At 47.1% G+C, this 71,008-nt stretch overlaps 2 protein-coding genes across 5 annotated transcripts; one reads left to right on the top strand and one right to left on the bottom strand.

The window, feature by feature from the left end:
* Positions 1 to 23,065: 23,065 nt before the first annotated feature.
* Positions 23,066 to 26,387, bottom strand: Evx1 (even-skipped homeobox 1). Its single transcript, XM_074055731.1, has 3 exons — positions 25,961 to 26,387; positions 24,190 to 24,446; positions 23,066 to 23,608 (listed from the first exon to the last, which is right to left on the bottom strand). Exons 1-3 carry the CDS (start codon positions 26,385 to 26,387, stop codon positions 23,066 to 23,068), a joined length of 1,227 nt encoding a protein of 408 aa, XP_073911832.1.
* A 6,663-nt stretch (positions 26,388 to 33,050) lies between these two features.
* LOC141420715 (uncharacterized) lies at positions 33,051 to 45,754 on the top strand. Of its 4 annotated transcripts, none has more exons than XM_074065186.1 (3): positions 33,051 to 33,521; positions 42,420 to 42,533; positions 44,926 to 45,754. In XM_074065186.1, exons 1-3 carry the CDS (start codon positions 33,379 to 33,381, stop codon positions 45,353 to 45,355), a joined length of 687 nt encoding a protein of 228 aa, XP_073921287.1. In that variant the 5' UTR covers positions 33,051 to 33,378; the 3' UTR covers positions 45,356 to 45,754. The 4 variants fall into 4 exon arrangements, 3 of the variants coding, with proteins under 3 accessions (XP_073921287.1, XP_073921289.1, XP_073921288.1); XM_074065188.1 differs by lacking the exon at positions 33,051 to 33,521 and adding an exon at positions 40,209 to 41,470; XM_074065187.1 differs by lacking the exon at positions 33,051 to 33,521 and adding an exon at positions 40,209 to 41,512.
* The last annotated feature ends 25,254 nt before the right edge of the window (positions 45,755 to 71,008 follow it).

Here is a 71,008-nt window from a genome sequence, read left to right as displayed (position 1 = left end):
GGGGGAAGAGCAGGATTCAAAGCAGCACTGAACTGGTGATAAGCTTCCACTTCTCCTCTGGTGTCACCCAGCCTGGGTGCAAAGCAGCTGAAGGTCAGAGGGAGTACATGGGCTCTGACAGAGAAGCACCCCAATTATGCTGAAGGAGCATGAAAAGACTTCTCAGAGAAAAAGAGAGAACAACTTCTTCTTCCTCTTCTTCCTTCCTCCTCCTTCTTCCTCTTGACGTCTTCCCTTTCCTTTTCTCCTCCTCCTTCTTCTTCTTCACTTTTTTCTTTTATTTTTTGCTTTTTTGACACAGGGTGTCACTATATCCCCCAGACTGACCTAGAACTTGCTATGGCCTTCAGGCTGGCCTCTAACTTGTGATCCTCCTCCTTAGCCTCCATTCTCAGCCCTTTTTTCTTTTTTTCTTTCCTCCATTCTCTCATGCCTCAGACACCCCAAGTAAATCTATAATACTGGTGGTTGTTACCTCCCAGGCAGCAGCAAAAGCCTATGGTCATCCACCACTCTAAGGGAGGATGTGTCCTGTGAAGAGAACTGTGGTCTAAAAAGAGTAACATGGACCCTTGATGAGTGATTTCCCTCTCTATGCATATCATTTGGTTCCAGATGATGTCATGGTCATAACAAGTAACAGAACAGGGTAAATAATGCCCTAGTTTTCTCATTAGAGGACTAAAAAGGTAGCTCCAGGGAATAAAGAATGTTTCAGGGAAATTAGAAAGAAAGGAACTAGAGAAAGCCATCTCATAGAGCTGTTTGTAGCCCTGGGCTGTCCTCTGACCTGTGTGTATGTGGATCTGATTCTAAACAGCACATGGATTTGAGAACTGAACTAAGTGGATAAACCACTGCCCGGGTCCCAGGCTGCCCACTGAGTGGCACACATGCAAGGCAGATTCAAGTGGCAGTATAATTTTTGAAAATGGAACTGACATTAAAGCTACAACCCACACAAAGATAGACACAATTTGGAACCCAAATACAAGTGGCTGGGCTGACTGCTAATACAAAAGTCCTCTAGAGATTTAAGTGAGATCCCAAATCTCATAATATAATATTCAAAATATCCAGGATACAATCCAGAATTCCTTAGCATGTGAAGAACCAGAAAAAGCTCGACTCAAAACACCAATCTTAAAATTAAACCGATGTAGAAACTACCTGAAAAAGACTTTGAGTAGCTCTGATACAAATAGCCAAAAGAAAGAAGAGCAAGTACTTTGAACCAAATGGAAACAGAGAAAATCTCAGCAAGGACATAGAAGTTATAAAAATGAACCAAATGGAAATTTTAGCATTTGAAAGCACAATAATCAAAACATAAAACTCACTAGGAGGGCTCAATAATGAATGGAGATAGCAGAAGAAAATCGGCGACCTTGGAGGTAGATTTTTCTTTAATGATCCAAGCTGAACAACAGAAAGAGAAAAGATTGAGAAAATAATGAACAGACCTTTAGAGACTTATGGGATAATGCCGAAAGATCTAACATTTATGTTGTCAGAGTTCCAAAAGAAGAGAGAAAAACAGAGTGAGGGAAAATATTTGAAGTAATCATAGCTGAAAATGTCAACATATGTGGTGAAAGACATAAACCTACAGAGCCAAGAAGCACAACTACTCCTAAATAAGATAAAAACCAAGGAAATCTGAACCCAGACCTGTTGTAATCAATACAAAGAAAACTGAAGAAAAGAAAACATCTTGACAAAGAAAAAGATGAGGAGACATAAAGACCAAAATCAAGAATGAAAGAGAAGGGCTGGCGGTGTGGCTCAAGTGGTAGAGTGCCTGCCTAGAAGCCTAGCAAGCGTAAGGCCCTCAGTTCAAGCCCCAGTGCTGCCAAAATAAATAAATAAATAAAATCATTGAAAGACTGAAATAGAGTTTACCGCTACAAGGGGTGCAGACATTAAAAGGCTAGTAAGGGAATGTTATAAATAACTCAGTGTACATAACATCACAGCTTATATGGTGTTGTCAAATTCCTCAAACCAACAATAAGAAAACTCATCCAGGAAAACCAGATAACCTAAATATTCCCATAATTATTAAATAAACATAATTTTTAGTTTAAAAAATTAGAAAAAGAACTGTTCAGGTCTGTATGTAGTCGCTGGTAAATTCTATCAAATATTAAAGAAAGCAATTCAAATTCTATGCAATCCCTTTCCAGAAAATTGAAGAAGAGGAACACTTCTCAACATACTTCTATGATTTTGCTAATAAAACCATATAAAGACAGTACGAGAAAATTATAGGCCAGTGTTTCTCACTAACATAGGTGCAAAACTGCTCAACAAAACATCTGCATGCCAGGCTAGGGTAGTTCACATCTATAATCTCAGCTACCTGGGAGGCTGAGATTGAGAGGATCCGAGGATGGAGGCCAGCCTGGGGCAAGTAGTTCACAAGACCCCATCTCTAAAATAACCAGCAAAAAATGTGTTGGAGGTGTGGCTCAGGTGATAGAGCACCTGCTTTACAAGCACAAAGCTCACATTAAAGTCTCAACCAGAGCAATACAGTGGGGAAAAGAAGAAAAGTCATACAAATTGGGGGGAAAGTTATAAAGTGGTCCCTATTCTCAGCTGATGTGCTTTTCTGAGTAGAAAATCCCAGTGAAGCCAAGCATGGTGACTGAAGCCTATAATCTTAGCTACTCAAGAAGGAGAGATTGGGAGGATCACGGTTTGAGACCAGACAGGGCAAAAAAGTTTGTGAGATGCCACCTCAACCAATAACATTTGAGCGTGCAGCACACATGTCATTCCAGCTTCACGGGAAATGAAGCATAAATAGGAGGATCGTGATCCAGACAAGACCCTATTCAAAAAATAACTAAAGCAAGCTGGGCGCTGGTCACTCATGCCTATAAGTCTAGCTACTCAGGATGATCACAATTCAAGGCCAACAGGCAAATAGTTCTCAAGATCCTATCTCAAAAATACCCAACACTAAAAAGGGCTGGTGGAGTGACTCAAGTGGTAGAGTGAGCCCTGAGTTCAAACCCTAGTACTGCCAAAGAAAGAAAGGGAAGGAAGGGAGGGAAGAATGAAGAGGGAGAGAAGAGGGAGGGAGGGAGGGAAGGAGGAATAAAGGAGGGAGAGAGGGGTAAGGGAGGAAGGGAGGGAGGGAAAGAAAACCAAGTAGTGGCTTTGAGGTGCTGTAAAGATGGAGGATTGGGGAGTTATATTATGAGTGCAGTTTCAGCTTTGTATTTGACTTCACACACACACACACACACACACACACACACACACACACACACACACAGAGCAGATTTCTAGGCCCTACCCCTGATCTGACCAAGAGACTTGAAGACACGCTGGAACCTGTATTTTAACAAGCTCCCCAAGTGGTTTTGAAATACATTCAAATTTGAGAAGGTCTAGTGTGGGATATATTTCCAAGTACCACAGCAAACAGCTCTGCCTTCTCCTCCCCTCCACCATGGTGAGGGGACAAGGGACACCCCATGAATTTCCATACACAACATCCAGCTGATATTCACAGAGAACTTTCCCCAAATGGAAAGTACACTCCCCTCAGACCTAGGCTTCTCCAGACTGTGGGAACTGAAACAGCCCAGCCAGGCAAATTTCAAGACTTGCTATAAAGAATTAAGACAAGGCCAGATGCCTGTGGCTTCATGCCTGTAATCCTAGCTACTCAGGAGGCACAAATCAGGAAGATAGTGGTTCAAAGCCAGCCTAGGCAAATAGTTTGTGAGACCCTATCTCAAAAAACCCCTTCACAAAAAAGGGCAGTGGAGTAGCTCAAGGTGTAGGCCTCGAGTTCAAACCAACCCTCTCTTGGCCTCAGCTTCCTATTCTGTAAAGATGCAGGCCTCAATCCCTTCCAGCCATTATGTCCACAGATTTATGCCCCAAATCAGCTGTGCCCTGGGAAAGAGCTGGGAAATCCCATCTGGAATCTTCTGGAACTTCCAAGACTATATATAAAAAGGATAGACATGGCCCTCAAGTGCATGTTCAAGTTCAGGCTGGTCTTTCTGGTCCAGTTATAGCCTGGGCAAAATATAGAATAAATAGGGGTAGGGTGGGAAGGGAAGGTGAATCTGGGGCTGCAATTCAGTGTTCAGCATTTCTCCAAAATTCTGTGTCACTGACAAATCATCTAAGGTTAGTGCTTTTCAAATGGTTAGTCAACACCTTCTAACAGTAAGAAATTTAGTGGACCACAACCAACATGAAACAGCATGGAAAAGAGACCGTCGGAGCGCACCAGGGAGTGTAAATACTGTTTTGGCCAACTTCCATTTCAGGGGTATGTGCATATGTAATGTGAAACATCCTTCTCCTTTCAAGAAGAGTGGTTATTGTAAGAAACACTGAAGAGTTTGAAAAAATGTCAATGAGAAATATATGAAGAGAGGGGGCAAGGAAAGATGTCTTTGAAGGCCAGAACCAGCCCTGAGAGAGGATAAGGAACAGATCCAGATTGGAACAGTTCCCAGGCCTCAAATCCCCAGCTTGACCCTCTGCACATCATCTCAGCATCCTTGAGAAAAGAGAAGAGGTCTCTCAAATCCAGAAGATGGCCCCTGCTTCTTTACTGAACTCCGGGACACTGGCTTAGGCCAATGCTTGGTTTTTCTGTGTTTTTCACCAAATGATTCACCATGCAGAATAAAGCAGGGGCTTCTAAAAGTCTTGGCACCAGCCACTGGGTCTCACCCAGCCTTGATATTTGCAAGATTCAAAATGCTCCAAACAGGATTTTAGTGACACAATTTGCAATTCTCTTTCCAGGCAGGTCTACAGCCCAGCGGGGTGGGGGGGAGGGGGGAGGGGGCGGTAATCCCTGTTGATAGCCTGCACTTCAAAGCTTCCCCCTTATCTTCAGGTAGAGGAGTTGTGAGGAGGATGTACTAATCACTCTGGCTTTGGGAGAAGACAGGAAGTCGCGGGCATTGCTATCAGTTTACATTCATTACTCCTCAGCAGCTAGGTAGGCGTTCTTCCTCAAAGAAGGCCCTGTGTGTAGGAGGTTAATTTTCACACACAGCTAATAAATAGTAAAAAGGTTTGCCTGGTTTCAAAGTCTACTCCTTGTCTACTACATCAGGGTGCCTTTTTTATTACTGAGAAAAAACCCTCCTTCGTATGAATCTGGAACTACTTCACTTTGAGCTGTGTTAACATGTTCAAGCTGCTGTGCCCACAGAAATCTTCAAATTACCTTCTGGAAACCAGCATTTCCGAATCCACAAATTTATAATAAACTGGGATCAGTGGAGAGTGTTTTCTTAAATAGGAATTGAAAATCGTATGTGATGATTTTTCATTCTTTGAAGAGATAGTAGGAAAATTACAAGTACAGAGACCCATTATAGAAAATATTGCTTGAATTGGAACTCTAAAGCTAGATTTACAATACGTGTTATATTAACATAGTTTAGGGGGTGTGGTTCAAGTGATAGAGGGCCTCCTCTAGCTAATGAGAGGCCCTGAGTTCAAACTCCAGTACCAACAAAATAGTTTACATAAGAACACATTACTACTTTCTAGCATGTGCAAAAAAAAAAAAAAATCCAAATTATAACAGAAATTATTAGCAGAGTATGATTTGAAATACATGATCCTTTCAATAAAGTTTTTTCATGGGCCCACCAAATGCAGAAATTAAGTCAACTTACATCAACTTTCATATATTTACAATTAGTGCATATAAAATACTGGAAATGATCTAACTCTTTGAGAGCTGCTTATTGCTCTTACATGAATATTCATTTTAATTTGGTTCCTTTTTAGCTTCTGAAATCAGACATTTTCATCTAAGATAAAGCAGGCTAAAAAAGCTTGTTTCTTCATGTTTCACAAAATCCACACATACACTGATCTACTTTATACTAAATAACTGATAAGTAAAGTTCTGAGACTCAGTGCTTCTTACCTGGCCCAGACAGCACTGCCAGGTCTCTATGCCATTCACTGTGTATTTCACAACTCAGTGTGATGGGAAATAAGACAGGACCTGAAGAATGGGATTAAAGGCAGAGGGCCTATAGCAAGCAAAAATGAGGCTATTTCAGAGGCCCCTTCTCCCAAGAACGTATTGCTTTGTCCTGAAATTGGAATAATTGACTTTGAAGGATAGAAAGAATAAGGCACAGAACTTGTTTTAAGCCATGTGCATTAGCCAATAACCAAGGCAACTTCCTTTAAGCAACAAGACTGTCCATCAAAGGACAGCACTCCACTAAGCAGTCAAACCCTGTCTACGTCAAGGCAATTTAGCTAAAAATTATGTTGTGGGACAAAAGAGCCAAACTGACTCCTATGTCATTGGGACTGAACCCTACAAGTAAGAAGAAAAATTAAGAGGTCTACAGTTTATCACTGAAGATAGGAATCTATCTCAGAATTATCATTACTGTAAAGTACCATTCCATCATGAGGTAAGCCTCTACCACACATCCAAAACTATACTATGGGTTCAGGGGGAGGGGTGACACAAACAATGTACACACATAAGTAAGTGTAAAAATGATAAAATAAAACGAAAAAAAAACTGTACTATGGAGGTTGGAGGTTGGGGGTGTAGCTCAGTGGTAGAGTACATACATGCATGAGGTTCTGGGTTCAATTTCTACTACCAAAACTCTGTGTGTGTGTGTGTTGTGTTGTGTTAAAATAACATGTAGTTAAATTCACAAGTACTTCAAAAAAAAAAAAAAAGTCTCAGTTGATGGGCATAGGGGCACATCCCTGTAAGTCTAGCTCTTGGGAGGCTGAGGCAGGAAGACCTTCAGTTCAAAGTCAACCTGGACTACACAGAAGTCCCTACTTAAAAAATAAATAAATAAAATAAAGGAAGGTACCTGCTTTGCAAGCACCTGAATTCAAACTCCAGTCCCACCAAATTAAAAAAAAAGTCTCAACTGTCCATCAGTTGAAACTGCCTCTTCAAACCCTCTCAAGACACTTCAAGTTTTGTGAAACTCATGCTAATATGGAAGAGACTGATTTAAGAGTGTTCCTGGGCAGTATTGGAAGAGGGGGTAGTAGAAAGAGGACTGGAAGCTCAATTCACTGCAGGACATTATAAGGAAGGCAGTTTTAGCAATTAAAAGTCTGGAGTGGATATGGAAACACAAGAGGCCACGAATAGCCAAGGCAATACTAGGTCAAAAGAACAATGCAGGAGGTATCACAATACCTGACTTCAAACTATATTACAAAGCAATAACGATAAAAACAGCATGGTACTGGCACAAAAACAGACATGAAGACCAGTGGAACAGAATAGAGGACCCAGATATGAAGCCACACAACTATAACCAACTTGTCTTTGACAAAGGAGCTAAAAATATACGATGGAGAAATAGCAGCCTCTTCAACAAAAACTGCTGGGAAAACTGGTTAGCAGTCTGCAAAAAACTGAAACTAGATTCATGTATATCACCCTATACCAAGATTAACTCAAAATGGATCAAGGATCTTAATATCAGACCCCAAACTCTTAAGTTGATACAGGAAAGAGTAGGAAATACTCTGGAGTTAGTAGGTATAGATAAGAACTTTCTCAATGAAACCCCAGCAGCACAGCAACTAAGAGATAGCATAGATAAATGGGACCTCATAAAACTAAAAAGCTTCTGTTCATCAAAAGAAATGGTCTCTAAACTGAAGAGAACACCCACAGAGTGGGAGAAAATATTTGCCAACTATACATCAGACAAAGGACTGATAACCAGAATATATAGGGAACTTAAAAAACTAAATTCTCCCAAAACTAATGAACCAATAAAGAAACGGGCAAGTGAACTAAACAGAACTTTCTCAAAAGAAGAAATTCAAATGGCCAAAAAACACATGAAAAAATGCTCACCATCTCTAGCAATAAAGGAAATGCAAATTAAAACCACACTAAGATTCCACCTCACCCCTGTTAGAATAGCCATCATCAGCAACACCACCAACAACAGGTGTTGGCGAGGATGCAGGGAAAAAGGAACCCTCTTACACTGTTGGTGGGATTGTAAACTAGTACAACCGCTCTGGAAAAAAATTTGGAGGCTACTTAAAAAGCTAGACATCAATCTACCATATGATCCAGCAATACCGCTCTTGGGGATATACCCAAAAGACTGTGACACAGGTTACTCCAGAGGCACCTGCACACCCATGTTTATTGCGGCACTATTCACAATAGCCAAGTTATGGAAACAGCCAAGATGCCCCACCACTGACGAATGGATTAAGAAAATGTGGTATCTATACACAATGGAATTTTATGCAGCCATGAAGAAGAACGAAATGTTATCATTCGCTGGTAAATGGATGGATTTGGAGAACATCATTCTGAGTGAGGTTAGCCTGGCCCAAAAGACCAAAAATCGTATGTTCTCCCTCATATGTGGACATTAGATCAAGGGAAAACACAACAATGGGATTGGACTATGAGCACATGATAAAAGCGGGAGCACACAAGGGAGGGGTGAGGATAGGTAAGACACCTAAAAAACTAGCTAGCATTTGTTGCCCTTAATGCAGAGAAACTAAAGCAGATACCTTAAAGCAACTGAGGCCAATAGGAAAAGGGGAACAGGTACTAGAGAAAAGGTTAGATCAAAAAGAATTAACCTAGAAGGTAACACCCACGCACAGGAAATCAATGTGAGTCAATGCCCTGTATAGCTATCCTTATCTCAACCAGCAAAAACCCTTGTCCCTTCCTGTTATTGCTTATACTCTCTCTACAACAAAATTAGAAATAAGGGCAAAATAGTTTCTGCTGGGTATTGAGGGGGTGGGGGGGAGAGGAAGGGGGCGGAGTGGGTAGTAAGGGAGGGGGTGGGGGCAGGGGGGAGAAATGACCCAAGCCTTGTATGCACATATGAATAAAAGAAAAAGGAAAATAAATAAATAAATAATAAATAAATAAAAAATAAACAAAAGTCTGGAGTGGGATGATACATTATCACACAAATAGTGTGAAAAAAATCTGCAACTCCCCTTTGTGTCTTCTCAGAGCCTGTGCAAACTTCTTACTTCATCCTCTCAAACCAGAGAAAGGCATCTTATAATATACAAACATCAAATGTTCCATTAAACATCTACTCTCTTGGAAAACTAAATTTCCATGTGAAAATTATAAAATGGATCCAGATCTTGCATCATACATCATACACTAAAATCAGCTCAAAATCAATAAGACCTAAATAGGAGACCTGAAATCATAGGAGTCTCCTGGAAGAGAAGATATTGGGGAAAGCTCCTTGACATTGATTTTGACAATGGGTTTTGGACATCACACAAAAAGCTCAGGCTATGAAAGGATAATGTAAATAAATGGGATTATTTTAAACTAAATAGTGTCTTCTGGGTAAAGGTAACAACCAAGAAAATTAAAAGTCAATCTATGGACAGGGAAAAAACTTGCAAACTACATATCAGATAAAGAGTTTACATCCAAAATTATAAAGAAGTCTTCCAACTCAAGACCAGAAAAACAAATAACCTGATTTTAAAATGGGCAAAAGATAGACATTTTTTCAAAGAAAACATGAAAATTGCCAACGAGTATGTGAAAAGGTGTTCGACATCACCAATCATAAAGGAAATGTGAATTAAAAGCACTAGGAGATTTCACCTTACATCTTTAAGGGTAGCTATTATCAAAAAGACAAGAGATAACAAAGGCTGGTGAGGGTGTGGAGAAAAGGGAGCCTTAGTGCACTGTGGGAATGTAGGTTGGCACAGCCATATGGAAAAACAGTATGGAGATTACCAAAGAAATAAAAAATACAACTACTGTACAACCTAGCAATCTCTCCTTTGAGTAAACTCAAAGGAGATGAGATTGCCACCTCATAAAGCTCTCTGCACTTCCTTGCATTGCAGCAATATTCATAATAGCCATGATCTAGAAAACAACATAAGCATCCTTCAATGGACAAATGGATAATCTGATTGGGAAATATATTAAAGACAGTTGAAGACCTTTTGTCACATCTTACTGAAACCCTCTTGTGGATAAACTAAGAGCAAGATCTCACCAGGCCAACACAGTAATTCTAATTTGTGGAGAGTACAGAACTTCAGTTTAGCCTAGGGGGTGATCAGTGACTTTCCCTATATCTCTAGGGGAACTTGGACACTTTACACCATGAGCTCAAATCCAAGTGTGATCTCTATGAACCAAGTAGTTTTCTTGTTTCCACCAGCAAGCTTGATGACTTGAGTGGTTGGTTGACTGAGATTTTCAGTTTTTCTTAATGCTCTTTATTTTTCTCCATCTGATATAGTTGTCCCACTAAGTTCAAGTTTCCAGCTATGGCATAAAGGAGAAGACATCCCTACTAAGATGTCTCTGGTACTTAAATAATTACTCTATATAGGTTGAAATAAGTCTGTTTTTTTAAAGAAAACAAAGTAACCGTTTTCTCTGCAGAAAAAAAATTTATTGCAGAAATATTGGGATAGTTCAGAAACTGACCTATTCAGGCAGTGCTGACTAACAGCATTTTCCTGAGATTCTAGAAATTCTCTTTGGAGGTACAAGATAGTTTTACACATATTTCTTCCACCACCACCACCCTCAAAGCCTATCTCTGATCTTAAACAATCCTAATTACCAAAGGCACCTGACCAGTTCTGGTCATCTAGATAAAAGAAACTGGTGGGGCTCTCCAAATGCTTTCCCCCAAGGCACACTTAAGTCAACAGGCAAACTTATCTTCTGGAGTCTGTCACTCCTCCTCTGTACTTCCTTCCTGGTAGTTTAGTGGGGTAACATGTCGGTGAAAGTGTGCCTGATTGCCCTGTTTTTTTTAAGCACTTGCCTTTCACTAACTTCAATTGTTGATCCCAGAGATGTTCAACTGGAATGTCCACTTCCAGTGAAGTTCCTAGAGCAGCCATTAAGAAATGTAGCTGTGGCCTTTGGATTTGGATATGTTAGCACCGCCCAAGTGAAACATGAAAGGCATGTAAGGTCACCCAACCTTGCCCACAAAAGAAAATGAGACCAGAAATGGCATATTTCCTGTGTAACATCCTGTGTCTTTTTTAAATTTACAGCAGCCATGGATGGTCCATTGCAAAAAAAGCTTGAAAAACCCATAAAGTGAAGCAGTGTGATTAACTGATCTTAAAAGTCCTTCCTGTCTCTGAAACGTTAAGGTGCCTCCAGTTATGCAGCATTTCCAAGCTACTAAAATTGGGTTAGTCAGTGGATAATCTGAGCAAACCACGAATTCCTGAAGATAACGAGGAGTACCAGATCCTCTTCCTGTTAATCCCAATCTCAATTCCATTACAATTGACAGCATTTACTGAGTGCCCACTCAGTACTTGTTTCTCCTTTCCGTTCTCAGTTTTTACTGTGCAGCAGAGTCTCCCTGGGGACCCTGGAAAACTACAGACGTCCAACCACTGATTCTGAGTCTCAAATTCAACTGATTTAGGGCAGGGTCTGTTGTAAACTCTCCCCAGGTGTTTCTAATGTACCACATCACTGAACATTGCTGGCTAACTCCATCATCACCGCCATCACCACCAGACTGTCCCAGTTCTGCGACAAATCCAGCAGGTAGAATTTACATAACTGGCCTCTACTTCCCTTTATTCCCAAGAAGGTGGGGCTTGAAATTAAATCACATACTCTCTGTCCAAGGGACGATAAGACTGGAGTAAAGGGTTAGAAAATGAATGAAGAAGAGAGAAAGGAATGGAGAGTGCTTTGTTTCTTATCTCATTTAATCCAAACCGCCACCCCAGGAGAAGGCAACCTAAGCTCAAAGAGATTGAACAATTTGCCAGATCACTCAGCCAATAAGAACAAAGGAAAAATTGAAATCAGCCTCTTAACTCAATGCCTGGTTCTGTCCATGCTACCTCCCCATCCTGCAAGTCTAACTTAAAAATCTCCCACTCCATATGCATCACCTCCTGTCTTCATGGTCAACCAGATGTGAATCTGGAGCCAGAGGTCACCTCACCTCAAGTCTTGCCTTTGTGCAATCAATGTGCAAAAGTGGCTTGTGCCCCAATTGCCTGCTTCATCATAAATATGTCTTAATTAGGATTAGGTTCTACTTGATAGAACTGAAAATCTGAAAGAAGACTGACTGGGTTTAGAGAGAAGTTTCTTTCTTTCTCCTGTAAAAGTGGTCCAGGGAGATTCCAGTGTTATACATCCAGACTCCTAATTTCTTCTGCTTTTCACAATGCATGGCTTCCTTCTTCTCATGCTCCAAACAGCTTCTTGAATTCCATCCATTCTGTGACATTTCAACCATTAGAAAGAAAGAAAAGAAGGGCAGGCTCCCCACTTTTTAAGGTTACTTCCTTTGAGCTGTGCTCACCAGTTCTGTCTGCTCACATTCCATTGGCCAGAACTTAGTCACATGGATGGGGCGGAGGGGGGGGGGGTCAGGTCATAGAGTGCTTGCCTAGTGTGTGCTATGCCCTGCCTTCAATCTCCAGGACCAAAATGAAAATAAAAAATAAATAAAAGAACTTATTCACATGGCCACATCTGGTGGACTGGGAAATGGAGCTGGACAGCCATTTGCCAGCTAAAAAGAGTGGCTCTTTTACTAAAGAAAGGTAGGACAGGCCAGGGACAATTTAGCCTGTTTTCCTGCCTGCTACTCCAGTCTTCCCTCGAGGCCTACATTCCTAACCTGCACATCACCAACCTGACAAGTGTGGGATCTTCATCCATCCTGCCTTCCTTGCTTCAGCTTCTCTTGCCAGTGCCACAGCTTTCACTTTTTATTATTCCTGGGTAATAATCTACCTTCAACATCTGTGCCATCTGCTACTGGACTCCACTTTCCTGACTAAGTAACTCAGTACCAAAAGCTTTAGAGTCAAAACTGAGTCCCTTAGATGTCATTCAGAACTTTCCAGGTGCCCTTTCTGGGCCAGCTTTGGGCCTACTCAATTTCACTTGCTAGGCCAGATGGAGTTGGGAACCCTAACCTATGTCTGACATAATGGCCTGCCTGGTACTGTATCATATCACACAGCTCTTCCATGCTCTGGCTGAAGCCATCACTTCATGGTCAGGAAAAGTTAGCAGCCAAGGCAAAGTATAGCAGAAAGCCAATGGTAAGGAGTGAGACATCCTGGACTTGACTCCTAGCTTGTCCCCTATTTACTGGTTGTGTGACCTTTCTGGGCTTTTTTTCTTCCTCTCTAAAATGGAGACAATGATTTTTGTTTCACATGGCTGTGGTGAAAATAGTGAGACAATGAATATGGAAATACTTAATTTAAAAAAAGGATAGGTGTACTAGAGGAGACAAGAATCCCCTCCTTTACCTATTGTCTGTTGGCACCCTCCCTCCGAGCTTTCTGTAATCTTCCATTCTATTCTCTTTCTCTTCTCCTTTCCTTGTAGAAGGTACTTTATCCTCCCTTCCTGTGCTCTTTTATAGAATTTTACAAGAAACAAAAAAAGAGCAGCTGAAGTAGGAGGGTTTAGGTAAAGAAATGGGTGTGTCATCGAATGAGAGGAATGGTTATGACCATCAGAGCCAACTGGGGTTATCCTAAACTCTTCATAAATATAAAACTATATAATCCTTGCAGCAACGCTGTAAGATGGGGTCTGCAGAAAGTAGCCCTAGTGATTCCTGGGTCCTAGATTTAATGTCTTGTGCAATTTCTTTGTTGAGTGTGGGCTGGATCTAGCACTCACTTCAAATGAATGTATTATGACAAAGGTGATAGGATGTCACTTCCAAGAGTAGGTAACAAAAAGACTGTGGCTTCTTTCTTAGGCTCTTTCCTACCGCATACCCCTTGCATAACTTTCTCTGAAGGAAGACAGCTGCCCTGTTGTGAGTTACTCTATGGAGAGGCTCATGTGGCAATGAACTGAGAGAGGCCTCCAGCCAATAGCCACAAGGAGTCACCAGTAAGGAGCTACCAACAACAACATGAATAACCCTGGAGCCATATCTTCCCCAGCTGACCTTTTTGATAGACCACAGTCCCAGGAGACCGACCTCGGCCAGACACCCCATCTTAAGATTCCTAAGTCACAGAAACTAAGATAATGTTTCTTGATTTAAGTGTCTTAAGTTCTGGAGTAACAGCATTAGATAACAACCACAGGCCTATTGTTATTATCTTCATTGACCAGATGAAGAAACCGAGAGGTTTAGAAAACTTACATAACCTGTAAGAGTCAGAGTGGGAATTCAAGCCCAGGAACTCTGGTTCCAGAATCCATGCTTTCAGTGTTGCTCAAATGCTTTATGTTTTAATAAATAGATTTTAATACACTTATATTTTATATTGTAAAACATAAAGCCTCTGATGCTAAAGATTTAGAGGCTCTAAATCAGATAACAGATGACTTGAGTTGCATTTCAAGCTCCACTTTACCAGGTTCCCTGCCAAAGCAAGTCTATTTCCTACTATAGGGTCACCCTGACCACAGCTGTCACCACTAATGAGTTCTTTTCAATCAAAGCATGAATTAGTAGTAAGAGGATCCAAACATAAAGCCACATCAACCCCAAATTGGAGGAGAAAGAAGACATTGTGTAAACTTTAGTCTGGTATTTGCTGTGTAAAGGGTGCTCAAAAGATATTTATTGATTCATTCATTGGGCTAAACTCCTCAAGGAACATACATTAAAGAAATGTTGGCTGTATTTTTGAAAAGCAGAATGGAGTTATGTTCTTTTAAAACAAACATACAGGACTGGAGAGCAGCCAATGGCAAGCAAGAGGCCCTGGGTTTGATCCACAGCACTGAAAAGAAAAACAGATAGACACATGATCAGTTAGTCCATCCTGCCTCCTACACTAGCTGCTTTTCTCTGGAACCCACTTTTGATATTAGCAACTCATGGAGAAACATACTCTCCATTTGCCCTCAGTGCACCACAAAGTCAGCTTTAATGGAGTGATTGTAAGTATGAACCCTGGAGTCAGGCTGATCTGCTAACTGTGTGACACAGGTCAAGTTACAAACTCGCTCATCTATAAAATGAGAATAATACTAGCAGCCTCCTTGAAGGGCTGTTGTGAGAATGAAATGCAGCAATGCAAATGGATTACAGAAGTGCACAGTGAATATTCAATAAACGTCAACTATCCAAACTTACTACCCAACACCACAGCTCTGGCCTCTGCATTTTCCACATGAAGGCAGAGAAATACAGGAGCCACAGTCACTGCTGCCCTGGAAGAGAGCGCCATGAGATTCCTGTCTACTGCCCTCCTTGAGGCCAGATGCCCATCCTCCCGAAGCTAGCAGAGTCCCAGCCTCACAGTTGGGTTCCCTATTTGATGGGAAAACTGAAAGTGATAGGTTTTGAAATTAGCCAATGAGTGACATTCCAACTTCTGAAAAACGTAAATAGAAAACTGGCAATGCTAGATGTATACAAGATGGTCCTTCTAGTCAAAGTCTGGAACCCTGGCCCTTTTGTTCACTGTCACATCACCAGGACCCCGGGAGGGGTCTTCTCTCTGCTCTTTTGCATGACCTCTAGTCAAGGAAGTACTTCAGCACTATTTATATTCTATGCTCCATGAGGAGTTCCTTGCAGATTACCAACTTCTTTTTTTGTTTTTTGTTTTTTTTTTTTGGAGACAGGGTCTCTCTATGTAGCCCACGCTAGCCTTGAACTCGAGGCATGCACCATCCTGGTTCAAAATTCCTTTTTCTTTTTCTTTTTGTTTTTGGTGATGCTGGGATGGAACCCAGGGCCATGCACAAACTAGCAATTGCTCTACAACCAAGCTATACCCCAACCCTCTTTACTTCTTTTTATCAGTTCCTTTGTTCTTGCTCTACCCTACACACACATACCTATTCTATTTTCTTTCCCTCTAGTTTTTCTTGGTTGTCTCTCTTTATGGCAGGAAAATATAAATTGATAGTCTACTCTCCCAGCTAAAAAACCACACACTATGCTGCAACTGGCACACAGTAGGACCTCAAATATTTGCAGAATAAAATCCTCTTTGGCTGAACCTTCTCAGACTAAATGGGGACAAAGCATGGGAGGAGGTGGGAAGATGGAGGAAAGAAAATAAGAAACATTGTACATCATCTCCAGGAAGCCTCATCTTCTGTCTACCCAGTAGAAAAATGGAGCAGAGAGAATAATGGAAGCAGATTGCACAGCTATTGAAGAGGAGGGCAGGCCAAGATCCAGCTAGAAGCCACATCTTCTGTCTTCCTATGCAGTACTAGCGGCTTGGGTGTACAAATACCCCCCTGACTATAAAGACTGGGTAACAGCGATGGCCACCATCCTCCAAAGGGAGCTTTGGACTGAGGACCAGGCAGCGCTTTCTGATCTCCAGCAGACTCCTCCAAAGACTGGACATTCATTCATGTCTCCTCTTTGGATTTTCTGTTCAGCACGTCTAGAAGCCTCTCTTGGATTCAGAGCAGAACACCCTGAACAGGGACTTCAGACCCTCCCTCCTTCTCTGTCTCAGTGTCCCGGGGCAGGCCCTTTCCCCCTCCCTCCAGGCCCCAACAGGCCAGGCGGCTCTGGATGCAGGTCTCTGCTTTGTGGCCCAGCTCCCAGCGCCTTGATGAGGCGTGTTTAATCTTCCACCCGGATTATTTAACCTCCGTATCCTTGTTAACAAACAACCATTATTAACGAGATGGGAGACCACATGGGGTGGGCTTCTACAGACAATGCAGCTCCCTTGGCTTTTCCGCGAGCAAATTCATAATCCTCAGCGACTCAGCTGCCCCAGGCCTCCTGCACAGAAAACTGAGCGGAACCTGAGTGGTCTGGACCCTTCCCGGGACCCCACGAGGTTGGACGATGCGGCCTATGCACGACAGAGCTACCTCTCTCCCGTCCTTCCCTGCCTCCTTCCTCGTTCGCCCTCCCAAGGGATTACTACAGTGCGTTATAAATTTTACCTTTCCAGTGTGCAGGAGAGGCGAGAGGAGGCTGCGTCCTAGCTCCGGGCCTGGCCGTCCCGGAGGACACCAATTAAAGGCACTAATTGGACAGCAATACATCAAAGTCGCTCCCGGGAGTGGGTCCTCCAAGCGCCAGGAATCCGTTAGTTGGGCTTTTGTTTCAAATACAGAAATACAGGGGGGGGGGGGTGGTAATGAAAGAAAGAAAGAAAAAAAAAAACCCACTTCTACGAGGGTAGGACCGGAGTGTCGTGCGTGCGGTACTGCGTGAATGCATCTACCTCTGTTCACTGGGAGCCACTTTACTCTCCTTTCTTCTTGGCTCCGCGCATCTAATGATATTTTCCTGCCACTCTGTTCTGAGGCCAGCTCACTTCCTTCCTCCATATGGCGCCGCCTAGAAGGCTCTCTATTCGTGGGACCCACGCGCAGAGCCCGTGTAGATGCGGCACACGGTTAGCCAAAGCGCTCCAGGGCCATTCGGAAGAAACAAACCCATCTCGCTGCGCGCACCGTTCTGATTTTACCTAAACACACTGAGGGAGAAATAGACACTTCAGAGAGACACCTGTCGTCTCCAAGATGTGATGGTCATCTCGACTGCAGGGTCCTTGGCGGGCTCTTGCCTGAGAATGGCGACGAAGGTGGATTGTCCTCACCCGGGAGAGATTATTTCAAGATTCAGATCCGGGGAGGAACACTGCAGGGGGGAAGGAGAGGGAGAACTGGACATTGCTCCTAGACCCGAAGGCACAAAGGAGCTGTCTGGGGAAGGGGCCCGGAACCCAGAAGAACGGGAAGCAACTCCAGGTGCATTCCCATCCCCTTACAGCCAAGGCCGCGGCGGGGTGGGGGGTGGGGGAAGCGGCATGGAAGTGGGGACCCTTCCTCACCCTAGTTTAGAAGAGGGCCAAATTTAACAGGAGATTGAGCCTCCAGATTCCAGAAGCCACTGGCAACCCCCGTCCTATTACGCGCACTAGGCTTCCACACTTCCACGACCAGGGCCCGAGCGTCCTGCCGCCACCTGACAGTGATGATCGGAGGCAGGCTGGAGTCCCAGCCCTGTTCAGGAAGGAACTGAGACCCGGATACAAACTGGGTTGCCTCGGAGTTGACGTCTGCGGGGTACACTTCACAACACATTCAGCTGCTGCCCGACTAAAGCTGTCGGGGGCGAGACTGTCCCCGGGTCGCCACGGCAGCCATGGCGCACGCGCCAAGGAGACCCGTCTCACCTGGGCCCGGGAGAGGTCAGGCACCCACTCCAAGAGCCTTTTATCCTGCAAAGCGGCGCTCGCTCCTTCCCTCGAGTAACCAGATCGGAATGGCTGCTTTTGATCCCACTTGCTACCAACCCTGGCATTTGTTTTCCATTTTATAAACGCTTCTCTTTAAGTAATTGTCCCTGTTAACAGCGTATACCTTTCAGCAGCCCTCACTGCGCTATAAATAATCTCGATGAAGATGCAAGGATATGACTTTCACAAGATTGGACAATTGATTCAATCTGTGACCCGCGATCGCGAATAATATTGGAAGGCTATTTAAACAGATGAAGGCCTAAATTGTCTTGCTTGTATCTGAATTAATTTCTCATTCATCATCATTATGAAGTGATTGGTCTATTCAAACTCTTCAGCCTGCTGGAACGGAGCGGGATTTAAATGAGATTGTAACACAATTTAAATGCTTGCCGACTTTAACGAGGCCAATTGAGCAGCTGCAATAAATACAAATATTTTTCTAAACAGCCTTGTTTTAAATAATTACTTAATGCTTTCATGTTATTTTTAAGTGGCAATCTTTCTCTCTCCTGCTCCTGCTCAGAATATCACATACTTATTTGCTGAGAAGGCGATTTTGGAAACGGCTTTGCATTTCTATTTGCTTTGTAGATGATGTGATGCTTTTCATGGTTGGGTTTTGTTTTGTTTCTTAGGGTCAACATTTCTGGGGGTCCCAAAAGGTGACACAAATGCTGAACTGGACCTTGGTTTCACCTGATTGGCACTCTGATGTGCCTGTCCCTGCAGAACTTGGGAGGAGCTAAGGGATGGAAGACATTTGCTGATCCAGACTTGTTTCAGCGGGGTCCTGCAAACGAATCTATGCAATTGCACCTACAAATGAGACCCTGAAGAGTGGCATCGTTTCTGATTTGTTCTGATGACGTCATCGTCTTGAACAAATCAGAATACCAGTGCATCCCAAAGGTGTCCCTTAGGAAGTCTAATCCGAGCAGTTTGGCTTCAGTCAGTGCCAGTTCATAGGAGCGGGTGGAGGCAGGCTGAGCAATTCTTTGTTAGGGAACACAGAAAGAGAACCTCGCTGCAAGTAATGGTTTGGGGAGGGGAATGGGAAAATAATTAGAAAAAAATTCCAATTTTTTGCCCTGATCTTCTCCCCTCCTCCCGCTACCACTCTCCAGTTTGGGTGCATGGAGAGGATACTAAGTAGGCACACCTCTTCCCACTTGTCATCCGTCTGGATATCTTCAGCAAATGTCCACTGTGACACCCACGCTCTCCAGCAGACATATGGCGGCGGGTGTTTCCTCGTTTGGAGAATAATGGAAGCAACCAAGCAGGAGAAGCCTGGGGAACAAAAGAACCTTTTAAACTTTTGTGAAATGGATGGTGGTGAGGGGACACAAGACTTGTTGTGGGTCCCCGAGCTCCTATTTGGGGTGACTGTCTAGAGCTATATCCCTCTGGGAGGTCTGGGGTGATAGGATGCATCCTGAATCTCTTTTCCCTCTGCCTGGAGTCAGGAGGAGGATTCCATGCCAGGGGTGTTCTGGTCCAGGCTTAGAGCCTCAGAAGGCGGAGCTAGTGTAGTCACTAGAGAAACCTTTTGTGGGGCGTACCAAGCCATCAGATTGCCTGCCATGGAGGGGGTGGATGGGTAATGGGGATAAGATTGGAGGAGCCAAGTGATTTGCTATGTAACTGGGCAATTTAATGCCAGAGTTAGGGAGCTGCTGGTCAGAATCATTTCGTCTTCGGGGCTCTGCCGAGCTCATCCTCTTTATCCTGTTGTTTAAAATGAGCATTATCCCAAACATATGCAATGCAATCAGTTTGGTCACACTTACAAGAACACGCTTTAATAAGGCAATCAATCACACGCTAACAAGCCGGGGCGGCTGGGCCCTTCGCTCACTCTGGCTGCAGGGTGGCTAGTCTTGCCGGGATAGGCAAACCGGGGTTAGTCACTGGACCTCATTCCCAGTCCCCGCCAGTCTAGCCAGGATTGAGGAGCTGTAGCTGTCAGGAGTTAAGTGTTACACTTCGCTGGGTGTGACCTCAGACTCAGAACCCCAAGGTGGGATGAAGGAGGAGGGAGCTGGAGCCTGAAGCTTATAGCTGCATGGGCCAGTATTGACTGCAGAACCATAGCCTCTGTTTTCCCACCTGCAAGATGGGACCATGACCTGGCAGAGTTGACAAAGCTGAAATCAACGAAAACAGTACCTGATCCAGCTTCCTCCTCCTCCAGATAGACATTGCGACTAAGAATGGGCAGGGCCTTCTTCATGGTCATCCCACTTTCCCACCAAAGTGGAGCATGTCAGGCTAGCCTGGGTAGCTCGATGAGGACCTGACGAAGGTGGGGTGGGGGAGGCATAGTGTGAGAAGTGGTGCCTAGCGCCAAACCGCAAACCTTGGCAAAAGGGAAATTTCATTATGAAGTAATGAGTAATTCCTTCTGGCAAGATGTATTGTTATATCTTCCACTTCAATTTGGAGGAAGAGAGGCTCAATTACCCAGAAAATACAGTCAATTAAAGGCTGCTGATTGGACACGAGGCCGGATCATCGATCTTGTACTTTCCAATAGCGCTGCAGACACCTCATTTTCCCTCCCTATTAACTGAAAATACGCCTGGCATTAAGGCAACCCGCAGCCCATTTACCTGTCGCAAGCAATCTTGGCCCGATGCGGAGCAACCGCGAAATTTACTGGGATTTGGCACTGGGGAGCTTCCGGCTGCGTGGGGCTGGGGACGGGGCTGAGATGGGGAGTGCGGTTGCTGGAAACTGGCCAGGGCGGGGGCCACAGGGTGCAGCAGGGCTGCTCTGGAGCCCCAGGAGGGAGGAGAACGGTTAAGGAATCCCCACCTGCCTGCGGAGACACCAACAGAGAACCTTCGGTGGAGTCCAGGCAATCCAGAGCCTCCTGCCCTCCCGGAGGACCCCATCTCTCCCTTGCTTGGGTGGAACCTCAGACTCAGTCACCTTGGCTCTCCGTGGGGTAGTTGGGTCTGCTGAGCACCGTTTGCCCCCTTAACCCGACGTCCCAGAATTCTGATCTCCACACCCCTCCGATGCCTTCTAGTTTAAGGATGAGGCAAACTAAGACTACTCCAGTCCCCCTCTGGCCTCTCCCCCCGACCCTCGGGGGCAGGCCCAGTTCCACAAGCAAACCTAGCTGTCTGCAGCGCTCCAGCTCCACTGCCACGGCCCACTTGCCTCACCTAGGACTGGGGTGGGAGCACCTTTCAGGGAGACTGCATCCGGGATCCCTTTTCCTCAAAGAATTGGAGCGGCAGGAGAAGGACCCATCCACCAGAAGGGTGAGCCCCAGGTGGGATCAGCACTTTGAGGACCAATTTACCTATGGAGGGTCCCCCAGCATTCCCGAATTAAAGAAACATGCACCCCAGGTGCATGAATGAAGCCGGACTTCACCTCCTTGCAGCCTGTTTGTTTGCCCAATAAAGGCTTAGGAGACATGTTTGAATCTGTTCTTTGTATTCCTTCCCTACCCAAGCCATGGTGGCTAAACTAGCAATTCAAACAGTGTGCTGCTGCCTGCTGCAAAAAAAAATTAAAAATGAATATATTTAAAAGCTAAGGTGAGCATCATGTCCAGTTTTTATTGCAATATGGTTAACAAATCATAACAGCAAATTCTTTGGGCTTCAAAGGAAAACCCCAAATCAAACCAAATTCATTCCCTACAGGAAGATCCACTCCCTCCCAGTTAGGGTAAAGCTTGTATTGGGGTGCAGGGGGAGAAGTTCTCCTCTTCCTCAAAAACTGGCTGCAAGAATGAGTGTGGCAGTGAGGTGTCGTGAATGACTCCCAAACAAACCCAAGTGAAGGGTAGAGACAGGAGGGCAGAAGGTGCCCTGCTGGTTTCTGGAAGTCAAGCTCCTATGGCAATTTGGGAGGAAAATGAGAGAAGGATGTAAAAAGCCCCACTCCCTAAGCTCTTCCCTGGGCGCCTTGTTAACAGCCCAGCCCTGGCGTGGTGGCCAGCCGGATAGTGATCATTATTATACATACATTCAACATTCAAAAACCCCTTCGCACACATCGCTTGCTAATCAGGGTGTGTGCTGGGTCCAGGGAGAAGAGGCTTGGCCTCGTAGAAGCTGCCATGGGGCCCTGGGGCTTCTGCAGCTTCCCTGCCAACACCATACAAAAAGAGGGAGGGCTGGTTGCAAGTTGAGAGATGTCACAAAACCTGGAGTGAGGAAAGAGACCAACTAGATGTGGGTAGATGGCAGAACCAGATAATACCTAACTGAGGCTCTAAGAAGGTGAGAAAGCCCCAGGTTTCCTGGTCAAGGGGCAGGATTCTCCCTGGCAGTAAATTATGTCTCACTCTCTCTCCCCTAAATGGCTGGTGTGTTGCCATCAGCAAGCCCCCTGCCATGCTTTGGAAAAGCTGGTGAAGATTAATCTCTACCTGCTCTGCATACACAGCATTTTGTTGAGAGAAACAGCAATTTCCCTTTCCATCGCTTGGCCTTGGCAGGGGAGAGGGAGCCCAGGTGAGGAAGGAGTGTGAGGTGGGGGGGATGGGGCAGAAGGGCTGGATGGATATGGGTTGTGGTTGCTGCTGTGTTTTGTTTAGCTATGGAGCTGTGGCCTCAACCCCAGTTAGGGGTGGTGGGTCCAGTGAAGAATGGCAAAGAGAAGCCACCCCAGAGGAAGCTCTCTCGACCTCATCTTTTCCATCAACCCCTTTTGCTGCCCTAACGTGCCAGCCACTGCCGCTTGCTTCCTGGGCCTTCCGATCCTGGAGGATCCTGGAGGAGTCCCGTTGGTCCTTTGCGGCCCTCTCTTCTCCCCTTCGGTGTCTTGGGGGGCGGGAGATACAAGGCTGAGTCCCGAGCCGTCCTGGAGCTGGCAGCCCGCGGGCGGCCCCTTATCTGGTGAGAGGCACCTCCTCCCTCTGGTCCAATGCGACAGAGGAGGCCTTGCTGAGCACCGAGGGCGCGAAGGTGAGGAAGGAGTCCGAGCGGGAGGTGGAGGCACAAGTGAAGTCCGAGGCGGCGGCGGCGGCCCGGGGCGCCAACCCATTGGCCGGGCCGCTGTGGCAGGCAAGGCAGGAGCAGGGGCCGCCGGCCGAGGCGCCCAGTCCGTGAGCGGGGCCGGGGTACAGCGGCGGGTGACGGAAGGCGCACAGCAGTTCGGGCCGCGGGTAGGGCTGCGAGAGCACGCGGAACGTGTCGAGCGGACGCAGCGGGCCACTGAAGGGCGAGGCGGCGGCCGAGGCTGCGGACGCGGCGCCCAGGCCCACTGGCGAGTAGTAGGGCAGGGGCAGGTGCGATGGGAAGGGGTAGGGCAGGCCGCCCGCGGCTGCCGCGTGGCTCATCATGTACGTGTAGAAGGCAGGGTCCGCTGGATGCGGCCACGTCATGGCCAGCCGCTGCCGCTTGTCCTTCATGCGCCGGTTCTGGAACCACACCTGGGGAGAGGATCGAGCAGATCAGGCGACAGGACTAGGTGTCCGGAGTCGTGAAATCCTGCCCCACTCTGGGGGACAATCCCCACAGCGCAAGGAAGAGACAAAACAGACACCAGCGGGGCGATGGGAGACCCCCACTACCACCTGGAGATGGAATCCTCCGTAGATTCAGGGAGTCACTAGTCCCTGTCCCTTCTTTCCTCTACCCACGTGGCCAGCACCCCCAAGGCGCCAGAACCGAGAGTGAGTGTGCAAGTAGTCGAGGGCGGGGGGAGTAGGACTCCATTATCTGAGGCGGCATACTACATTTCCCCAGAAATGTGTCCCCTTCTATCCCTCCCTCTCCTTTGGGACACTTCCGTCACGTCCACAGGCACCCGATCCCTGTTGTTTATTTGCCTAGGTAAAGGACCTCCAGGCAGCAGTGCCCGCCTAGGGACTGTCAGAAGGGCAAATCTGCACGCACCAGGCTGGGGACCCCAAGCCCAGATTCGCCGCGCCACATCTGGGGCGTGGGCCGTGGGTATGTACTTCTTGCTACATGGGTGCGTACCCGCCTCGTGCGTGCTGACGGCGCATACCTTGATGGTGGTTTCGGGCAGGTTTAGGGCGGCCGCCAGCTCGCATCTCCGCGGCCTGGACACGTAGTTCTCCCTGTAGAATTCCTTCTCTAGCCGTGCAATCTGCTCCCTGGTGAAGGCGGTGCGGTATCGGCGCATCTGGTCACTGGCGCTGCAGGCCAGGGTGCCTTGCGAGCTGCTCCCGCCGCCACCACCGTTGCTCTTGGGAGCTTCGCTGCCGCTGTTCGGACTGCCGCCCAGTGCCTCCGAGGCTGACCCTGCGCAGAGAGTCCAGAGCACACATGTACACGCACACGGACACACAACAGACACAAATGCTGCAGACGTGGGGCTGTAGGTCTAAAGAGAGGGGTGGGCAGAAAAAGGACAACCCCTCAGCTGCCTCACTTAATGCCTCTGCTGGGACTTTGGGGACTCTAGGAGGGAAGACAGGGGCTTGCCACTGGGACAGGGACATAGAGGGGGAGGCCTGGTCTGGCTGCTGTTTGGAAGGCCTGCTGGTTACTGAGACTCCCAGCCACCCTCCTACCTGCACTGGGGTACAGGCAAGGTGCCTTCTTCCTGAACCATTGGCAAAGGTAGGCAGGGTGTGCCCTGACTGGCAAGTGAGTTGAGATGCACCTTGGAGATGGAAGGTTGTGAACTCTGGACCTAGTCTACTGTAGAATGCTGGACATGCAGGGAGTTTTCCCTCCCTTTTGTGTGTGCACAGGTGTGGGAACGCATACTAGGTTGCATTGTTGCAGAGGTAGTATATTTGAGTGGAGTATATGTTGTTCTATGGTAGGGAATCTGGATTGAGCAGATGATAAAACGGTATGGGGTGGGGGTGGGTACTGAACTAGGTATTGGCTGCCAAGGCCAAGAGGTGGCCTTTCTTCCCTCCCAGTTTCTTCCTATCCATTGCCACAGTTTTGTGGAGGAGTGTCTGCTGATGGGCTCTCCCTCCCAGTTTTCCACCTCTCTCAGGCAGGGTGATTGTTGGTACCGGGAGAGACTCCCTTCTGGGCCATCCAACCCCACTCCCATTAGCCCTTGGTGGGAAGGGGTTCTCCAGTTAAAGTACCTCCCACCCCCCTTTGGGCCTACCCCAGAGAAGGGTGGGGCTCCAGCCCCCTGCAGCTCCTTTTCCTTTGGGTGGAGAAGTGGGACTGGGAAGGAAAGGAGGAGGGGGGAGGACCCAATCCCAGCCTTTTCAAATGCAACCGGAGACCAAAGGCAATTAGACCATTGGGACCATTTCCGACCTGGCGCCGCCGAGCCCGGGAAGTGACAAGGTAATTTGGACCTCTGACCGACGTGCAAACTGGTCGGAGGGCTGCAGCACCCGGGCCGCCAGAGTCCGCCACGATTTTACGGTCCTTTATAGACTCCTGGCTTCCGCGCCTGATGGGCCTTGCACCCCGCCAGCCACAAACTGCCCGGACTCGCGTTTGATCTTGCTCTACCCCGGGGGAAGGTGTCTTCCCCGCTCAGTTGAAGCATTCCCACAAAACACTGGGGGGTTGGGGTGCTCTTTGAATCCCCCATTCCCATGACGCCCCCACCCCCACTCCCACGGCACAGCTGTCACCCTCAGACCCACCAATGCCTGAACACAGTAAGAGACCCCTGCCAGGGCACAGATAGGAAAAAAGAGTTGTTCAGGTGTGTTCCCCCACCCCCCAGCCATCCTGCCCTGGGGGGGAAGGAGTGACTGCCTCCTGGCCTGAGCTGAAGTGAAGGGTGGGCACAGCGGGAGGCCCGAAGAGCGGAGGGGAGCGGTGGCTACCTTTGCTGTGCTGGTACTCGGCGTTCCCAGTGGCGCAGTCCGGGGTGCAGCTCACCTCGATTTCTTCATAGAAATCCGACTCGGTGTCTGAGCTACTGGGTTGCCCCTGACCAGAGAGACTGTCGGTGGAGGAGACCGGGGGTCCCGGGCCAAGCATGGCCGCTCCGGCTGCCCGTGGCTCGGCGCCCAGCCCCGCAGCGCTGCCCGCTAGTCCATCGACCGGCTCCTCCTCCGAGCCTCCCCCGCCGCGCTCCCGGGCGGCCGGAGGGCCAGCTCGAGGGCTCAGACAACCATGGGGCACCATCTTCTCTGGCGGCTCGGACAGCGGGCTGCCCACGGCTTCGGACAAATTGGAGACCCTCTTGCCAACTAGAGTGCCAAGTTGACCCCCGTCCAGAAACATGACCACGTCCTTTCGGCTCTCCATCCCTGGGGTTCTCCGGAGGGGGTAGGGGGAGCCCCAAGTGAGCTCCTAACCCCAGGCTCCCTGGGACCCCAGCGTCCGGATAGTTCTTGGCTGCAAAAGGGAGCAAGAGAGGCCAGGCGACTGGGCGGGCGCGGAGCAGACGGAGCGCGATGTCGACGGCGACGGCGGAGGTGGCGGTGGCGGTGGGAAGCTAGGGTCACCTTGTGATGCGAGCGCTCCTCTGTGCCGCACCGCCTCTGGGAGGAAGCCCCATTGCCCTCTTCTTTCTAAGCTGTCATCCTCCTGCTGCAATCGTCATTACAGTACCGCTGGTGACGCCACTCGGCAAGCGCAAGTGGATAAATAGAAACGTCTGCCACAGCGAAGATGAAAGGAGACCCGCAGCTAATGGCTCGGCAGTGATGCGCCAGGTGTGGGCCTCGCTCGAATGGGGAGGAGAGTGTGAAAACAGACAGAGAGACACACACACTGAGAAAGGGAGACACCCAGGCAGAGGGGATGCAAATGGAATTCCGCAGAAAGAAAAGAGAGAGCTTAAGGCTCGCAGCCAGTTCCGCAGAGGCAGCGGGACTCGGTAATTGAATTCGCTTTTGATTTTTTCTTTTATCGTTGTTTTTATTTTGTTTTCTTGGTGCCTTGATTTAACACCGATGAAAGAATCCATAACTGCATTTTGGAATTGTGCAGGCCAGCTTACAAGCCTCGGTTCTCTCTGCATTATTACAACTGCCTGCCAGTCCCTGGTAGCTAATCTCTCTAAAGTCTTTTTTTTTTTTTTTTTTAACAAGCTACCGACAAAAAGTATCCCTCCCGCCCCCATGTTGTCTACAGAGCTTGAGCCTGGGGTGTCTTTCCTTCTCTCTTCTTCTCCCTACCCTATCTGTCTCTCTCCTCCCAGGAACCAAACTTCTCTACTTTTCTTCCCAAGAGAAAAAAGATCATTTTTTTCTTTAAAGACCCGCCTTGGCTACTGATTCAACTTATTCTATGATTTCTTTTTTTGTAAAATTTCCCTCTCCATTTAGATGGCCTTAAGCTTTCCACTGCCTGACTTGACTTCGAGGTGGCTATCAGAAGAAAACACTTTCCGTTTGATCGGGCCTGGTGAGCACTTCAGGTATGTCGGGAAGGAGAGAGATTCTGATAGTGGTCTTGCTTTCTTTTCTTGACCATATTTTAAAAGTATTCGTTTAGAGTCAACGAATTCTCCTACAACCAGGTTTTTCCAATGAAGAGGCACTGGCAAACGGGGCCCCTACTGTGGCAGCAGTGCTGGAGCGCCCCAGCTGGGTGCTAGCCTTCACGGGGGGGGGGGGGGGGATTTAGGGCAGGAGTTGACATTACCCAGTGCCTGGCACTGGGGTCAGCAGAGGATGGACTCACAGAGTCCCCTGCCAGGCCCTGCCCGGGGTCAGTTGTTTGTGGCTCCAAAAGCTGGGGGTAGAAGAGAAGCCGTTGAAAATGCCCCGAAAGAGCTAGTGACCATGGGCGCTGATAAATCTTTGGGAATGGAAGGCGAATTCCCTTCATAGGCTGGAGGAGATGGGGGTGAGGTTGTGGAATTGATATTTGGGGGAGGCTGCAAGCTTTTTAGAAAAGTGGAAAGAATTCCTGTGCGGGGCTGGCAGGTGGGCTGGGTCTCTGTTTGCTTTGCTGAGGGTTGGAGGTGGGCACCTTCTGGGCTCACATCCTCTTCCTCTGCCCCCTCCCCAAGAGCTTGTAACCCTAAACAGTCAGCCCACACTAGCCAGAAAGGAAGGAACCTTCCTCCTCCACCTCCCACGGCAAAGCCCCAACTTCTAAAGCAAACTGTCTCTGCCACTACCTTTTTGTCTCCTTCCTATCTCTTACGTTTCCATGCCACCCTTCCCCAATCTTCTCCTTGGGGTTATGGAAGTGCTGGAGGGAGGAAAGACAAAAGTTCTCTTCCACTTCTCTTCCAAAGATGTTCATTGACCTTGCCTGGAGGACAGGGGCAGATGCACCTGGATGGTAGTGGCCACATAGATATCTGTACTCCCTGGGAGTCCCAAGCCACCATCTGCTGAGCACTGCTCACACAGAAATCTGGGGAAATATTTCAGACGTCAGATACCAGCAACTGAGAGTGCTGGGGGGAACAAATGCCCTGACCTTTTGTTGCCATGTTAGTCACCCATGGATTCAGCCATGCCTTGTCCTTTCTCATTAGCAGCCAGAGCCTAACGGAACACCTTACTTGCTCTTTTTTCTATCAGTCAAGACCCCTGAGTACTTAGCAGTGTCTCTCTGTTGCCCACTCTCTGTTGGGCCCTTCAACCACCAGATTGGCATCCACTTTCCCTCCCCCATGAGGATGGCACCTTTCACAGCCACCTCACTGCCCCCACTCTTTAGGGTTGGTCCTTAAAGGAACTCCTGGCTCCCCTGCCCCACCCCCAGCTTTGCATTCAATGGGAATGTTCTGTGTTTGATCCTCTTCTCCTCTGAGTTTTCTCTGGAGATGAAAGCAGAGTAGGATTGTGAGATCAAGGGGTGCCACTTAGTCTCCTTCCTGGGTTGACCTGATGGAGCTGGGCTTCCCCTTGCATCCCCAGGAGGGGGCTAAGTGGGGACTCAGCCTCTCAGAAGGAGGCTGCCTGCTAAAAGCTCCAGATCTGATATCTCTTCTCTGTCTGACCCCCACTCTATGCCTCTCCAGACTTCTGCCCACCCTTTCAAAGCAGCCTGCCCTTTTTCACTTTTTAGGAGTCTATTAAACACCCCCCAAACACAGACACACACACTTAAAGAATAAAAATTGTCACTTATTCTAAAATCAGCCTTTCACCAACAGCAGATAAAAAGAGGTCGATTTTTAATGGAAAGAAGATGAAAAGAGGAGGGTACCGGATAAACACACTGTTGTAACTTTTGGTGTGTGTTTGTGTGGAGTATATTTAAATAGCGTTATCGTTGTATCATGAAGCTTATTCACTGCAAGGTGCAAGAAGGAAGGTAAATCGGGAGAATGGGTAAAGCCAAAGTAATCCTACAAAAGCCAAAGTGGTTGAGACAGCAGCCTGAAGTGGGATCTGGCTGCCCCTGGCGCATCTCACTTCCCCCTGTTCTGAGGACCTGCAGTTCCTTCCCCCGCTGGGGCGACCAGCTCCAATCCCGCCGGCTCCTCTCGGATTGAAATTCTCTGTCTGGATTTCAAAAACTCCGGGGGCTGCGCTTCCGGCGTGGCTAGGCTGGGCAGGACAGGGCAGGGCTGGGCAGGGGGTGGATGGGAATCCCCGGGAGGCGACGTGGAGATAAGATGCGCGGGTCGATCGGAAGCCCAGCCTGGGCCACCAGAAGTGCTGATCGGCTGAACCAGCTTGCTCCCCCAAAAAAACCCTCGCTCAGGAGAGCAGCGGCAGGGATTGGGTGCTGTGACCCTCTGGGGGCCATCGTCTGCTGCCTGGAGCACCTTCCCACTCTGGAACGGAGCCTCCCAGCGGCAAGCAAGCGCCCTCGCCAGAAGGAAGGGGTGCGAAGTCTGGAGCCAGGGACCAGGAACTGGATTGGCTGCTTCAGTGTCAGCAACAATTTGATCAGGGGGGGGAAATGGTTTTGCTTCTATCTTGGTAAAACGTAAAGACAAAGGGAGCTTCCTTTAAAACAATAAGGATCCCTCTGCTGTCCTGGAAATTGTTCTCTACAGGTGACCTACCAAGCTGTGGTGAAAGGTCGGTGCTAGCGTTTGACCCTCACTTATCCCCACTTCCTCCATGGCAGCTGCCCAGGTTCCTCTGGGAACTCAGTGCCACTGCAGGGTGCACCCCTTCGGGATATCTCTTAGGGACACCTGTGTGAGAACAAGACCTACTTGACCTCAGACTCCAGGAGGTCAGGCTTCCAAGGGCAAGGAGCTGGACTGCTCCTCCACCCTACAGTGAGCAGTGAGTCTGCTGAACTGGGGTGGTGGCAGTGCATAGCCACCTAGGGCACCACAGAACAGTTTCTCCTTCAGACAGGAGGAACCTACAGCTTCTGGAACTCTGGTTTGGACAAAATGCAACCCCTCTTCTCACCTCCTGAAGCAAAGGGTCAGTTGCCTAGAGTGGAAAGCTGGATTCTTTTGGGCCCCCAATACCTGCTGCTCCTCAGGTCCCCAGCCTACTGTCACTCCTAACTCTATACCTGTCTGCCTGGGCTTTTGAAGGCCAAAGACTGGCAGCTTCCTGGTCCTGTTCTGCTGAAGTCTGTCCTGTTGCCTATGTCCACCACTGGCCCAACCTGAAGTCAGAGGGCCCAAGACAGGACTTGTTTTCATTCAAGAGCAATTCTTCAACACCTTAACACAAAGGCTGGGACAGCTCCCTCTCCACCCAAGCAGAGTTTGGTTTCTTCCTTCACCATTACTGTTCTGAAATTTGCTCTCATTACAAAGTGCACTGACATCCAGCTCTTGTTTAATTTATGTAAATGTCCTTTAAAGGGATTCAATGGTCTGAAGTGTCTTTTCTCCCACAGTTGTGGTGTGACCAATGATCCTAATAAATGGCCAAGGCATGACTGAGTGTCAGCCCAGGCCCACTCCTCCTTCCAAGGCCCTGTTCCTCCCTGGCCTTGAGGTATGCCTCAACCCCCAATGATAGTCACAAACATCCCCCCACCACCATAAGGCAATCCTGCACAAAGCTTCAGCCCTTGCTGGGATCTAGTCTGGGCCAGGAGCCTCAGGGGGGTCCTCTAATGTATGGATAGAATGCTCAGGGCCAACAGCTCCCCAACACACACACTTTCCCAGAGTGTAAAGAGGATCCCATGTGATAAGAGCAATCAGTATTTTCAGCATTTCACACGCATTAGTTCTTTCCATCCTCGAGAGACCTAGGAAAGACACTGAGAAACCTGAAACAGAGAGGAAGCCCATCTATAAGTGACAGGATTCAAAGCTCCTCCCTCTGGCTTGAAGTCCACACTCACATCAACTTGAGGCTAGGGTACAGCTCAGTGGTAGAGCACTTGGCAAGCATGCATCAGGCCCTAGGTTCAATAAGGTGCAGGCATTGGGTTCTGAGACTTTTCCTTCTAAAAACTCAACTTACGGTTTCACCCAGGCCTTCCCTCTTCCACCTCACTCCCAGATGAACTCACAGAAGAAGAGAAGGGGCAACTAATCTCAGGCCACTCCCTTTGGGCATGAATTAGAGCAAAGAAAAAAATAGCTACAGACCATTTGGAAACTTGCTGTATATGATAAGAATTGGAGGCTGAGTAGAGTCACCTACAAGAAGGCTGGAGCCACCCTCAGGGATCTGGGGCGAGAGAAACTACTCTGCCCAAGCAGTTGGTCTTAAGGATCTGAAGGTGGGAACTCAGGATCTTCATGACTTAAGTTCAGAAATATCCGGAATATCTCTGCAGCCACTAATTTTGAACACCCAAAGAGACAATGCCCAGTCCCTCTGACTATTACAACCTATGGAGGCCCTGAGTGCCTTTCTGAAAAGGAGGATTTCCCAGGGTCACCTGACCAGCTTTAATCTATTAGAGGTGCAGCTCTATACATATCCAGCAGCCCTCTTCCTGGAAAAATGCACAGAGGTACTGAAGTAGCCTTCAGTTCTTAAGCTTTCAGTCCCTCTAGAGCCACCATACCCCAGGCACAATGGCTTAGTCTGTTAGTTAGGGGATGTAACTTTACTAGTCCACTTTCCCTTACATGGCAGCTCTCTCACTCAAACTGCCCTCTAGGATTGGTTGACCCACAGGACAAAACCTGAGGGGCTGGCCAGTCCTGCTCATAACTGATACCTGGCCTGGGCACCTCTTCCACTCAAAACCTGTAGGTATGTCTGGAGAGAGAATGGCCTGGCTGGAGCTTCTCTAAAAAGCAGGACTTGTGCTGGTGTAGTGCCTCAAGCAGTAACAGCACCTGCCTAGCAAGTGTGAGGCCCTGAGTTCAAGCCTACTACTGCCAAAAGTAAAAGGCAGTTGGCTTGGACTTACCTTCCCTTAAGGTAGAGCCCAAGGTGGTGGGAACTGCCTGGTTATTGCCATAAGTTCTTTTCCTGGATTTTTGGCTGGAGTGGGTGGAGAGGTTCTCAGGTTTTGTTGGTGTGGGTTTCCTCTTTATTTTTGTGGTGGCTGCGAATAGAACCCAAGGCCTTGCCCTTGCTAAGCAGGCACTTTACCACTGAGCTATATCCCTAGCCATGTTTTTGTTGTTTCTAAATAGATGTTGTTCAGAGACAACCCTTTTCCAAGCCCTGGAGAACCCAAGGGTCAGACCAAACTGGTTGTCTTGTCTGTGCCCTGAGAGCCCCCCATGACCATCCTCTCCCCAACTGGTAATAATAATAAGGAGAGGCCTACTACTCTAACTGTCAGGATAGTCCAAACAGGGTATTGGTGCTCCAATCTGGGCAGAATCTTTAAATGGTGGGGCCTCAACTTAGTAGGCCCTATATGGACCTAAATGCTTCTCATTTTGTAAGTCTGTCTCTGTATGTACTCTGTCTCTCTGTATTCCTGGGGAAAAGGCCACAGCCCCTTCTACTCTCCCTAGTGGGTCTGGCCCAGCAGTAGACTGGGTGGCGCCGGGAAGCCAGCAGCCCAGAGATCACCCAGGTACAGGGTGGGAGAACCTCTCCTTCCCCCTCCTCCACTCCGGGCAAGCAAGTCCGACTGGTTGTGTGGGCCCAGCCTCTCCCTGCAGTGAAATGGAGAAACTTTGGGGATTTCTGGGGACTGACTTTTATGGCGTCTCCTCCACAAACACCCAGATTTGTCCCCCCTCCTATGGAGCTTCAGAGCGCCTGATGGGATGTCATCTCCCACCACCACCACTACGTTGTGCAAAGGGACAAACAACTCTCAGAGAGGTTGTGGATCTTTCCCAGGGACACATAGCTGAGAAGTGGCTGAGCCCGGATTTTAGCCCAAATCGTCCAGCCTCCAAAGGCACACGTTAGCGCTGTGCCCCCAGGACCAATGACCACGACCGCTAACAACCATCGCTAACTGGAATGCCTTGGATATGTTTGAAGGACCCGAACAGGGGCCACCCTTCCCAAATTGTATAGAGCAGCGGGGCGCTACAGGAAGGGTGGCTAAACCGCTGGGAGAGCCGCAGGGCGGCGCGACACAGAGGGACTGCGCTCCTGGCTCAGAAGTCCCGCGGTGAGTATGGGAGGGTGCGCGCATGCCGCGGCGGGTTTCGGACGGTGACACACTCGCTCTAAGAGGCTTGTGGCAGTGAAGGGGGCTCAGGAGGGTATCAGCCCAGAAGCCGCGTGCCCACCCACTACAGAAGTGCGCGCACTGGCTGCAACCCGGCGTGAAGTCTCAGCCCCTTCCGCTCATCCCCAGGCCCGCACCAGGTGAGGCCACAGCGCCCTGAGCGTCCCTTTCCGGCCTGGGAGCTGGTCGCCCGCCCCGTCCTGTCCCCTTGTTCCTTTTCTGTGTCCTCCGCCCCTCGCTGCCGCGGTGACAAAGCGCAGCTCCCGAACTGCTGTCTTGGTGCGCCCCCCACTGCCGATCGCCAGAGGCGGAAGTCGCGGCGCGTCCCAGCGTCCTAGCTGGCTCTGATCCCATGGCTTTTTCAGGGACAGAGGCCCAAATGCCCCATCCCCAGAGGGCAGTCGATCTTCACTCAGTAGGGTGTCCCACCCCACCCGATACACCTGCTCTCTGAGCTAGAACTCAGGAGGGATGGGTGGCGGGTCTCTGCACCTTAGCCTCGGTTCTTTGGGAGGGGTAATTAACCACAGGTGGAAGCAGGAAGTAGCACTCCAGAAGCGCTATCGTCCACCGCCCTTTGAGAATGAGTGCAGAATACCGCCCCATACATACACACAACATCTGTGCAGACCTGGATAAGGAAGATAGCATGGAGTGGAAGCTACATATAGATTTCCCTGGCCAACCAGAATGTCCAATCGTGTCCCCAACACACTAGTTGACCCTATTTGTTGTGGCTCCAGGAATCCAAGGCTGTGGGAGCCCCCGGACACAGTTGTCCTACTGCTCTTCGGCATGCCTTTCCTTTGTTAGTTCTGAGGCCCACTGATTTAATTTTAAAAGTAACTCTTCTCAGATTCCCTGTGACACTGCTTCTTGAGGTATGATTCCGCACACCCTTAGAAATGCATGGTCTTGGGCCTCCCTGGGACCTACTGAATCAGAAACGTCTGGAGTGGGCACAGCATTGTGTTTTAATCAGTCCCTCACAGTGACTGTGATGAGCATTTAAGTTTAAGAACTGCTGCCCTTTGCACATCATCATTTCTGTGGCTGTCCATCCCTGCCTGGGATGGCTCTTTTTAGAGAGGAGTACCTTGTTTTCTTTCTTTTTAACTTCTAGAGCAGACTTTCATGCACACGTTACCCAGATTTGTTCACTCTTGTTCTTTGTCACCTCCTTGTATGTCTTTGTACACTTAACTACCTAATGATGTCATTATTGGACTTACCTCCTCCCTAGCCCTCTCATTCATCCATTGCCTGAGGACCTGGAACTGGCTTCACTCCATGGCAGACTAGAAACTAGAAACTGCTCTGCAACGGTCAATGGGAGGAGCAGAGGGAAAACTTGTCCTGCTCAGAGGTTTGTCTCACAGAAGCCTTGAGATGTGACTAACTGGCTTGCTGACTCCCATGTAGAGCAGAGCAGATATTGCATGTGTCGGTACCAAGTCTGGGCACCTCTCTCTCCTCCCGCTGGAAAACAGGTAGAATGAAAAGAAGGGCCTTCAGTATCTCCACTCCTAGTCAACATAGTACTGGAATTCCTAGCCAGAGCAATTAGGCAAGAAGAAGGAATAAAAGGAATACAAATAAGTAAAGAAACTGTCAAAATATCTCTATTTGCAGACAACATGATCCTATACCTTAAAGACCCAAAAAGCTCTACTCAGAAGCTTCTAGACACCATCAATAGCTATAGCAAGGTAGAAGGATATAAAATCAACATAGAAAAATCATTAGCATTTCTGTACACTAATAATGAACAAACTGAAAATGAATATATGAAAACAATTCCAATTACAATAGCCTCAAAAAAAATCAAATACCTAGGTGTAAACCTAACAAAGGATGTGAAAGACCTGTACAAGAAAAACTATAAACTTCTGAAGAAAGAGATTGAGGAAGACTATAGAAAGTGAAGAGATCTCCCATGCTCATGGATTGGTAAAATCAACATAGTAAAAATGTCGATGCTCCCAAAAGTAATCTACATGTTTAATGCAATTCCCATCAAAATTCCAATGACATTCATTAAAGGGATTGAAAAATCTACTGTTAAATTTATATGGAAATACAAGAGGCCACAAATAGCCAAGGCAATACTCAGTCAAAAGAACAATGCAGGAGGTATCACGATACCTGACTTCAAACTATATTACAAAGCAACAACAATAAAAACAGCATGGTACTGGCACAAAAACAGACATGAAGACCAGTGGAACAGAATAGAGGACCCAGATATGAAGCCACACAACTATAACCAACTTGTCTTTGACAAAGGAGCTAAAAATATACCATGGAGAAAAGACAGCCTCTTCAACAAAAACTGCTGGGAAAACTGGTTAGCAGTCTGCAAAAAAACTGAAACTAGATCCATGTATATCACCCTATACCAACATTAACTCAAAATGGATCAAGGATCTTAATATCAGACCCCAAACTCTAAAGCTGATACAGGAAAGAGTAGGAAATACTCTGGAGTTAGTAGGTATAGGTAAGAACTTTCTCAATGGAACCCCAGCAAGCACAGCAACTAAGAGATAGCATAGATAAATGGGACTTCATAAAACTAAAAAGCTTCTGCTCAACAAAAGAAATGGTTTCTAAACTGAAGAGACCACCCACAGAGTGGGAGAAAATATTTGCCAGCTACACATCAGACAAAGGACTGATAACCAGAATATATAGGGAACTTAAAAAACTAAATTCTCTCAAAACTAATGAACCAATAAAGAAATGGGCAAGTGAACTAAACAGAACTTTCTCAAAAGAAGAAATTCAAATGGCCAAAAAACACATGAAAAAATGCTCACCATCTCTAGCAATAAAGGAAATGCAAATTAAAGCCACACTAAGATTCCACCTCACCCCTGTTAGAATAGCCATCATCAGCAACACCACCAACAACAGGTGTTGGTGAGGATGCGGGAGGGGGGGGGTCGGGGGAGGAACCCTCTTACACTGTTGGTGGGAATGTAAACTAGTACAACCACTCTGGAAAAAAAAATTTGGAGGCTATTTAAAAAGCTAAACATTGATCTACCATATGATCCAGCAATACCACTTTTGGGGATATACCCAAAAGACTGTGACACAGGTTATTCCAGAGGCACCTGCACACCCATGTTTATTGCAGCACTATTCACAATAGCCAAGTTATGGAAACAGCCAAGATGCCCCACTACTGACGAATGGATTAAGAAAATGTGGTATCTATACACAATGGAATTTTATGCAGCCATGAAGAAGAACGAAATGTTATCATTCGCTGGTAAATGGATGGAATTGGAGAACATCATTCTGAGTGAGGTTAGCCTGGCCCAAAAGACCAAAAATCGTATGTTCTCCCTCATATGTGGACATCAGATCAAGGGCAAACACAACAAGGGGATTGGACTTTGAGCACATGATAAAAACAAGAGCACACAAGGGAGATATGAGGATAGGTAAGACACCTAAAAAACTAGATAGCATTTGTTGTTCTCAACACAGAGAAACTAAAGCAGATACCTTAAAAGCAACTGAGGCCAATAGGAGAAGAGAACCAGGAACTAGTGAAAAGTTTAGATCAAGAAGAATTAACTTAGAAGGTAACACACATGCACAGGAAATTAATGTGAGTCAACACGCTGTATAACTATCCTTATCTCAACTAGCAAAAACCCTTGGTCCTTCCTATTATTGCTTATACTCTCTCTTCAACAAAATTAGAGATAAGGGCAAAATAGTTTCTGCCGGGTATGGAGGGGGTGGGGGGGAGAGGGAGGGGGCGGAGTGGGTGGTAAGGGAGGGGGTGGGTCAGGGGGGAGAAGTGACCCAAGCATGGTATGCACATATGAATTAAAAAAAAAAAAGATAAGAAGGGCCTTGGGAGCAACTGGGGACAAAGAAGGGTGAGATATAGAAATAGGTTTTCTGTGGGTCCCAAAGCATGGTAGGCACATGAGTGCTTAATTTCTGGAAGGCTCTGAAGCAATCCCTGCATGTAACATCCTAGGCTTGTGTTATACAAAGACACCCTGCCCCCACTGGAGGTGAATCCATGGCCTTGAGCATGCTAGGCTAAGCTACACCCCAGCTCATATAAGGTTGCAGGCTTCTTTGGGGATATCTCAAGACTGGTTAAAAGCAAACATCTTTAGGAGAGCTAAAAAAAAAAAAAAAGGCCCAAGCCATGAAGTTGTAGATATTGTGGCTCTTTCATCTAGTCTGATATTTCTAGTATCAAGCACAGTTTGGGATGCTATTTAATAAGTTAAAGTTACAGCAAATGTTATGAATTAGATAGTGTAGAGGCAAGGTACAACAAAAGTACCCAAGAATAATACTCAACACCCAAGAATAAAGAGATCTGTAAGTATCTTCTGACTACTGGGGACCGTTCTAAATGCTGAGCATGCATGTCACTCAATCCTCACAACCCCAGGAGGTAACCCTAATTATCGTAAGCCACGCTCTACAGATAGAGAAACTAAGTCAAAGAAAGGTTAGGCATTTGCTCAAGCAAATGTTACAGGCCACTAGTAGAAGAGGTGAATTCTGGTAAATCCCAGCGGAATGATGCTCATTGCCCACCACCGGAAGCCCCGTGAGTCTAAGATGGGTTTTGCTTCCCAAAGTGGCTAAACTAGTTGAAGCCCTAGAAGAACACTGAAACTTCCCCAGGGACTTCAACCTGTAGCATTAACGATAATTAACAGAGGATGAGGGTTGATTAGTGGTAGACTGCATGCTGAGTGTGTGTGAGGCTCTGGGTGCCTTCACCAGCACACAGATAATAACAGTTGGATAGTTGTGCAGTAATAAAGATTCAACTCGGGGCTTAGGCATCACAGCAAGCACTCTACCACTTGACCCATACCCCAGCCCTTTTGTTTGTATTTTGTTCTGAGGGCTAGGGTCTTGCTACCTTTGCCAGGGATTGCCATTAAGTTCTCAAGCCTCCTGCCTCCACCTCCTGAGTAGCTAGTGTTACAGATGTGTACCACCATGCCCAGCTGGATAGCCTTTCTTATTCAGGTAACATTTTTACACCCACTGTCCCATTGAATACAAAAGGCTCGTGAAAAGCTGTGTTACAGTTCCCACTTTACAGATGAAGAAACTGAGTTTCAGAAAATGAAGTGCCTCCTCTAGGATCGTTCAGTTAATAAATGGCAAATCAAAGAACCCTGTCACTCCTTTTTACTTCCTTGTCTTTTTTTTTTTTTTTTTGCTTTTCTTTCTCATTTCAGACACTGCTCACACATCATCTCCTCAGTCTTTACCATCCATCTATTAGTTAGGCTGTGCAGGTGGACTTCCCTGTCCAGCATATTATCTGCTCCTCCCTCAATCTCAGATGGAGTAGGACAGCAGAGAGTTGTTCTTTCCATTTTCTTATTGAGGAAACCAAGATTTGAAGAGTTCAGAGGATTTGCCCAGCATCATCACACAACCATGACAGGGATAAAAATTCCAGACTCTCCATGGGGAAAAATAGGATTTTTGTAGAGCATTCTACAGAATGAATGAATGATTTGAAATCTCCACCCCACCCTTAAAGCCTGACGGTACTTAAAGATGCACAAAGGAGAGGCAGACAATTGCAAAATGCTACCAACAATCACAAGTATACATCACACAATGCAGGGTTTTATTATAATGGACTTAAAGTTGTTTCATAACTTTCATTATTGGCAACATGTTGATTTTGGAATCTTTTCCTAATTATTCTGAAATAAGCCTTACTGTTCTTGGAAAGAAAGGTCACTATTACAAAAATAGCTATGGAAAGACCAGAAGGAACTTGGATCTAGGATTTAACTCTGCTCCTGTCCTAGGCCCTGATAAAGGAACTGGAGCACTTTTACAATTAGCAAAAGTCTGGTCATGATTTTAATCCTAGATTAAACTGAAGTCAGAGTAACTCTAAAAGTGAGCAAATTTTCCTCTTATTGGAACTGTCCTTCCACCACAATTCTCATCTTGTGCCACTACAAGCAATGGAAAGGTAAAGGCTATGTGCCCTGGCTATAGGTGAAGTGCATAATCTGTGCAGACTCATTTAAAGAAGGTAAAGAACATGTCTTAGGTCACACAGATTGTAAATGGGCGGGGGTGGGAGGGAACTCATGCCTGTAAACAGCAAATTTTACTTCCTGTAGCTACCAATCCACTTTTGCTGTGGATAGCAAGGGTGATTAAGGGATTTTCTGAGTCAGCAGGAGAGGAGCAGCAAAAAGCTGTTCTGAAATAGAGGGAGGCCTGGATTTTGAGTACAGAAGGAGAAAGAGAGATCCCAGGGACATCTGAGAAGCCAGAAGCTAGGCTAGAACTACATTGAAAACAGAATCAATGGTGGAGCAGAGCTCTCCAACTTGCCCAGCCAAGATCTCTGGTACTTCAAAAAGAACTGGTAACATGGCAAGAGCATACATTTGCACCTCAGACAGACTTGAACTTGCACTCCAGCTCTGGCACTTACCAGCCAGGGAGCTTGGGCTTCCCAAAGCTCCAAAGCTACAGGATGTCAGAACTAAGGTGCAGCTGAAGGGGTGGGGATAGGGGGACTAGGAGGCCTGCCTCCTGGAGCTGTTCTGAAGATTTAATGAAATGTTGAATAAAAAGGCCCTAGCACAGTGTCTGGCCTACAGTGGGCACTGCTCCTCCCTCTCCCCCACCTTGGCAGTACCCTGACTGACTTCACTCTAATGTGTCTGAGACCCTTATTTGTCAACATTGTTCTCAAGATGAGAGCAGCAGTGAATGTGAAAGGAGGCTGAGTGACGTTCAGGGAACTGTATCATAGACTTTTTCCCTTCTTCCTACATGGTGGCTAACATGCCCAGGAATAAATGACAACACAGCAAAGCTACAGTGTGTTCACACTTTGGTTGAATGTCAACAAATGTGGCGGTGTTCAGGGCAAAATTCAAATAATGGATTCTCTGGCTGCGATCTTGGCAATGCGCTCATAAGTGCGTCCAGACTTCTGTGTCCTATGTTTACTGGTTTCTGGAACAGTGGGAAGAAAATCAAGATATACCTAATGAGATAATGAACTGCTCCCTCTATGGTGGACTAAAGACACAGGCAGCTAATCCATTGTTCTTTTAACTATAGTGTTAATACAGAATAAAGAATAAGATCACAGACTCAAATTAGACTTCATGGTCTTAATTCCAGCTCTGCCCCTCACTATACCAGCTGTTTGATGTTGGGCAAGTTACTTCCAATTCTTCAGGCTCAGTTTTCTCATCTTGAAAATGGGGCCAATGAGTACAAAGTAAGTTATATATAAAAAACTTAAAAGAGAATCTAACACATAGTAAGATTCAATAAACATTAGCTGTTACCATTGTGGCATGCTAATTTCCTGACTGTGTGCTTTGAGGGAGTTCTATGTTGAGGGAGTTCTATGAGGTCACAAGATGAAAGGACGATGAGTAAAGTGAGAAGCCCATGCCTGGGACAAATACACCAGTAGACAGCAACATATTTCCAAAGCCAAAAAGAACTTGGCTTCACTGCTGGCTTCACCACTAGCAGACTTGGATAAGTCACATAACCCTCAGGAGCTCCAATCTCCTCCCCTGTAAAATGGGGTGAACAGTACCGACTTTGCCTCCTTCATGTAGTTATTGGCCTATATAAAGCCCTATTGCCTGTCATTTTAGTTTTTAATCTTTGGACTTGTGATGGCTTGCTTCTTATTATTACTGAGTACACCCTTCTGGGAGGAGACCAGTTTTGAGGCATTACTTGCTCTGGTCTGAGTGATCCATTAAGGCTTTACCAGTGTTATAGGAATGTTTGGCAGGAAGACTGGAATACAGGTATGGAGACAGAATGGAGGAGGAAAAGGTGGAGCAAGACCTGAGTGGACTTCCAAGACAACTCAGGTTGTTCACCTTATTACCCAAGGAGCATCCTGCCTTTTGCTGGTGTAGTATCATTAATTGTTAAGTAAAGCTTATCCCTGCCAGTCTCTGCTCTATTTTGATGAAAGAGATAAAATGTTGTGGTGTGGGATTTTCTTTGGTATCGGTAGGAGATGAATACATAAAAATATGAAAGAAGCCCAGTGTGGTGGCAGGCACCTATAGTTCCAGCTACTCAGGAGGCAGAAGCAGAAGGAATGCTTGAGCTCAGTAGTTTGAGAACAGCATAGATAAGATGATGAGACCCTGTCTCAAAAAAAGAAAGGAAACTGGAAGTGTGGCTCAAACGGTAGAGCGCCTGCTTTGAAAGCAGCCCTTAGTTCAAACCCCAGTTCATCAAAAGAAGGAAAGAAAGGATGAGGGAGGAAGAGGGAATAGGAGGAAGGGAGGGAGGGAGAGAGGGAGGAAGCCCTGTTGGACATTGTTCTCACTGGTACATTGGCAGATGGGAGAAAGCTGACTTAAGGCACAGCAAATTTGGGAAGCAAAACTCCTTGATCCTCTTACCATCTTGTTGGCCCTAAGTTTGGCAGAAAGTTCAGGTGTTACTAATCTCCCTGGTGAAGGTCTCAGAATTCTCCATTTAAGTCAAGCTATATGACATTTGCTAAGGCTCTTCTATGCGTCCTTCACAGTGTTAGTCACTTGATTCCAGAATTAACTGTGACAGAGGCAGCTGTCTCGCCTGACATGATGAAAGAGTTTCCAATCTTCATCTGAGCACTTGGCTTTCAAGTCTACAGACCACATCCTCCTGCCTCACTTACAATTGGAAGCAGCCTTGGGACTAAACTCTGGCCCAAAGAAATGCAAGCAGAAATGCCACATGGCGGCTTCCAGGAGGATTCTTTACAGACAGAAGGTAAAAGACCTTTGCATAGTCTTTACAGTTCTATCCTGCTGCCTGCAGCTTGTCTACGGACATCCTGGGTCTACATAGGCCGAGCCACCAGGTTGAAGCAGCCTCCTTCTTTGACCTCATGGAGCACCACACCAACTCTGGAGACTCTACTCTGATGTCCAGGTAAGAAACTTAAAGCTGTATCATGTCTAAGCTGTGGTTACTTTAACTTTTGTTTTTGTCTGTTTTTATGGCACTGTAGTTCAAACCCAGAGCCTTGCAAATGTATCACTGAGCTACCCTCCCTTCAGTCCCTATCTGAGGTTTGAGGAGACTGGGACTCAGAGCTATTTCTCACCAGCTGTGAGATAAAGCGCTTGGTCCACAGGAACTGAGCATCCAATACTAATGGGAATATAGTATGATTATGCTGTCCTTGCCTTATGAACAAAGAGGTAAAGAAAACAGGGGGGCTGAGGTATAGATCAATGATAGAACACTTGCCTAGCATGGACCAAGCCCTGGGTTTGACTCCCAGGACCACTAAATAAATAAATATACAAACAAACAAATAAACAAGACTGATCTAGAAGAACCAAAGGTCTACAAGAGAATGGAAAATGAAGGAGTCATGTTTTCCAAAGGAGAAGTAAATTTTCATGGTGATAAAGGTTGTGTGTATGTGTGTGTATGTACATCTTCACAGACCTTCAGACCACAGTAAACACTTTTCCAGGCCGTCAGCTGAGCCAGAGGAAAAGTTGGTAGAGTGCAACCAGGGACCCACTTATTTTTAGATGTGTAATATGCTACTTTAAAACATCATTTTGCCTGCACAGTGATAACACCCAAGTGAGACAGACATTGGAAGGGTTGCAAGGAAGACTGATGGGAAGGTTTTCTCAAGATGGAATAAAAATGAATAAGCCTTTCTCAGGAGACCAGTTGATAAAAACAGCCAACTCTTCTATTTCTGCTCCTAATTTACTGTAAGACCTTATGTAAGCTATTAAACATCTTGAACCTTCCTAGAATGGGGTGGTAATTTCATACAGAATGGGTATTGTTAAGCTTTCTTGATTTCAAATCCAAATTGAGCCTCTTCCACAGAAACTGTAGCTTTTCCAAGCTGTTCACTCACTTCGGGGGAAGTAAGGAGATATGTCTGAATGGCTAATGCAGTTACAGATAGCTATTCCATATGCTTAGTTAACATAAATGCCGCACATTTATTTCCTTGATGGAGAAACTTCAAGGTCTCCTGCCTGTTTTACTTGCTTCAGTCTTGGGTGGGAAGTGCTCCAAAGCAAAATATGAAGCCACTTTAAAAGTACTTCTCCTTTCTCACACTAGTTATCACCAACAACTCATTTTCCATCCCCTATGTTTTATGATAGCCAATCCCCACCCTCTGCTAGTCTAGCCAATTCTTTCTGGCTCACCAGTGAAAAATGGAGGGCAGAACTCAGAATTTTGACAGGGATGGCCAACTGACATTGGCTGTTACTTTTCTGGTGCCCATATACGCATAAATGACAAGTTTGAAGGTTTGGGAGAATTTCCCTGATGACTAATGTACTGATTTCCAATGGAATCAGAGTAGCACTTTCAAACATAATTTCAATAGTACTGGCCAGGTCTATTTTCAGACTGTGAAGTGGGGATATGGACTGGAACTACTCACAGTTCTGTGCAGTGTTTTCTTAGCGAGAACCCAGCACCTGAAAGCAAAATCCATGCCAGGTGGACTCCCATTCATTCTACATGGACTCCCTCCCTTCTACAGGTATAGACAGAGGCAGGTGTTGGGTTAAAGCCATGTCAGAGTCACATGCAAAATGTTTGGCCATTGGCTATATTTTATTCAAGTCCAAGCCAGGAGACTGGGCCCATAGTCAGGAAAGTAGATTTAGGCCTGCCTCTGCCACTGTCTGAATGACTTTGAAGAAGTCACTCTCCCCTTTGGGCCCTTATCAATCAACAGAACACCAATCTCAGCTCTGTCAAACACTAGGTAACGCTGCTCAATTCACAGCATCAAATATCAGGGTGCCCCAACCATGACATCTGTGACTCTGGTTGGGGACACACAGCAATGCCTACAGAATAACTGGCAATAGAAATGGTAGAAATGACCTTGGTCACCTTGGGGGATTAGGAAGACAGAGTCTCAACTCTAGTTGATTGTGTTGGCAGATATTTCATTTTTTTTCACCTTCTTTTACATGTTGGCAACTTACTTGAATTGTCATAAAATTCTGTATTAACCAAATAGTGACTCAAGTCCGGTGGTCTACTGGGTCAATTGGAGACTAGCCTAAGGGAGACACTGACTAGGTGGGGATCTCGGAGTGAAGTGGATATAGTAGCGCCCCCCCCACACACACCACACACACCACACACACACACACACACACACACACACACACACACACACACACACACACACACACACCCTACAAGTCACCACATCCTGGCCAGGGCTGGCCTGGCGGATCAGAGCTCCAAGACCTTCCACTTGCTCGAATGTCTGAGGCGGTCTCGGTTGGCCCACACCTTTCTTTTCTACCCACAGGCTGGGGCCACCAGGAACCGAACTCTCAGCGCGCCTACGCTCCCCATGGGTCCCGCCAAGCCTCAGAGGCGCGGGGTGGAGCCGGTGGCCGCACAAGGGACTCCTCACCGCCCGCGGGCTCGGCTGCAGCGCGGGCTTGAAAAGAAGGACGCAGGGGTCGCGCACTCTCCGCCAGGACCGCGGGCTCCGCTGTTGCAAGTTCACGGCCACCGGCACGTGCTGGGTGGCGACGCCCCACCAGTCCCCGCGGGCCGGCGAGCTGCTGCGGGCCGAGGAACCTCTAGGCTGGCGGCTTCCCGGCCGCAGGCGGGCCACTCGGCACAGGCGGCAGGGCGGGCCCCGCGGCGCAGCGAGAGGATCCCCAAACCCAACGGGTGCTATTTGCAGCGAGGAAATTCCGGGGTCTGCGCCCTTTCCTGTCCGGGCTTAAAAAGGGATTCTATGTCTGCTGAGAACGGCTCAGGCTCCGGGCTGCGGTGTCTAGCCCCTCTAAGTTGTGGGGAGCCCTGCAAATACCTCCACCCCAAGGATCTTCACCCCGACCTGGCCCCCTGGCGCTCCCCTTGGACAGACAGTAGTGCTGCGGGATACAGTGTTCCTTTCAACAGCCCCTCACTTATTCCAGCCTGTCCTCCACGGAAGCCAATCTCTGCTAAGTTCGAATAAAGAACCCCATTTTCGGTATCATCTACTTTGCGCAGAAGAACTTTGAAGACATAACTCATAACCTCTACTGGTGAAACTTAGAGAGAGGGAAAGAATCCTCATGTCTTAGGCATGTAAATTTTGTGTGTTCTCTTACCTATTAAAAAAATAAATAAAACCTTTAGGAGGCAATTTTGACATTTGTGGATTTCGTTATTAGTTTGTCTTCGAAATGTCACTCCTGAAATTTTTTCCTACAGAACACATCCAAGAATATTTACTGCAGGCTGGAGTGACTCAAGCAGTAAGCACCTGCCTAGCATGCAAGCATGAGGCCCTGAGTTCAAACCCCAGTACTGTCTGCCTTAAATACACAATAAAGAAATAGTCAAAATTTTTTACTTAAAAAATTTACTATATCATTTTGGACATAATGAAAAAGTGGAAATAATCCAACACCCCAGCAATCTATAAATAAAATGATGGTGAAATACAAAGAATAGCACGCATACAAAGTAATACTAGTCCATGTGCAAAGGAGATCTGTGTGTTTTCCCAGGCAAACAGGCCTAAAGTCACATTAAATGAAAAAGAATACGTTGCAAAAAAAATCAGCTGATTGTATAGGATGTTCCACATTTGTTAAAATGGAGAGAAAATTGTAAGCAAAGTCTGCAACGAATCAGATGTGATTAGTGTCTTTTCAAGGGTGATTTTATAGAAAACTTATGTATATTTCATATGCACATATATCCGGAAGAATATACGCCCAACTGTTACTGTGGGGTGGGGGAGGTTATGTGGGGCATTAACTTGCCCCAGCATTTATTCCTCCAGAATTTGATATCTTTCTAAAGGAGCATGCATTAGTTTAGTATTTCCTCCCAAGCAATGCAATAAAGAATTTTTAAAAATCACACCCCTTCCCCTTCCCAGGAGTACCAGATTGTTACCTCTGTCCACTTCTCTCTGATCCTTCCATTACTACGTTAATTTTCCCTCAACCTCTTCTCCTCCCTATACTCCTTTAACTTACTTTCCTGTTTTGTATGTGTGCATAGTTTTAAATCTCATTTAAATCTTTTTCAACAAAAGAATGAAAGGGTGAGAATATTGCTTCCATTTAACCTACTCATGCAATTTTTTAGTTTTATTTTTTAAATTGCATTGATTATTTAGAAGTGTTTCATAGTGCTGGGGATTATGTTCATGTAGATTTTTTTTGTATTCAAACAATTTAAATGAAAAGACGAAAAGATCTGGGACAGTATTTTTTAGCCCTTGGCAGCCTAACAAGTTTGTTGTAGTTCTTTTCCTTTGTTTTGTGATGCTGGAGTCCAACCCAGAGCCTTGCACGTGCTAGGCAAGCCATTTACAGCTGAGCTACAACTCCAGCCTGTATTATCACAGTTTTTAATCCACTAGGTCTCAAGTTCTATGTCAATATGGCTTGTTTTGTCCTCTAGCTGCATGTGTTCTCTCTCAGCATACCAAACTAAAAGAGTGCATCTTTAAAACATAGTTTTGCATCTACTCAATCCAGAAAGACTTCATACTTCATGGAGGAAATGGATTGGAAAGAATCTATTTCCAGGGACAGAATTGGAGGTGGGAGGGGCACTCTTGGCTAAAGGAGGGACACTGGGAATGAGACTGGGGGAGGGGAAATGTAACTTGGAGCATGCTGTGATTCTGGGATTGTCTAAATGTTGTTTCAAAAACTTGTTCTCAGTTCACTCTATAGGAATGCATATAGCCACACTTCAAATACACAGAAATGAATATTCTGTATAAATATTCACATAGCCAGGTGCTCGTGGCTCACGCCTGTAATCCTAGCAATCAAGAGGATCGCAATTCAAAGCCAGTCCGTGAAAATAGTTCCGCAAGACCCTATCTCGAAAAAAAAAACCGTCCACAAAAAAGGACTGGTGGAGTGGCTCAAGTTAAAAACCCTGAGTTCAACCCAATATCATATATATATATACATATATATATATTCCCATTTGAATATACATATTCATATAGAAAAATGGCACTCATTTTAATTAATATAGAAAAATGACAGCAATGACCAGGGAGAATCCATTCCCCATCAAGATATCGGATGTGGTTCTTATTTACACATGAAACATCTTACTCCCTTAAGCAAAATTTCCAAATATTCCAGGCTTGAACCCACAATATAATTCAAGATTTCTACCCAGAGCAATGACATGCCTCACTTTTTTTAATATATATAAGCATTAATTGCATCAGGGTAAAATACAGGTGTTTTGCATTCAAATCTTGACGCTGCCACATAGTGGCTTATAACTGTGATCTGGGTATTTCACATCTCTGTACTTCAAGCTCATCATCTCTAAAATGGGAATGACAGCACTACTCGTTTGTAAAAGTTGATGCACATAAAACTTTTAGAACAGAGCCTGACACATACTAGGAGTTTAATAAAAGTCACAATCATTACTTGCTCTTCTATATCCCAAAAGTTTATTTTTCTGCATTCTGCACTCCTTAAGACACTGTCACCTCCACCTTCTCCAACTTGCTTTTGCCTTTGTTCTACCCTATAAATAAAGGAGACTGTAAGGGTAGCTCCTCCCCTGCTGTGTGCCTTCTCCCTCCTACCCAGTGGGAGGCAAAATGACTGAGCTTTATCTAAGTAATACCTAGTGGAAACCTATACTCCTCTTCCTCCTATGATACTTTGGGGAGACTTTGGAACCTTTATTGATGTATAATTTATATGTCACACAATTCAACTATTTTAGATGTACAGTTCAATTTTTTTTTTGTAACTTTACCAAGTGGTGAAACCATCAAAATAAATCTGTTTTAGGGCTGGCTCAAATGGTAGAGTACCTGCCTAGCAAGTGTGAGGCCCTGAGTTCAAACCCCAGTACTGCCAAAAAAAAAAATTTTTTTTAGAACATTTTTTATCCCCCTAATAAGATCCCTCATGACCTTTTACAGCAAATCTCTCTTCCCTTGAGGGAAGGGAGAGGTAACCACTGGTTTAGTCTGTCTATAAATCACCTTTTCTGGATATTCAGCATGGATGGAATCATCTAGTAGGTGGTCTCTTGCATCTGATTTCTTTCACTTAGCATACCATTTTTGCAGTTTATCCATGATGCAACATGTGTCAATATTTCAATAGTATATCACCTATAAAATCAGAATGATCTTTTTCTGCCATGAGAATCACATTATAGAGCAATATGGAGACTACATAATTAAAGCTAGCTATTACTGCAGCTAGGCATTGCAGGTCCTGAGTTAAGTGCTTTATTTGCATCACAGAAATTAACTCCTAATAGCCTTGTGAGCTAATTAGGTGATACTATTATATCCATTTTCAAGTTGAGTAAATGAAAGTTTACAAATATGAACTAACTTGTCCAAGGTCCCAAAGCAAGTAGGTGACCAGACTGGGGACTCAAACCTAAGTCTTTGGTTCCAGAACCAAAACCAAATCATCCTGCACTTGAAAATTAACAAAAGGTCCTGTGTCCTATAACCTTTTCATCCTCACAAAGACAGAACAAAACTCAGGGAAGCTTTCATATTAACCTCACTAAACAGATAGAGAAAAAGCCAGGGTTTCGTCAGCTGTAAATTCTTACTCCTGGGTAGGGAGTTGCCACTCTATCACCTTCTCCACATGGATGCCATCCTGTTTTGGAACATCTAACACCCTCCAGAAAGAGCTGGTGGTCTGAAGGACTCAACTCTGCTGGATAAGGATTCTGATTTCTGGAGAGTTTACCCTGGGAACTGTCCCAGTGCACCTCCAGGCCTGGCACCCTGGAATCAGAGGTTGGGTCTTTACTCATTGTTCTGTGTAATGGAATGAGTAGGTAGGAAAAAACCAACCAACCAACCAGGGATCTACACCTCCTACTGTTAAGTTTTAGGTTGCAATTCATGTCTGAGTCTTCTTACAATGAGGTTGGACCCTTCCACCCACCGCCTCCTACTTAAGGAATAGACTGGAGCAGCACTTCTTCCCTACCCTCCTCCAGTTCCCCCTCATCGGTGATACTGGAGTTTGAACTCAAGGCCTTGGGCTTGCTAGGCAGGCACCGCACTCTTCTCTAAAGCCAATTTACCAAGACTCTTCAGTTGCTTGGGGGGAGTTGTTTGTTTATTCTTTTGTTTTGCAGTGCTGGGGATGGAGCCCAGAGCACTCACAGTAGGCTAGGCAAGTGCTCTTCCACTGAGCTGCACCTCCAGTCCTCCAGTTGGTACTTAAAATAGTCACCTCTCTGAGGCTTCACTGGAGCCTCAGGCCTCACATTTATTCCAACAGGTCTGCTGGAGACACTCACCTTCAACCATGTGCTATTATTATGAATGTATTAATATTTGCATTAGTCATCATAAAAACACAGCATTGAGCCATACTCCAAATCCATCATATTTCTGAGATACACTTGACCCACCCTCATCACTGGAGTGAAGGCCACACACACACTCACCCAGGAGGTTCAGAGGAATCACAGAAGTGGCTTAGGCTTTCTGTAAAGGAATAGAGGTAATAAGCCAAAACTGCAGTGCCTTTACAAGTTCTAGGAAAAACAAATAGTAGGATAAGCCCCATCCCAGCTCAACATCTGCTAACATAGGTAATGGGGACTCATTGATAACGTTTTATTAACAGCATGCAACACCCTCACCCACAGCCAATAAATAAAAGCATTATTTACTTGTTAAATGGAGGTAAATATGTGTGGGTGTTAGGTGTCAGGACAGTGGCCTCTGCTTGAGAGGTAGAGAAGTGCTGGTTGTGTTCTATTTCTTCATTGCTGGTATATCACTTTGTAGTATTTTGGTGATCTTGTGACTTTGGCACATTTTTTTCTTTATTAGCCATATTGTGGTTTGAACTCAGGGACTTGATTTTCCCAGGCAGTCGTTCTATTACTTAAGTCATGCCCCCAGCCCTGCTTATGTACTTTTATATATATCTCAATAAAATTTCTCCCCAAAGGCACAAACACAAATAAGTATTTCAGAATGGAAAGCGCCTAGCACAGCACCTGTCATACGGGAGGTGAACATTTAAAATGTGCTTTTTGATTCCAAGATCTCACGAAAGCCCACCCTACCTGGCGAGCAGGCATGCGAGGCATGTCACTTGTCATCATCAAGCTTTCCTCACTGGTTACCAGTTCCATGACTGCCCAGGGTCACGCAGTTTGCTGAGTCGCAGAGCGTGGAGCACAGGGCGTCTTCGGTTGGTCCCCACTGACCGGAAGAAGGTGGCTCTCAGTTTCCTAGTTTGTCCCTCCGCCAACCCGGGGACTCAGCTAACCCACAGCCAAGTGGGGAGGGGACCTGCAACACCACGCAGGGGCCTGGCCCCCAGGCTCTCACCAACTCTGTGGCCTGCAACACCACGCAGGGGCCTGGCCCCCAGGCTCTCACCAACTCTGTGGCCTGCCGGGGCTCCTTGGTGCTTCAGTTTCTCGTGATTGCTTGCCCTGCTAGGTGACTAAGGCCTCGGCGCCCTGGAGCCCCTATCCCGAGCCACAGTGCCCTCTGACCTGCCACAAAAAAGAAAAAAGCCCCAATTCCTCATCACTATTGGATACCCTCCTACAATGGAACTGGTGGTGGCAGGGACGAAATACAGATATGAAGAACAGCCCTGTTTTTTCTTATGCGAACCTTCTTTTAAAAACAAACAAACGAAAATAAGCAAAGCCACAAGCTCCACCCCTCTATCCCCCTCATTGACCTGACTGACTGCAGATGCTCCAGGCCCTTGGTGTCCCCCTGCTGACTCTCTGCAGAGTAGTTGAGAAGGAACTCTGCCACGCACTGGGAGAGCCTTGCACCAGTTACTGACCCTCTGCCTCAGTTTCCTCATCTATGAAATGGAGGTAACACCAGTATCAATTCAGGGATGTTGTGGAGGTCCAATGAGATCCTTATCAGGTACAGCATCTAGCACACAGTAAGTGTTGAAAGATTTTTCCCTTACCCTCCTTCTCTAGCCAAACCGTGCTGGTTCCCAAAATCCTCCTTGCAGCTCTATCTGAGACAAGCTCTGTCTTTGGCTGCCCAGGACAGAGACACCTTCTAGGCCTGACACAAGGACCCCAGCCTCCTCTGGCCACCCTCACTACTCCCCACCCCCCACCACTTAGCACCCTCTTCCTGCTCTGCCTCTGGCTTCCTTATCTCAGCCTTCTGTAAAATCATTTATCCACTGGTGTCCCCCATCTTTCTCTCACATGTAAACTCTTACGTACACACACAGACTGTTAGGGCTACCTGAGGGTATGAACCACTGTGTCATCTCAATAATGCCCAGTGGTGCCCACAGGTCACCTTACTGACTCAATAAATGTCTGTTTCCAGGAGGCTGTGGATAAAGAAGGTGGCCCCACCTCTAGTCTCCTCCTCTCCACACACCCTTACAGCTCCTCCCCCATCCCTGCAGCTGGTGGTGCTAAAAAGTAAGCCTCCCCCTCTCCCCCCACCAACTCCAAGGCCATATTCACCCTAGCCGTGGTGACAGGTTGACGACTCCTATAACAGGCCCCTTTCCTCTCCTGGGGGGTTCCTGCCTGTATGGAGCCTGGTGCAGAGGCCACCAGCAGGGCCGGAAACCTGGGGGAACGTCTCTGACTGCCACTGATTCTGTTATTAGAACGGCCGTTTTTCTACAATTACAACCATCCCTCCTTCATTATGTCTCTGTGGTCCTGAGGTGGTAAAGCTCAGCATATGCACAACATTTCCCACAATTTACTTTCCGTTATCAAAACAGCTCTATTACTACGCCCGCTGCCGAAGAAGCTGGCCCTGAAGCTACCCTAGAGCGAAGCTTCTAGGGCAGCTCCATGCTGAGCACAGAGATGCCCACCTCCTCCACAGCTGTCCTCTGGGCCACTGTCTCCTCCCAGCAAGTTAACAAGAGACAACAGAGATTAGTGGTTGAAAAGACAGACCCTGGGCTGGAGGGCGTAGCTCAGTGGTACAGCACACACTTAGCATGCACAGGACCTGGGTTTAATCCTCAGCACCAAAAAGAAGAAAATACGGGCCTGGATCCAATGCCTGAGTACAATCCTAGTGGTGTCCCTCACTAGCGGTATAATTTGGGCAAGTTACTTAATCTGTCTGGGCCTTCAGTCTCCCGTCTGTGAGATGTAGAGTTGTTAGGTGGAATGAACGTTAATATGTGTAAAATGACCAGCCCTCTTTAAGCACTCGAGCAGTGATTTTTTTTTCTTTCTTTTTTTTACTGTACAGGGGTTTGAACTCAGGGCCTACACCTTGAACAACTCCACCAGCCCTTTTTTGTGATGAGTTTTTTCAACATAGGGTCTCTCAAACTTTTTGCCCAGGCTGGCTTTGAACCAGGATCCTCCTGATTTCTGCCTCCTGAGTAGCTGGGATTAAAGACATGAGCCAGCAGCGCCCAGCCGTGATTTTTGTTAAATACTTGAAGATAATACCTGAAGATACTGACTCCCAAATGTGTCTTGCTATCCCTAAATAACTATAACTCATGTATGTATGCATAGATAGATAAATAGGTAGATCGATCATACAACTTAACTCTCATGCCATTACTGTATTCAAGCCTAATGGAACTGTCTTTGTGAATTAATCAATTGCTCTTGATCTTTACTGTTCATTTGTGTTGTACGTGGATATATTCTGGAAGGGTGACTCAAAAAAATAAGGAAGAAAATGAGAAAAAGAAAGAAAGAAAGGCCAGACCTGTGGTCCAGACCTATACTCCTAGCTACTTGGGAGGCAGACAATCATGGTTTGAGGCCACTCCAGGCAAAGTTAGTGAGATCCCATCTCAAGCAATGGCTGGGCAAAGTGGCATGTGCCTGTCATCCCAGCTGTCACTCCCTGATGGGAAGCACAAACAGGAGGCTCTGGGCCAGGCTGGCCCAGAAATAAAGCAAAAACCCTATCTAAAAAATAACCAACCCCCAAAAGGGCTGATAGAATGGCTCAAGTGGTATAGTACCTGCCTAGCAAGCATGAGGTCTTGAGTTCAACCCCCCGGTACCACTGAGGGAAGAAAAAAAGAATCTGGTTGAGATAGCTGGATTGTGGTAGACTCTTACTTTTAAAATTATTTTCCATCAACATTATAACAGTGTCAAGTGTTCAATAAATTATGCCAAACTCACTCTTTCCCAGGTGTAACTGATTCCAAAAAGGCTGGGTGAGAAGAGCTTGTTCAGAGTCCAGTTGGCTGGGTCTTAGAGCTAGAAGGAAGAAATGGATGCAAAGTTATGGGACCACTTACTAGATGAGAAGCTAAGAGCATCTTAGAGATGGCCTTGCACCTCAACAGGTGCAGCACATTCTCCACTCATCGACATATCACTCACCAGCACAGGGTGCACAAAAGCCTGGTCATTTCCCACTTCAACAACCAGCATGGCCAGAACAGGAGCTTTCTTTTACTCAAAGCTGCAGGAAAAGGTAAGGCTTGGATCCCCCTCACCCAGCAGCTATCCTAGACAGATGGACAGACAAAAACACAGAGACACATTTATCCTAGATTCAGTGTGCCAAAAGGTTTGGATTATATGCCCTAGTACACATCTCTTCAAAATCTTAATGAAGGTATTGCAATAGAGGTCCAAAGTAGTCACAATCCACCTGGCTGTAGGGGCCCCTAAAAATAAGTGGGAGAGCCGGGTGCCTATGGTTCATGCCTATAATCCTAGCTATTCAGTGGGTAGAGATCAGGAGATTGCGGTTCAAAGCCAGCCCTGGGCAAATAGCTTGAGAGACCCTAATCTCAAAAATACCCAACACAAAACATGGCTGATGGAGTAGCTCAAGTGATACAGTGCCTGCTCAGCAAGCATGAGGCCCTGAATTCAAACCCAAATACTGCCCAAGGGAGGAAAAAAAAAAAGTGGGAGCACCCAACCCTGCTCTCCCTGCTCTCTGAAGCCCTACAAAGATCATTTTGAGCAAAGTACTCCATTTTTTCCCTAGAAATGCCCACCTCACAGATGCATAAACTGGCAGTTCTCAACTGGAGGCAATTATTGCCTCCCAGAGGACATTTGGCAATTCTGGAGACATTTTTGGTTGTCACACAGGGGTAGGCATCACTGGCCTCTAGTAAAGAGAGGCCAAACACCCTACCATGCGCAGAACAGCCTCCCCGGTGAAGGATAACGGAGCCCCAAATGTCAGTAGTGTCAAGGTTGAGAAGTGTTGGCGCAGAGCAAACCCCACTGCTTTGGAGGAGGCATTCCCTCAGGACTCCTCCAGCTGCTGGGGAAGAAAGCCACAGAAGGGGAGCTCAAGAGAACCCTTTCTCAGGCCCCAACTCAAAATGGGGAGGCGCCAGCAGATTCCTTCCTCCCTGCCTTGCCTCCAGAACACAAAACCCTGGCATGTGAAAAGATTAAATAAAATCCATGATTCTCAGCCCCTCAGGCTGTATAACCCTGCCCCTCATATCTTATTTCCCCTCCTGCACCCCCTCACTCTTGGAGCACAGTTGGAAATTTGAATTACAATCTTTACTGTCAAGCCCTAAAAAGCTTGGCCTGACTTGCTTCCTCTCCCAGAGACAAAGTCTTCTGGAAATTCAGGCTCCCTTTGAGATGAACCCCCAACTCTGCCTCTTGCACCAACTGTAAGTTTTTCTTCCCCATCCTTCTCTTTCTAATTAAGCCACATCCAGGGTGTTTTGGGAGGGAAGGGGAAAGGATTCTGAAGACTTCCGTACTGCAGGTTCTGGGAGCCTACAACCTCATGTTTTTTGTGAGGTGCCAACCACGCTGTGATCATTAAACCCCACAGTGGTGGTGGGGGGTGTGGCTTTCTTGTTGCTGTTAACCTGGGAGCCAGCTACATCTTGTTTATCAGACTTGTTTTAATTCAGCTTGGTCAGGTTCCAAGTGTTGAGGTGGAGATTAAAGGCAACTGAAGAATCCAATTAGCTGCCCAGTCTTCTTTAAGCCAAAAACTCAGGTCACAAACTAGATCAAAGTGAAATTATTTCTCAACAGCTCTGTTCATTAAGGGGAGGGTAGGAGCTCTCACTGCTAAGCTGAGCTCATTACTGGGACTGGCATTTTAAATACAGTATCTCCCCCAAATTACATGTTTCAGAGGTCAGAAGGAGAAACCCAGATTATCTTACATGAAGTCTCTGGCTAATAGAAACCAGAAAGCCAAAGAATGAGTAGAAGGTTTCTAGGAAAAGATTTAAACAAGGCTCCAATTTTCCTGGGCAGGAAAACCAAATCTGCAATCTGCAATTGGCAACAAGCACTCCCAGATAGAGAGGCTGAGAAATCTAGGTCTTCTAGGTGGCCTAGAGTCCTTCAAAACTCTTTCTACTGCTTTCTCTGTTTGGGTACAGCTGCTCAGGAAACCCATTCCAGCCTTTTCCCAGTCCCAGAACTCAAGCAGCCTTTGGAGAAAAATCACTCACCATTTCTGGACTCCAGGTTCCAGGCAGAGTCATTTTCAGCAGCAAGCAACCCATGGGCCTCTCTGTGTCTCTCTCGGTTCTTTTGTGGTGACTGGAGACACAGGCAAAGAAGTGCAAAGGCTGGGATCTCAAACACGTCCCTTAGGGGGGGATCACATACTCTGTTGCTATGAGGACATTTAGAAATCCAGGATTCTATGCAAGAGAAAGAGGAGAGAGTCAGAAAAACTACATTCAGGACACATGTGCTTCTCCTTCCTCTATGAGCACTGAGCCAGGAACTCTATAGAAACAATAGCTATATATCCCCTTCTGCTTGGAAAATTCTCTTTAACCTCAAAGGCGACCAGGAACCTCTGGGTTAGAAGATGGTACATTTTGGGTCCTTCGGACCACAAGTTTGTGGGACACTGAATGTGGTTAAACTTTAATTTTTTCAGGCTTTGAATGCTGGGTGTGCTGATTCACAGCTGTAAGCTCAGCTACTCGGGAAGAGGAGGCAGGAGGATCTTGAGTATTCCAAGTTTAAGGCCAGCCAGAGGAAAGTTAGTGAGACCCTACATGGAGAACAAAATACAAATAAAAATGAGCTGAGGGCTGGCACAGAGTGGCTCAAGTGCTAGAGCACCTGCCTAGCAAGTGTGAGGCCCTGAGTTCAAAACCCAGCACTTCCAAAAAAAAGGATGTGTGATGGTCAATTAAGTGATTTTTTAAAAATGGGCTGGAGGCATTTGGCCAGTGGTAGAGTGCTTGCCTGGTATGTTCAAGGCCCTGAGTTGTCAGTACAGAAAAAAAAAAAAAAAAAAAAACCAGTCTTTAGAATCTAGCCACCTCTAGGGTCTCTGAAATATGCACCACCAGTGGGAGCTTCCTCACTTCCCAGACTTTCCATCTCACATGGGGCCTGAGAGCAAAGCCCTATGCACCTGGAGGTCTGAATCTCTTGGATGAGAGGAAGGTGGGAGCCTGGATAGGAGACACAGGGGGTGGGTGAGAAAGGAAAAGTGGGGGGGGGTAATCTAAAGCTTTAGTCATCTCTTGCCAAGGTCTTGCTGTCCCCAAATGTCTAGCTATGGCATAACTAACACCCCCCCCAGGTCTGGGGGAGTCTTGAAAACCTCATTGTGCAGAGGCACTCAAATATTGGGGTTAATTTTGGGGATACAGCCACTAGGACCTCCACTAGCTCTGTCCATCTGTGGCTAAAGCCTGTAGCCTCAGGAGACCCTGAGGTGCACCTTTTACGGACCTCCTCCACCAATGGTGGATCAGGAGGCCCCAGACTCCAAGGCCCAAATAACTGCAGCCCAGAGGGATTCTCTTTGGATGCATTTGGAAAAGGAATAAATCGTTCTGCTAGGTTTTGGTTTTTCTTCTCTCTGTGTGTGAGTGTTTCCCTTCCTGGAATTTCGTCATCCTCCCAGATCTTTTCACACCCGCCTAGTCTCTGTACCCTGGGGCTCCAACAGCGCTGCCAGCCCTCAGAAAATGTGCCCTGAAAACGACACAGATTTCTTATGTGCACCACAACACGCAAGGAGCGTCCAAAATTTTTGTTTGTTTTGCTTTAAGCCAGTGGCCTAAATCCGATCTTTTCTAAGGAGAAAGGAGAGGTCATGGGCCCCGGAGTGGAAGGTCGCCTCAAGGAGAACCTTCAAGGCCCAAAGGTTCCGGCGGGGAGCCTGCCGGCCTCCAGCAAAGAAGCCCTCGGACAGACACAGCCGCCGCCGCCGCCTCCAGAGAGCCGAGCTCCAGTTTTGCGCCCGGGCGTCGCCCAACAAGAGTTGCATTACCTGGCACTCAGGCTGAGCGCCGATCCTGACCGCGGCCTTGTTTTGGTCCTTAAAGCCTAAACTGAAATGATAATTTGAAGCGGGGTAGGGGACAGCTATTGCTGGCTTGCAAACGCACACTTTTGTTGTTTAGGGGTCCGGTTACTGGCATGATATGCTGTACCTGTACAGGTCCCTTTCACTCGGCAGGAGGGGCAGCAGTCTGCTCCCGGCGCCCAAATGTAAGTCGCACGGTGGAGCTGGCGCCAGCACTGGACCTTACAAGGTTCTGGGACAGGCCGGGGCGCTCGCCTTGGCCACTTGGAGAGTAGGGGTGGGAGGGTGACCTGCCTAGGGCGCGGACGTGCTGGCCCGGATGCGAAGGCGGGGGTCCCCCATCCCAGCTGTTCTCCTGGCCCGGCAGCACCCGGACCCGAAATAGCAAGTTCACCCCGGGTCAGCCTTGGGAGATGTGACCCAGCACCCCACCCTAACAAGGCTCAGTCCGTGCCTTTGAGAGCGGCTCGCGGGCCCAGGGTTTCGGCCTAGAGGGCACATTTCGCCCGGAGGTGGCCTTGGGAAGGTGCGGGAGAGCCCTTAACAGCCCTGACTCTGCCACAGATGGGCCTGCCCGCAGGCGCCAGGACTCCATCGCCACCAGGCCCAGCCGCCACCCAGTGCCCGGCCCGTGCGCCCTAGGCAGGCGGGACCTCCGAGGGCCGTAGGCACCAGGGTCCCGCGTGGGCAGCTCCTTCTGCCGGGCGCCCTTGAGTCTGGCATAGAAGCCGCTCCCATGGGCAGTTCGAACAATCCGGGAAAGGTCCAAACAAAACAAACAAACAAAATCAGTTTGCCTGCGTAAACGTTGCGACTCATTCTCCAAGTTTTTCTGGCTTTCTCATAAAGGTGGCCGGAGACGTTTACAGTAAGAGCAGAATAATGTTTGCGACTGTACGACATAATTATCTCCAGACTTGCCTCTCCCCCGCCCCCAGCTGGGGTTTCCACCAGCGAAAGCAGCTAATGCATCTGCACACATTAAACATCTTGAACGCATAATTACAGGCTGCAGACAGACTGGACAATAAAATATCTCGGCTCGATATTTTTGGAAGCCTTTTGCGACTGTGCCTGGAATAAATAACAACCGCTTTCTACGTCCCCGGCCATCTAACGGCAGCCACCACCCCACCCTACCTCACCAGTGCTTTAGAGAAACGATGACAGTAGTTAGGGGGTGAGAATCGGCGGGAGAGTGGGGTGCGTGTAGGCACGGATGACGAACAAGCAGAAGAAAATAACGTTCCAAACCCTGGGGGCTGACTTCCTCATTAGAGGCGCACAAGTAAGTGGGCCCTGAAAGCTTCATAGCTCTGAGCACTAAGAAGACTAAAGATTTTGAACATTTTGACAAGGAGCAAATTGTCGTGATCCTGCCTCACAACCACTCTCTAGGCTGAGCTGGCTGTGTCACCTAAGAAATCCGCTAGAGAAGAAAGCACCGGATATTGAAGCAGCAAGACTAGAGGAGGAAGCTCAGGTGGTTATTTTCATGCACAGAGGCCTGGGACTCTCTAGCTCCCCTTGAGTCTTAGTTGCCTGGTCTGGAAAATGGAGATGATTGTAATAACCTTGGGACCTACTTCACAGGTAGTTATGAGGAAGCACTTAAATTTTCTTTTTATTGCCGTATAACTTACATATAGCCAAGCATACAAATCTTAAGCACCCAGTTCACTGAATTTTTATGTATGTATACACTTGTGAAACTACTACAAAGATCAAGATATAAAGTCTTACCAGCTCCCAGAAGACTCCACGAAGAACTTTTAAACCTAGTTTTACCCATTGATAATATTGTCTCTAACTCAAGAGGTCAGCACTCTAGTCTAGTATGTGAAGCTTCCTGGGGATAAGAATTGATAAAACAACTGTGGGGTGAGGATGTAAGCCTGGTAGAAAACTTGCCTAACATGCACATGACCCTGGGTTCTATCCCCAACCCTGCAAAAAAATTTTTTTTTAAATATATATGATTCATATATGAGATATATAATACTTACTGCTCTAGAGGAGCATCTTGCCTACAAATCCTCGGGGCTTGGGGAAAATTTGAAGATCAGGCTTTACTTCATTTTGAGACAATGGTTCCATTGCTGTGAATGGCTGGAACTTCCGGTCCATGGCTGTCATGTTCATTTTCAGGTTTGGGGTTAACCCAGAGAGAAGCCTGAGAAACTCTCCCAGAGAATGGGAGCCTGTAAGTCTGAGGTCCAAGCCTGAGGTACCCCACTTCAGTGTTCTCCCCTGAATCCCAAACTTGTTTGATATGTAGAGAAAATTCCTCGGAGGGTTGCTTAGTGATGAAATACATGGGGAGCCATGTGTGTAAAGTACAACACCAAACAGCTAACAGATGCAATGGATGCAGTTCATGAATAATACAAAAGAATACAGAAAAAAAAATAGTGAATTTTTCATTCCAACCCTCGGACCCCCAGTTCTTCCCAGTAGCAGTCCCATGACTTGATGATGGATCTGTCCTTCCAGAGAAGTCTTTTTTTTTTTTTTTTGTGGTACTGAGGTTTGAACTCAGGGCCTTCACCTTGAGCCACTCCTATTTTTGTGATTTTTTTTTTTTTGAGATAGGGTCTTGTGAACTATTTGCCTGGGCTGTCTTCAAACCATGATCCTCCTGATCTCTGTCTCCTGAGTAGGTAGAATTACAGGCATGAGCCACAGTGCTGGCTCCAGACAAGTCTTTATAAAAGCACAGTAGGAAATTTCATTATACACGCTGTCCTAGCCTTGGGCGTTTTCCTAAACATTGCCCAGGACAGTTCTCATGACAGGTGTATTGGCTCAGAAAGTTACATTTAGACCTAGTGACTCAGCCAGATGAAATTGAAACTCCTTTGTGTAGCCTGGCACAGAAGTGCCACAGTAACCTGTGTTCTAGATCCTGACCTAATGCTAATGAGCTTGGCAACCTTCAAAATAATCAGCTAAGTTGGCTTAACCATCATTACCAGACACCCCTCCCGGCTGGAAGCAGAGCCATGCTGGGGAAAATAATCAAGGCACTGACCATGACTTTGGGACTTCAGCCATTCTCTGCAGTGAGGGGAAATTGGAAGGGCCTCTTGGAATTCTTAACTATTCTGTCTTAGTAGCTATAAAAACTGTGCTCCGGTCATTAGCCCACCCTGGGTGTCCCTCCAATCCCATTTCCTCAGTCTTCTTTGGAGCTCCATGGGGTGGCCCCGGTTTTGGCCCCCACCTAGGTCTGGGCAGAGGCAGGAGGGCATGGTAGGGGCCCGGGGCTGTGCCCCCAGACCTTGGACCCCGCAGTGTCCGTCAGGAGAAATCCAAGGAAACGTATTTACCACCTGGGCGACCTTGACTGCAGCCGATTAAAGTTTAATCCGAGGTGTGTGCTCAGCCTTGCCATGTTATTTAAACACATCAAAGGTCATAAAAAGATTCCAATGGCGTGAGCCTGTCCGATGCGGGCCCGCAGGGGGCCAGCATTTCATTCTGGTTGATTTCCAGAGCCAGGATTTGGTGCGCTGGGCGATGGGGGTGGGTGCATAAGAAATAAAAGCAAAGGTTTGCTTTCACAACGAAACTCCAGACTTCAAAATGCGGCTGGGGAAACCGAGTCTGGGACACCAGCACAGACAGTGCCCTGCGATTCCGATTAACTGGGAAGACATCTAGTGGGAAGAGATCGCAACTGCAGCGATGTCCTGCGAGCATCCTGTGTTTGCCCAGTGAGACAGGCAACCGCGGTGGTGGTGGGTGGCAGGCCTTAAAGAGAAGCCCCTCTCTCCTGGCCGTCCCTTCTATTGTCTTAAAGATCCCAGGACTGGGGCGGTGCTCCCACTCAGAGCCGAGGCATCCTTTCCACCTCAAGAGGAAAGGTCCGGCTCTCTTGGGTTTTCACTGTCCAGGCTGGAATCCGACTGACTATACGTGGCCGAGGATCCCCAGATTCGGGTTCTAGCCTTCCTAAGGCTCCTGATCCCCGAGCGGGCCAAGCCTGGAGCGCCCATATGTAACTCTTGAACCAACAGCTCACTACAGAACCCAAATGAGGCCAGGCTGGAAGAACTTCTCCCCAGCTTTGGAATGCAGTCCCTTGGTCAGCACATTAGCAGAGCTCAGGTGCTTCTCGGGATGCACAGGTGGCATTTTCACCTCCATCTGGGTCATGGAGTCCTGGGATCAGAGCCACCTGGTCTCTAAATTGCATGGAGGGCTGGGCTCTGTCACAATAACCCTGCTGAAATAAGCCCCACATATGGAGAGCTGTCTCTTACCTTCCTGTCTTAGCCCCAGCAGTGCCTCCTAACCTTACAGCTAATCCAGTACTTTGTGGGGGCCTCCCCCAGTGCCTCAGAGATGCCAGTTGCTCCTTCTCTACTGGCTGGCTTCTGGACATTTGGTGTGGCTCAAGTGGTATAGTGCTTCTGCTTTGCAAGCACAAAAGCCTGAGTTCATAACCCCAGTCCCAGTACCCCCCATCCCCAAAAAAACATTGTCTACTGGCTGGCTTCACTCGCTTCAGGTGGGAGGGTCCCCTTTCCTGGAAGCTTCCAGCTGAATGCTCTAGCTGAATCTAACTTCTCCCTTCTCCCTCCATTCCTTGTGACATTATGTCACCCTAGGATTGTCAGGAAGAAGATAACATCAGAGTGCTCCTTTTCCGAGTGAAACAGAAGGCCAAGAGACCAGTGTCTCCACACTTCCTTTCAATATATGACTCCCAAGACATCTTGGAGCCACAAGTAGACCCTAATGCAAGTGGCCTGCAACTCCATCCATAGACTTTTCAAGCTTTCTGGGGGTGGGGGATACAAGGGACAGTGATAGCTGTAGGAGAAGCATCTCACCCTGTCCTGCTCAGTCCAGGGCCTCCTCTCTCCCCATTTTTCCCATCAAGTTGCCTTCTGCACCTACCCATGCTCTTCTTGATTCTCAAAGGAGGGCTCAGGAAACCCTGTTCTTTCTTTTGGTTACCCTCAGTTCTCCCACACATACACACACCACAAAATGGAAACAGTGGATGAGACCCTTCTAGGCAAAATGCCTTAACGCTTTCACAGACATTAGCCAGCTCTTGTCACACAGTGGAAGTATATCCTCCAAAGGATACAAGGCTTATGGCTCTTTCTGCTCCCCACCCCACCCCCATCCCCTATTGGCTAGATGATAATTTTCAGGGAGGGAGACTCTCTTGGGTTTTATTAAATCAGCTACATGTTGAACTGGCACTGGGTGGGGGATGGGAAGGACTGCAAGCTGGGTTAACCCAGTTTAACTTCAGGGAATGAAAACCTGAGACTTGGATGGCAAATGTATCCAGGATCCAAGGTCCTGCAGCAGTCCAAGTCCCATACTAGCTCAAATGAACTGGTGTGCTGCTTAGAGCTGAACTGATCCCTATCCCCACCCCCAACTCAGCACCCAACCTGGAAAGCCCCCTGGAAGCCCACCTAGCTAGGATATACTGGACTCCTATCTGGATCCTGCACTCTCTCCTGCCATCCTGACTCTGCTCTGCTCCCAGCACATGCTGTAGGGACTTCCATTCCTCAGGGTGACAAACGAGTCTGCTTGCTCTCAGTGACATCAAATTACTTTGCACCAGCCGAGGGTCCCATGACCCGACATAACCTCACATTAGATCCTAAAAATGTAAAGAAATATGGCCTTTTTAAAAGTGGCTGAGAGCAAGTAATTGCTAGCAGGCTTGAAGGGTTGGCCTCAACTCAGCTCCGACGGACGAACTATGCCTCCAAAGCACCAAAGCCAATACCAGCTGGAATTCACATGCTTAGGCTCTCTAGGGCCGCTCCATCTTACACTTAACTCTGGACCCTAATCAGGTTCTCAAAATCCAAATTATTTTTGTGTAGTTACAGAAATCACAGGGAGGCTTGCAGCCGGAACTCAGCAGTGGGCAAACAGCTTCTGCGGAACTTCAAAAACACAGCCCTTTCTTGGGCTACCCTGCTTAAATTTTTATTGAGAATTATGGTTTCAATGTTTCTTATTCTTCTCCTTCCCATCTCTTCCTTCTTCGTTGTCTACCATTTTGTCTGTGGTGTCTCTTTTTCCTTCTCCCTCTTCCTCCTAATATATTCCCTTCTGCAGTTTCCACCCTGACCTTGACCCGAGCCCTCACTCCCTTGGTGAACTCCATCCTGGGATCAGGAGAACTGGGACACACACACCGCCACCCCCCCCACCCAGCCACTGTGCTGAACGCCTGGGTGGGGAATTGATTTTGCTAGTGCCCCATGGACTACAGTAAGGGAATCCATGCATGGCAGTATTTCTAAACCTTTGTGCCACATACAGTTGGAATTGTTAGAGATTGATATAAAATACGTGCGTATAAATTTCTCCCCTTGTTTAATTTGCACACCCCTTATGAGTTTGGTCAAATAGCTTTTTTCCAATGCCATGAGCAGTTATATATGCTTAGCGTAAAATCATCCCAGATATTTAATGACTCCAAAAAAAAAAGGGTAATTAAGGAACCATAAACAACCCAACACTCTGCTGTGGAGAGGAGGACTGAGGGTTAGTAGTAAGCAGCTGGCTGGTACAGAACTTTTCAAATTCAATCAATGACTTGCTATATTTTGGTTTTGCCTTTTTGGTTTCCACAGTTGCCAAGGTTTTTAGTTAAATGGCCTTCAGAGTTTGCTGGGGAGACTTATGCTCATAGTTAATGAGGCCACTGAATTAAAACAAAAAGATCACAATGCCTTTAGTAGTTCTTTTTTAAAATCTCTTATTGAGTGGGGGTATTTTTTTTAAATGCACAGAACTAAATTTCTTCTTGAAAGCTGTGGTGACTGTTATATCAATCCAAAACTAACTTTCTTCTGGGCTAATCATTAGAAATTTGGCGGGGGGGAGTTCTCCAGGGAAAGAGATGTGTTAAAATGGGAAGTAGCCACTTGCCCACTAAGTGAATATTTATACATTTAGGTCACAGAAAGGACTAGAACATGGTTTTCATTCACTCCCCCCAAAAAGTCTTGATGCAGCAACAGAAATCTTAATTAAAGGATGACTTGATCATAGAAAAGGGTAGCATAAATTTCCCTCATATATGTAGTTATTATAAAGAAGAAAACCACACCCCAAATCCCTCTTTTTTTTTTTGGTCCAGATTTCTCCTGGGTGGAACCTCAATTTCTTTCTAAGTTCTAATTGGAATAACTCAAGTTCAAGTCCTTTTTCTCAATCTTGAAATATAATATATTCTCAAAATCTTTCGTTGAGAGTGAAATAATACACAATGTTTGAGATTTAATTTTAAATATTCAAAAAAAGAATGGAAGTAGATGAAACATACAAGATAAAATGATAATGGGGTTGCAAGTAGAAGTTAGGGATATAAGGGTGTGTTACACTTCCGTATGTATTCGGCAATTTCCATAATACCAACTATATTTAAAATATTATGTGGGGCAAAAGTGGAAAAATTAGCTCTTTCAGCAGGGGAGCAAAAAACTGTTCTGTAGCACCTGGAGTTGCACATTAAGCCTTTGGTTTTCGGGGACAGAAAACGACCGAAACCGACCTTGTTCGTTTTCATTTCATTTCTCGGGAATCAGCCGGCCATCCGCGAAGCTTTCTTTCCGGTAAGTTCCCTTTCCCACCCCATAAACTGAGTATCCAAACCCAAGGTTGGGGGCTGATTAACGGAGCTTCCGTACTCAGCTCCCCTCACCAGAGTGTAAATACCCATAAAAACTAATATCAAAAGTTTTTATTGAGCTGCTTCGTTTCCCTGAGCATTGGGCCAAGCTGGGCTCCAGCCCCGAGGACAAAGGGATGGCAGCTGCGCCATGAGCAACGCCGAACGCTCCTGACCGCCTCAGTGAGGGTCCCTAGAGTGAGCCAGAGATTCTGGGGAGGACATTCGACAAACCAGGTAAATGGCAGCCAACTGTCCACTGTGGGCAGGTGTATTCACAAAGGCGAGGAAGAGGGAATGGCCCTGGTAGGAAAAATTGGAACGGGTAGGGAGATACACCAGCCACTTGGAAGTATGTCACCCAGATAGTCTGACAAGATGATTTTTCCCCCCGTTTGGGCTTGGTAGGATGGCTGTATTTCACTAACATGACATTAGCTGTGCACTTTCACTGCATGTGCATATATATATTTGATGTATGAATCCGTGCATGCATATTAGGGCACACGCATTATGACTGCAATGTATAACGTGCCTGTAAAACCTGATTACACCTCAGTGTGTACTTGGGGGGTCTCGAGTTCCCCTTCCTCCTGTTCCAGCACCTCCTGTGCTGGTGAGTTTCCTTCTCCCCAGTTGCTTCGTGCTTAAGAATTCACAGCCCAGATCTGGGGCGCTGGAGTCCTTAGGGTTGTGGAAAGAGAAGGACTCCCGCGCGCCCAGGCCGCCTGGCTGCCTGCGCTGGTTTCTCGGCGAGAAAGCGGAGCCCGACGAGGCCCGGCTTGCTTGCAAACCCCCTACTTCCTTCGAACTCTTGAATGTCTTCAGTGTATTTGTTAACATAAAGAATCCACAGCCCAGCGCTAGTTTCCTGTTTTGTTGCGGGCGTGGGTATCAAGCTAGGGTGGAGTGGGGTGGGGGGCCAGTGATAGGATTCCTTTTGGGAAGTGGGGGTACAGGTTACGTTGGGTACAGAGATTCTGTGCCCTTTGCACTTCGCCTAGGCATAGGATTTCCAGACGGTTCCGCACTCTCTTGGTTCCCTGGCGAGGGACTGGGAGCTCATCCCTAAGTGGCCTGGTCCCCCGCAATCCCGCAGGCTGGTGCCCTTGCTGATCCACCGCTCCTTACTGCGGAAAGGCGCTTCCTCCCTCAGGCTGCGTTTCTATCCCCAGAAACTGGTTCTCTCTGCTTCTAACGCACGCACGTTCAGGTCCTTTGGGCGAAGGCTGCGTTTCCAGGTTCGGTGAAGGGTGAAGGGCAGAGCAGTCACTGTCCAGGCAGACAACTCTCCCATCACCATCCCCACAACCCCTAAGCCGCTGGTGTCGGAATCGCTCAGGCCTCCCAGGGTCGGGTCTCAAGGGCGGGGATGCGCCCCTCACTCTACATTTGTGCCAACCCTGAGAAGTCCCGGTGCCGGTGACCGGGGCTGGTTAGGGTGCTCCTCATGGGAGCCTGGGACCCAGACCCGGGACTTGTTATAAAACGGTGGCGGTGTGTGTGTTTGTGGGGGGAGGTTCTCAGGACATCACTCTCCTTTCTCCGGACTATCTGCAGGGCAGTGCTGAAACTGGGGAGGAAGAAGGATCTCCCTGGATTTTTGCCCCCCGTGACTTCCAGAAAGAATGGAGCCTCGGAATCTGTGGGAAAGTTGCTTCTCCAACAACTTGTCCTCAAAATCCACCCTTTGAGGCATCTTAGAGGCAAGGTGAGATCTGTGTGTGTTCCTCGAGCTTGCACTTCCACTTTCAAGTGCTAGCATTTGGTCACCACAGTGCAAAATTACTTCCCATGGTCCAAAACTAGCTCCACAACCTTGAGCCCTTCACTGTGTCACATTATTGCTTCAAATGCACACACAAAAAAATCTCAAACAAAAGCTTGAGCGAGTGACTCAGGATATATGCCATTTCCCTGCCCACTGTCCAGCTTCTGTACAGGTTTCAGGATCTGCTCTTTCTCTTTAAGAAAAGAGGGCATACCTTTCACCCCACAGGGATGGGAGTGAGGACCCTCAAAAAGTTCACCGTGAACAGAGCTGTCCCCCACTTTCCCTATTCCCAAATGGTTTGTTCCAGTGAGGATTAGTTACCCAGTTTGAAATTTCCCCCTTCTCTCTCCTTCCCAGCCAGCCTCAGCCCCTCAAGCCATTTTTTTTTCTTTCTGGATCTTTCTTCCTTTGCCATTTATCTCTGTGCCCCCAGTCAGCCTGGTGGAAAGGAGAGGGTTAAGACATTCTGCAAATGCGGCTCATAAAGCTGCTTGGATACATTAGAAACACATGAATATCCTGAAATACAAAGTGTCTTTAAAACCAAGCAAGGAATGTTTATCCTAATGCTGGATGCATGCAAAGAAGTAGTGCCAGGGAGCAGTGCTGACAGCTTCCTCCGAGGTAAAGTGGGAGCAGGTAAATTTCATTTGCTAATGAAAATCAAACTCGATTAAAAACTGGTTTCCCTTTGTCCTTTTTGTTCTCCAACCCTGGGAGCCCAGAATCCTCTGGCCCAGAGTCCTCCATCCAGAAAAATCCAGCCAAAGTCTCTCTCTTCAGTGAAAGGCACCAGGGCAGTCAAGACCCTACAGGGCATCCTGGCCCACCCCCAAGAAGTAAAAAAAAAAAAAAAAAAAAAAAGTTTGGGAGCAAGAGAAAGGCTCTGTAAACTTGAACAAAGGCCATGCTGCAGTCACTGCCCTCCAGTTCTGATCACGCTGTCCTCTCAGGGCTTCTCCAAAGAAATCTGGTCATACCAGGCAAAGCTCAGGGACTATCTACATCCTCTCCTACCTCTACCCTTACCCCCAGGCCCTCTTGCTCAAGTGGCCCCTGCTGCCTTGAAGACTCCACTGAGTTCCCTGGCTTCCCCATCCTAACCCATGGGAAATCTGAGGATTAAATTGTCAGATGATAGTGCTCTTCTGAAATCCTATATGAATCCCTAAGCCTGGGCTATAAAAACATGGGGGATGGCTCAGAAGGTCAGGCCCCACTATCTGGGCAGGCAAGCAAATTTTGACTTCGCCTTTGGGAAAAGAGGAAGAATGTTGATAAGGTCTGAGCTTGCTTCTAAAAGCACACTCCAGTCTTCATCACCCTGCTTTCCTCCACACCAACAAGCCAGATTGGTTGCTGCTTGGTGGAGTAAGAAACCATACTGGAAACCTTTAATGATTCTCTTATTTCCCTCAGTGAAAGACTAAAAAGGGGAATATTCTTGCTTCAAAGTGAATAGAAATTCTAGCAACACAGATCCAAAATTACTCACAGAGCTCATTTTAATTCTATAAACCGTTCCCACTGATTGATGACTATAATCCAATACCTTAGCAGGACATGCAGACATTTAAAAATAGTGAAGGCAAGCCAAGACGCCATTGACATGCCTGGTAGAAAAAAACACATCATATATATCGCGATCCAAGACAAGAAGGGAACAAGCAGGCTGCCTCCTTCTAAGAACCATGTCTTGAGAGTTTTTAAAAATTGATAAGGAGACATAAATCTCAATAATTCAGGCCCCAAGCCTTTCCTTGGAAGGGACGCCACGTGTAGCAAGCAAAGCCGAACGAATTCAAGATGCAACTCAGAGCTTTCTCTCCCACCCCACACCCCATCCCATGCCGTCCCTCCCAGACAAACCTGCTTTGTGGCTCCTCAGTGGACAAGATTTCAATCCTGTCTCACCATTTTTGGAGTGGAGGGACCCAGTCGGCTTTGGCAGTCTGGAACTGAGGCCCTTCCTTTGCGCGCAGGGCTCCCGGCTCCGGTGAAGTGGGGGGGGGGGAGGGAAGAATGTGGAGCTGGCCTTGGCCGAGGTGTGCACCAGCAAGCTGAGCCACAGCCAGAGGTGAGCTGGCACAGGAGCCGGCTGGTGGGGGCTTCCCAAGCTGTGTTTTCGTTTTTCCGGGTCTAGCTGGAAAATAGAAGAGGCTCAAAGCCCCGGCCAAGTGCAGGGCGGAGGCAGAGAAGAAGAGTCGGTAAATACTGCCCCCAAAACTCCGCGAAGACAACAAAAAGTGCTGGGTAGCCAAACAGAATCAGAAACTAGAATTCCAAAGGAAAAAGAAATGAGTGAGGGGAGGTGGGCGGTGGGCCTTTCACAGCCGCCCTGATCTCCAGGCTTGCATGGCAGTTTTCTCACGCTGACTAGACAGCAACTTTCAACTTGACCTTGGCCTCCAGCCGCGTCTGACCCGTATGTAAAACCGCCCTCCAGTCCCCAGGAACTGGAGCCTCGAACCCTACTTTGTCTCTTTGTTACTGTGAGTTTTACAATGCCACTTGGAGGGAGGAAGGGGTGGAGGACGAAAGGGCCGGAAAGTAACACAAAAATCAAGTCTTTACAGAGGCTGGCTCCTTAGTCCGAAAATGGCCAGTGAGGGAGAAGGTAAACTGGGGGCAAATCAATATTTACCCAGAACTGCTAAAAAGTCAAGAGGGAAAGGACGCACTGGGTGTGGGGAGGCTGGGGGGGTTAAGGAAGGTTTTATTGGGCGACACTTACATTGGTCAGTGCAAACCGAGAATCTAGGCAGATAAAAGCCTGAGCCCAGCCTCATTGGTCCGGACTCTGCAGGAAGCCAGGGGGCTTAGAGAACAGACCAGCAAACAGTACTTGCAGTGCCCTGAGCTTAGGGCGGAGTGAAAGCTGGGACTAGAGGGCAGGTCCAAGCTTAGATGCTCCCTAGTCTGCCTGCGGTGGAAGGGAGTCCAGCACTCTCCCCAACTCACAGGTTCCCGGGTTGGGAACATGCACCCACTTTCACTTTGAAAGCTTGTTCCCCTTCTGAGCTATCATTCACACAATCAGAAGTGGGAATACATGGCCCCAAAGCAGCAGGACCCCCGGAATCCCTCACCAAATCATTGCGGCTGCAAAAAGGGTCGCTGTTTGGCTCTCCCAGTACTAACACCTCACTGTGCTCTCAGAAAGAGTCTCATTTCTCACGCACAAGGGAAAGATTTCTCAGGCTGGTTCTTGGACACGAGGCACCCTCAGTAAGCTGGGGTGAAGGAATGAAGTGACCCCTACAGAGTCCCTGTTTTCTCAAAATGGAATGCAATAGTGGGTTCCCAGATGCCTGGAGAGTCAGGTCCAACCCAGGCTCTATGGAGCAGTTTGTGTGAGGCCCCAGAAATGGGGCTAGAGTCCCAGCCAGCAGCCCAGCTGGGGCCTGTTCCTCTTAAGCCCCTTCAGGAGACGCCAGCGATCTGATGAGACAGAAGCATTAGTGAGTGGTGCTTTCTCCATCTCAAAGCCTCCGGAAGATGAAGAATAATTGTTACTGGGTCAGAGTGAGGAACAAGTCATATACATAGTGTGTCAATGTGACTCTATGAATCAATGTACACTCCGTGTGTGTGTGTGTGTGTGTGTGTGTGTGCGTGCTGGGTTATTCTAAGTCTATGGACCTAACGCAAGTGTATGGATTTGCTCTCTAACACTGTGGACAGGGAAGGAAAGGGAGCTCCTAAGTGCAGTCCAAACTTTC

The sequence above is a fragment of the Castor canadensis genome, chromosome 2, assembly GCF_047511655.1.
Source record: "Castor canadensis chromosome 2, mCasCan1.hap1v2, whole genome shotgun sequence".
Taxonomy (NCBI): domain Eukaryota; kingdom Metazoa; phylum Chordata; class Mammalia; order Rodentia; family Castoridae; genus Castor; species Castor canadensis.
The sequence above is the reverse complement of the archived record's forward strand: the minus strand, read 5'-3'. Positions and strand labels throughout refer to the sequence as shown.

Excerpts from the sequence above, each read along its gene's own strand:
- Evx1 (XM_074055731.1), bottom strand. The coding sequence starts at position 26,387 with ATGGAGAGCCGAAAGGACGTGGTCATGTTTCTGGACGGGGGTCAACTT. Across the intron at positions 24,447-25,960 it reads CGAGTACCAGCACAGCAAAG|GGTCAGCCTCGGAGGCACTG; the intron begins GTAGCCACCGCT and ends CTCTCTGCGCAG. Across the intron at positions 23,609-24,189 it reads TGCCCGAAACCACCATCAAG|GTGTGGTTCCAGAACCGGCG; the intron begins GTATGCGCCGTC and ends TCCTCTCCCCAG.
- LOC141420715 (XM_074065186.1), top strand. The coding sequence starts at position 33,379 with ATGTTTGAAGGACCCGAACAGGGGCCACCCTTCCCAAATTGTATAGAG. Across the intron at positions 33,522-42,419 it reads CCTGGCTCAGAAGTCCCGCG|CTTGTCTACGGACATCCTGG; the intron begins GTGAGTATGGGA and ends TGCTGCCTGCAG. Across the intron at positions 42,534-44,925 it reads GACTCTACTCTGATGTCCAG|GCTGGGGCCACCAGGAACCG; the intron begins GTAAGAAACTTA and ends TTCTACCCACAG.